Source organism: Prionailurus viverrinus, chromosome D4 (genome assembly GCF_022837055.1).
Source record: "Prionailurus viverrinus isolate Anna chromosome D4, UM_Priviv_1.0, whole genome shotgun sequence".
Classification (NCBI taxonomy): Eukaryota; Metazoa; Chordata; class Mammalia; order Carnivora; family Felidae; genus Prionailurus; species Prionailurus viverrinus.
Genome location: NC_062573.1, coordinates 85,787,033 through 85,857,865, shown reverse-complemented (window position 1 = coordinate 85,857,865; position 70,833 = coordinate 85,787,033). Strand labels below are relative to the sequence as shown.

Here is a 70,833-nt window from a genome sequence, read left to right as displayed (position 1 = left end):
TCAGGAATTTGGTCCTCAGGCTCTGGGGGTCTTTTAATAAAAAAGACTGTCTCCCTCCTGCTGTACAAAATCTTTTAAGATATTTTGAGTTTCAAGACACATGAAGTTTCAAGTTTGAGTTCCTAATTCTCTATTATCCCTCATTGATTTGACCTTAGGCGTTGTCACTGGAAAGATCTGCAGTGGACCTCTCCAGTGCCGGGTCTTGTATGTGGCTGCTCCCTTCCCCAGGGTGTCCCAGTAGATGTCGCTGGAATCCGAGTCAGCCCCCACTAGTGCAGTGCGGGTGTGGCCTCTAGACCTGCGAGAGCAAGAACAAGTGCATGAGGGGTCAGCACACACTGAGCTGTGCCTGGGCTGCTTCCTTGGGTGGTTTGCATTCGGTGAGGAGGTTGCGAAGCTCCTTGGGCATTGTAGCACCAGGTGCTATTTAGGGCCATTAGCTCTTATGCCACCTTGCCCCAGGAGTGGGACTCACCATATCTCACAGGATCAGGGGACAAGGCAGGACAGCAGGAAGATGTGTAGCGACTGAGGGACCACAGACTATGGCCACACTTGCCTTTGCAGGAGCTATGACTTCCAAAGTGAGGATGGGCTTGGAGTCCTGGTACTGCTCATCAGCACAGCCGTCACTGAAGGGGAGCCTCCCTGTCCTAAGGGCATGCTTGCCACCCTTGTCTGGTAGCCCACACTCGGGGAGGGTTGACACTCAGTCCATTAACTAACGCAATGGACCTTGCAAAAATCTTGGCCAATTCACCTCACAGCCGTCAGCCAGGTCCCATCTTAGAATATAACACCTCGGGAGGACTTAACTCCCACGGGTGTTCATAGGTGAAGACATGTCCATGACACCTCAACCAGCTCCAACAAGCAGTGTTCCAAAATTTGGGGGGATCTCTGCCTGCCTTCCTCTGAGCTTGCAATTTGGGATGAGAAGAGTGGGGGCACACTGCACAGTCAGCACTCTGCAAAGGCAGCACGCTGCATAGATAGTAAATACTCTGCACAGGCAGCACTCTGCACAGGCAAGGAGTACTCTGTATAGGCAGCACACTGCACAGACAGTAAGTACTCTGCACAGCCAGCACACTGCACAGTGAGTACTCTGCCCAAGTAGCACTCTGCACAGGCAGCAAGTACTCTGCACAGCCAGCACTGTGCAAAGGCAGCACACTGCATAGGAAGTAAGTACTCTGCACAGGCAGTTAGTACTCTGCACAGCCAGCACTCCGCAAAGGCAGCATACTGCACAGGAAGTAAGTACTCTGCACAGGCAGTAACTGCTCTGCACAGGCAGCACACTGCGCAGACAGTAAGTACTCTGCACAGGTAGCACTTTACACAGGCAGTAAGTACTTTCCACTGGCAGCACTCTGCACAGGCAGCAAGTACTCTGCACAGCCAGCACTGTGCAAAGGCAGCACACTGAATAGGAAGGAAGTACTCTCCACAGCCAGCACTCAGCACAGGCAGTAAGTACTCTGCACAGGCAATAACTACTCTGCACAGCCAGCACTATGCAAAGGCAGCACACTGCGCAGATAGTAAGTACTCTGCACAGGTAGCACTCTGCATAGGAAGTAAGTACTCTGCACAGGTAGTACTCTGCACAGGCAATAAGTACTCTGCATAGGCAATACTGTACAGCCCACAGTAGCATCTGAAAGCCAGAGGGTGGCGGACCCCTCTCAGATAGATTATCTCCTGGGAGAGGCTGTTGGTAAGCATTTGCAGCTAAAAGGCATTCCCCGCCCCCCAGGTCACTTGCCAGCAGATGAATCCATTCCATTCAGGAAGACAATTGCCGTGACTTAGTTAAATTAGCATTTGTAAAGAGGAGCCCCAGGTGCCACGTGGTGAGTTCTGGTTTAACAATAACAATAAAAAGCACCACCGAGGAAATTGAAATAGAGAAGTTTATTATTCGCAGTTCCTGGAGGAAGTACACGTCTCTTGGGGTCACACTGGGAGGTCAAGGTACCATCTCCAGGGGTCACATGGGGAGGTCAACGCAAAGTGCAGGCAGAGAGGCAGGACCTGGGGCTCATGCCTTTATTAGGGTCTATGGGTGCAGTGCTTTGGGTCCCCCTCTTCTAAGGGCAGATTAGTCACCTCAAAAACAATGGGGTTTTGGTAACCTTTTGGGGTCTTATCTAAGGGACACACACGAAGAGGACCCTGAGAGGTAACAGTTTGGGGGGGTGGGGGACACTTGTTCTAAAGGGCTATTGAGGAGTCATATCCGAAGCTTACGTTTGCTTGTGACTCTGAGGGCTACCTAGGGCACGTGTTCCAGGGAGGGGTGTCAGTTCAAGGCCCCCCAGGCCACCTGGCCACACAGAATGGGTGCCGAGGCAGCAACACCGTAGAGCGCCTGACCTGAACTCTTGACATTCATAGTTCGCGGTGAGCATGATGTCATCAAGGCCCATCCCTGTTGCAGCATACGGTCAAAATTTCCTCACTTTGCAGGCTGAATAATATTGCATTGGATTCCTGTACCGCCACAGATACCAACATATATTTTGTTTATCCGTTCGCCGTCTGGACTTTTGGCTGCTTCCATCTCCCAGCTCTCGTGAACATGGGTGTGCACACATCTCGTCGAGTTCCTACTTTTAATTCTTTTGAGTATATACCAAGAAATGGAATTATCGCTGGATCACATAGCAATCCTACGTTTAGTTTTTTGAGAAACTACCACCCCATGTCCTCCTGGCCCTGTGGGGTTTTGTCCAGGTTCTAAGGGGTTCCCAGACCCTGCCGGGTAACTTGGGTGGCTTTGGTCCAGCGTCTTGCAGACTGTCTGGGCCAGGCCTCTGTAGGAATACCACCGCCTCCCACCAGCATGACCCCGCTGCTCTCTTTGGTGGGAGTCTGGGAACCAGGTCTCGAGGGTTTGTTCCCTAATCTCCAGTTCCCAAGCCTACATTTTGTAAAGTAAGGAGGCTGTTTTAAGACCCACTTATTACTGATTTGCCAAGCAACCTTGGGAAGGAAAATAAAAAATAAGGTAACAATTCCATTAAGACTGAAAGAAACTAGAGTATGTCACCCCACCACATGCCTTTGTGAAAATAAAGGACACCTCATTTAGAATGGAGCCAGGAGGCCCTGAAGGGGGCGCTCTCACACAGGAACCTCTCCCTGCACTTGCACAATCGCCAGGTGGAAGAGAATTATCTTCAGGAGGGAGGGAGGACATCTTTCACACAGGAATTTCATTTACTGCTTTATTTTTTAAATTTATTTTGTAAATTCTGGTATAATTAACGCACAGTGTTACATTAGTTTCAGGTGTACAATATAGCGAGTCAACAATTTTATACATTTCTCCGTGATTATCACGATAAGTGTGCTCTGAATCCGCCCACCTACTTCACCCCCCCCCCACAGACACCCCCTCTGGTAACCGTCAGTTTGTTCTCTATAGTTAAGAGTCTGGTTTTTTGGTTTGTCCCTTTTTTCCTTAGTTCATTTGTTTTGTTTCTTAAATGCCACACGTGGATGAAATCATATGGTATTTGTCTTTCTCTGACATATTTCACTTAGCATAATCTCTAGCTCCACCCAGATTGTTGCAAATGGCAAGATTTCGTTCTTTATTATGGATGAGTAATGTTCCATTATACACGTACCACCTCTGTTTTTTTATTTTTAAAAACTTATTTATCTAAATTCAAGTTAGTTAGCATACAGTTAGGTCTGAAAGGAGTCTCCTGGAGGCAGCATATAGATGGGTCTTGTTTTTTCATCCTCTCCATCATCCTATGTCTTTTCACTGGAATGTTTAGTCTACGTACATTCAACGTAGTTGAACTATTGATAGTTACGTATTTATTGCCATGTTGTCGTTTGTTTTGTGGTTGTTTCTGAAGTTTCCCTCTGCTCTTGTCTTCTGTTTCTCAAATAGTTTGCTGGTTTTCTTTAGCGGTATACTTGGATTCCTTTCTCTTTATTCTTTGCACATCTGGCAGTTGTTTCTGATTTTTGGTTACCATTTGATTTGTATATGACGTCTGCATATAGCAGTCTATATTAAGTTGACGATCATTTAAATGTGAACCCATTATTTACTCCTCCCCTCCCTGTTTTTGGTATATGGTGTCATATTTTACATCCTTTTATTTTGTGAATCCCCTGACTGATTTTTACAGATAGAGTGAGGTCCAGCAGAATGTATAGGGCAGGTCTTGGTGGGGTCTGCTCTGGTCTTCTGGGGAGGGGCCCACAATGCTGGGACTCAGGCAAGTGTGACTGGGAAGGGCAGATCCACCCAAGAGCAGGTGGGGGTGGCTGGGGGACAGGGCTTAGTGTAAGCAAGTTATGGAGTGAGTGTTGGCACCAGCTCCTGAAGGTAGCCCCGTGTTTATGCCAGGGGGCAGGGGAGGGAAATGATGCCTGCCAGCTCCCTTCTCCCTGGGGGGCGGGTCGCCCTGTGATCCCGGCCTCTCTGGGCTGCACTCTAGGATGAGCAAGTCACTCTCCCTCCCAGCTGCCCCCAGAGTTTTTTTCAAACGGTTAGTTCTATGCTGTGTCTTTATGGGCCATTTGTCATACTGTCTCTTTAAGGGCACTTCCTAATGCCCTCCGGGCTTTCCCAGAGCTGAGCCCACTGATTTTTAAAACTCCAGGCTTTAAGTCCTGCTGTTTGTAAGAACCCATGAGATTCCGGCCCCTGTTGCTTTCGAAGCCAAATATTATGGGGATTTTTCCTCCTGGGTCACGGGCTTTTGTGTGAAAGTCTGTTCTTTGCCCTTCTCCACACCACCAGCTCTCTCCTCACCGAGGACGGCCATAGTCCATTTTGTTCCCAAACTGTGTCTCTGCCCTTCCTACCTTCTTTGATGTGATCTCTTCACAACCTTTCCGTGTGGGGTTCGTTATGCTGGGCTTCAGGTCGATTTCTGGGTTATTACGCTGGCATGAGTTGTCTAGTTGTACCCACGGAAGGAAGCAAGGTTGTCTAGTTGTACCTATGGAAGGAAGCAAGGTTAAGGTCCTCCTGCATCTTCCCAGCCCTCCATCACCCCTTTGAAGGTAGCATTCTGGATGACCCAGATTTCGTCTCCAATCCCGAAGACGTAGCAGTCAACCCCACCTCCAGAGAATTCTTCTTACAGGGAGCATCCCCCCCTAAATTATTACAGGGCAGCACTCCTGCACTTCTGGGGTAACTCCCATAATGTTGGGGAGCCCTAGAGAAATAGACACAGAGGCCTGCCATGAGGGAGACACTCACTCAGTCTCAGCTTTTGCAGTATTCTAATGGCCCACAACCTGAAGGCCAGCCGCTGGATGCCAGGTCCCCCATCCCACCTCCCAGAGCGTCCTTTCCACCTCCAGGTCCTGAGCTACATACCACCCCCATCGGAGGCAATGCCCAGGATGGCTCTGAGGAGCAAGGCGCTGCATGCCACGGCTCTGCCCGCCGGGCGTCCCCAGTGAGCTCATATCTCTGCAGCCCTGGTACAGGCTTCTCTTGACAGGTGATCACAACACAGCCCAGTGTCAATGGCCCAGGGGACTGCAGAGGGCCCTGGGGCCTACTCTTCCCCCTCCCCCAAATCTTCCCCAACCTGGGAGCTCAGGAGCCCTGAGAGCCTTACCCTAAGGACTCAGCAGCTACGAGAAGCTTGTCCTTTCCAGGGACAGCCCCCATTTATGACTCTGGTGGTCCATTGGGACAAAGGTAATAATCACATTCCTGGCTCTTTTAGTCACAGGAGCCTGAGTCACGGTAATTCCAGTGGGTAATTCCCCAAGGGAGCCTCCTACACCCTACTAGAGGGAGCACAAGTCAAGCTGGACGTGTCTGTGGCACCATATTTCCAAATTAGCTGCTAGTGTTATTGGCCCCCTGGCTCCCTCTTCCTGTTACAGGTATGGATGCCCTGGCTCACCAACACATTGTTGGGAAATGTCACCAAAGAGAATTGACTGCCGGTTGACCTGTGAGCTGGACCCGGGCCCTTGGAGGCTCCTCACCCCCTCCCGCCCTTGGAATGTGGGTTCCATTTGGCTTTCCTGATCCTAGAGGCTGCTCCAAGGATGTGGACTTGAGATAGTGATGTGGTGTGGAGAATACCTGCACTGTGCATGTGACTAAACCCCCTGAGGGCCTCTTTGTAAACGCTTAAGACTTAGGGGGCAGGTACAGGAATCCATTCATCTTGCTGCTCAAGACAAGCCTTGTATGTAAGTTTCCTTTGCTTAGCAAAGCTACCACCTACCAACTGGGAGTCAGCTGCCTCTTTCTTTGGTGTCTCCTGCCCTCTGTGTAAAGGGCCAAGTTCAGGTTTCACCAGGGAAGCTCCAAGAAGGCAGTGGTTCAACACACATCTACTGGAATAAGCCTAAATTCCTGGCATTTCTCATGAGAACCTGCTCAACTGCTTCTCTAGCACGAATATTGGCGGAAGCAAGGTGCGGAGGGATGATGCCCCTTGACCCTGGGGTCATTAGCCCGCCACCTCATCCTGTAATAGCCCCGTCTGGCCAGTGTCAAACTGGCCACCAAGGAGTGGAGACTAACAATTGACTCTGGCAACTTAAATGCACAGTTTCCTGCCACTAAGTGTCCCATTTCCAGTAAGACAGAGATGATCGATGACATCAAAAAAACTCAGGGCCCCTACTTTGCAGTCTGAGATCTAGACAGCGTGTTATACTCTATTCCCATCAGTAAAGACTCACAACATCGATTTGCTTTCACTTTCAGACACCCAGGGCACCTACTCGGCTGTGGACGGGTTCCCTGCACAGCCCTGCGTCTCCTATAACCTATGCAGACAAGCTCTAAATCCACTCAGACTAACCTGCTGTGGCCTTTAGCATCATATGGAGGACATTCTGCTACAGGGGTCCTGAGATGCTGTCCGGGAAGACTCACGCCAGGCAGCGCAACATTCACAGCAGGGGATGAACCACCACTCCGAATACGATCCAGGACCAGCCGCTCTGTCAAGTTTCTCGGCACACTACGGTCAGCTGAGGGCCACGAGACTCCTCTTGCTGTGAACCTCCACCCCTCACAGCCGGTTCTCCCACGACACTGCGGCAGGTGAGCACGTGGCAGGTCTCTCCACCTTTTGGAGGCAAAACGTCCCCACTCTCCATCCCGCTTGGCCCTACTTGTGCCGTTACTTGCCAATTGGCTGCCTTCCTCGGGGAGAACCTCAGAAAACTGCCTTACAGCTTGCCCTGCCCTTGGTCCCTCTGGGCTCAGACTTCCAAGTTCAATCGCTGGCTGCCCCTGATTATGCCTCAAGGCATCCCCAGGATGAGCACGGCTTTACTTGAGCGCGGGGGTTCTGGGCCAAACCTGCCCCAGACGGCAGCCTGGTACATGCCACCCAAGTGCCAACGTTTGGCAGCCTACCGGGCCCTATTACAGACAGAGGCATTACTGGTTCCCAGCCCGAGCAAGAGGCACACAGTCCCCATCCTGCCTTGGCTCAGCACAGCCACCGAGGCCTCACTGTCGAACTGGAGTTTTTTGTTTTCTGATTACAGGAAGGTGTGGCTTCCCCCACACTCGGCCCCCTCACCACTGACGTAGAGGCACAGATGGCCGCACCCCCACTGCCGGCCCTCTAGCGGTTTGGGGGGCCCTTGGCATCAAGGGTACAGCATGGAAAAGGAGCCAGTTCTTTGCCAATGGCAGGGCTGCCGCTGTATGGAGCACAGCGCCCCAGAAAGCCAGGGCATGTCCCACAGCCTGTCCCTGATTGGGGTGGGCAGTCCCGGCAGAACTGTGACAGTATGCCCGGCTCTACAATAGGTCAGAAGAATGACACTCCTGAGGGGGCACCTGGGTGGCTCAGTCAGTTGACCGTCCAACTCTTGAGCTCAGCTCGGGTCTTGATCTCAGGGTCCTGAGTTGGCGTCCCACATTGGGTTCTGTGCGGTGCATGAAGCTTACTTAAACAACAAACAAACAAACAACAACAAATAAAGAAAAGAAGAGAAAAGAAAAAAAAAGAGACTCCCAAGACACACAGTGTTGACTCCTGGGTGGTATGCAATGGGTTAGCAGCCTGGTCTAGACAGTGGCCTCCCTGGGGCATCTCCATCTGGAAAAAGATCGCCAGCTCATGCATGCTGACTGTGGTCATGCATCTCTGCACACACACACCAACACATACCAGAAGCACCTTGTAGTAACGTTGCGGACTCCAGCTCCGAATGACATGCCTGTTCCAACGTGCCACTCGAGCCACCTCCACGCGTACCAGACACAGCCCGACACGACGAGTCCTCCAGACACAGCTGACCCACTAGCAGGTACGCTAGCGGAGTTGGCCCCTTACGCCGGGTCCCAGGGCACGGCAGCCCCTCACCGCGGCTCCAGGCAAAGTGGTGGCACAGGATTGTCTCTTGCTGGCACATAACTGGCTCCCAGGAGAGGACCCGTGCCCCAGGGGAACAGACCCTATTCTTGAGCAGCCCCCACTAGAGACAGCAGGCACCCCACCACTATCTGGGTCACCTTCACTTTACTCCTGCTGGCCGTTCCTCTAGAAATGCTGCCGCCAACCTGTAACCACCTTCTTAAGCAGGTCTGGGCTCGTCTCCCTTGGCACACACACCAGACATCATGGATTGAGATCAAGGTGCCCGTTTCACTTACCAGGCTGTCCTGTCGTGAGTTCTAGAACGTGGCACCTTGTGGAATTTCCACCTTGCTCACCGGTCCCAAGCAGCCTGGTTTACAGAGAGGCAAAACGTTCTACTCAAAGACGTGCTTCTCAAGCTTTTAAACCAAGGGGGTCCCTCCGGTGGACAGAGAGTTTGCCCTAAGCTCTGGTCTTGCTCAAGTCCCAGCTCTCAGGGCTCCAAAACCCTCGCACCAGCTACCTGTCTCCTGCGATATCTCCTTGTGAGTGTTCCAGGGATCTTCATCCCGCCATAGCACAGAGGGCGTCATTCACATCTGTCACCGGGGGAGGCTCCCCTCGCCATTGAGATCTTTTGAGTTTTTTATTTCTATTTTCATTTTTTGAACTGGTGACCCAATTGAGGGCTGATTGTGTAATATGACCCTCTTATAATAGAAAGCCAAGGGGACAACCCCACCAGATTCTTAGAGGTCATACAGATTTCAGTGGTCCCGGTTACGGTGGCCCAGTACCAGCTGCAAAACTAAGGCCGATGATGCTGCCTCACATTTGTGTTATAATAGCTGATCAATTTAAACAAATTCATCAGGGGTGCCTGCGTGGCTCAGTCGGTTGAGCGTCTGACTTCGGCTCAGGTTACGATCTCATGGTCTGTGAGTTCGAGCCCCGCATCGGGCTCTGTGCTGACAGCTCGGAGCCTGGAGCCTGTTTCAGATTCTGTGTCTCCCTCTCTCTCTCTGACCCTCTACTGATTGTGCTCTGTCTCTCTCTCCCTCTCTAGTGGGACTGTGTGGATCTCAGAGACAGGAAAAGAGGTCTTCTGCTTAGTGATGCCATTGGGAAGTGAAATCCACAAAGGAATCCTGGAATATAGTGGCTGTTATCGGCAGACGTGGGCCAAGCCTCCACCCTGCCCTAGGTGGAGGGGTGAATGACCTCGGGCTCCGAGGCAGCCACACTGCACCTGGGGCCAATATCCAGACCGAGTCCCCAAGAGGCCCTGCAAGCCTGTACATGCTCTCCTGGGTTGTGGCTCCTGCTCTCCCCTGCACAGCCCGGATGGTAGGGTGGCAGGTGGGCCTCGGAGGGTAACGCGTCCCGGACTATGGGCTGGAACAGAATCAGTGCCAGTGCTGCAGGTCCTGTCAGAAGGGCTTCAGCCAGTGGGCCGCCAGCCGTGGGTTCTGACCCTGAGCTCACCTCCCTCTCATTAACTGGGGCCGTGGAAACGGGTTGCTCCTCCTTATCCCCTGCCTCCGGTTATGCCCCCGGCAGAGGGCCCTCCCGGTGTAACCAAGTCAGCCCGTCTGGCTGGCAGGGGTGTGCTCTGACGATATGCCACAGTTTAATGGGGAAGTCTCCGGACTGTGAAGCCGCCATCCACAAACGTGGTGACAACTAGCCCATCAGTGTGTCCGGAATCTGTAAGCACCGTGGATAGAGTCTCCACGAGACTCGGACGCGGACAAGGCGCACCCGCCACGAGCAGGTGGAACTGCCTACAATCCGCTCGCCGAGCCACAGAGCCCACACTGCAGCGCCACCCTGAGCCCGGGCCCTCGCAGATGGACTCGGGACTTAACACCAGCCCGCTCCTGCCCCTCATGGGTCTCCTCCTGGGTGGGTCGCCCTCCGCCTGGCTGGCCCCCACCACCCCAAGTACGCCAGTGCCTCGGACAACGTCACCCCAGCCCGAGAGCATGATGGGGACGGTGCGCGGTGACCTCTTGGACACAGGGACTTTCCCCTCCCAGGTGTTCTCTGCACATGGGGTGGGGGGGAGGGCCAGTGCCCGTGGCACAGTAACCTGGAGGCCAAGTTGCACACATGCCTCCCCCTGACCGACCCTGACAACCGTGCAGAATGTTATTTTTCTGGAATAGCTGGGCTTCAGATCCTGCCTCTAGCAGAGGCTCGCAAACTGGGAGGAAGTCCCCTGCCCACTGGCTGGCACCCTGGGCAGCATTTCACCTTTGTGGTGGACCGTAAACCATGGCAGCCACTCTGAGGGCACTTCCCGCATCACCCCGGCGTGACGGCCTGGGCCTCGTGAGGCAGGGGCCTCCTGCTGCCGCGTTCAGTGCTCGGTGCACTGGGACACAGCTCCTGCTTTGCGCGCGACACGCCCGCGACAGGCCTTGCTCCCTGCTTCCCGCTACCACCGCCAGCACCCCAGGCACTGTCGGAAGGCTTCCAGCTCCACTCCAGCACAAAGGCCGGACCTCCCCCTGGGTACTCACTGTCCCCCGATGGCCACGCCTCACTCAGACTCTAGAGTGGACCTGACTCGAGGCCCAGGAGCAAGTTCAGCAGACCGTGCCCGCCCACAAGCCATCTGCAGGGATGGCCCCTGTTCCTGCAACTCTGTTACCTTGACTGTTCCAGCGCCCTTCGCCCTCTGGGCATCTCCCCCAAACATGTCCTGCTGGCTGACCAAAAGCCATTCTTATTCCCATCCTGTAAGGGACTGGCCAGCTCCACTGGCCCTGCAGGAACGGAGAACATCCTAGAGCAATTCCCAGCCGCTCTAATCAACCACACGCAGAGAGCACCAAGCTCCGAGTCTGAATCAGCAACAGCACCACCGGCTGGGCAAATGGTGATGGGGTCCACCTGGGCAGGTTCCCGGGGGCCGAGGGCACGGGGCCTCTTACAGGGACAGTGATAGGGTCCACCTGGACAGGTTCCTGGGGGCCTCGGGTGCGGGGCCTCGGGCACCCCTTGCTTTGCTCAGAACAACTCACGACAGTACAGGCCAACCTGAAGGAGAGGCCTCCAGATATCAGGTCAGGTAGAATATAACTGAAATATCCAACAACCTCCGTCTCCCCGAGGTCCCTGATTTGTCGCAGGGCTCCCGCCATGCACCTGGGGGCAACGGCTGAGAACAGGACCGCAGACAGCAGCGAGCCTATGCACTCCAGGCTTCGTCGTGACGGCCTCGATTCAGCGTACGTTCTGGGGGCTGCAGAAAGCAGGACCTATGTCCTTTAACAGATCTGGTCCTTGCGGCACCTGGGCAGCTCAGTCCGTTGAGTGTCCGACTTCGGCTCAGGTCATGATCTCACAGTCCGTGAATTCGAGCCCAGTGTTGGGCTCTGTGCTGATCACACAGAGCCTGCTTCGGATCCTCTGTGTCCCCTCTCTCTGCCCCTCCCCCACTCTCTTTCTCAAAAATAAATAGACATTTAACAAACAAACATATCTGCTCCTCCATCCCTCCATCGATGGCTACTGCTGAGGGCCGGGCATCCCAGGACAGACTGTCCAGAGTTCAGCTAAGCTGCTCCGTGGGATTCTCGCCTCTGCCCCTTCTCTCTATTCGGGCTCCGTAAAAAAGCAACATTGAGCGTTGGCAGGTGGATGGCTTGCCCAGGCTGGAGGTGGGGACAACAGAGCCAGAGGGTCTGCAAGCTTCACCCAGGACTTTGTAAAGATGCTTCAACGTTTGGCTACAACAGGAGGACACATTCTGCCCTGAAAACATTTGCTCTGTATCAGCTGAAGTCCTTACCCACATGCAATCCCTCCTCTCTGACAGAATCAAACAGCTCCTTCCAGGTGGAGGCTGCGGGTAAACGAGACCCCCTTCCTCCTGGGAGGCTCAGCCCGGGCTTGGCATCTTCCCCGGAGGCCAGGCCGCCCCACATGTGGCGGTCCTGCTGGGCTGAGGCAGCGCCCTGCCCCCTCCCCTCTCCCCGCCCGAGATGAGTCTCGTCAACGCTCATCTGTCCCTGCAGGGACGTCCACCGGACTCCAAAATACAGGAGAGAAAGGACACGCCTATCCGTGGAGGCAGGATGATTGGAGGGCGAGTGAACCCTGGTCAGCTGCACTGGGGCCTGCCGCAGGAAGTGCCTCACAGATGTAGCTTGCGAACGTTGTTTGTAAATAACTGAGATACTATATATAGAAACACAAGGAAAATGCAGCGGGACAAAGTGAACGTTTCTCCTGGGGTTGCCGTTGGAGGGGCGGGCGTCAGGGGCCATGGAGACCTGGAAGATGTTTTACTCTAATTTTATACCATTTAAAAAAAATTTTTTTTTTCAACGTTTATTTATTTTTGGGACAGAGAGAGACAGAGCATGAACGGGGGAGGGGCAGAGAGAGAGGGAGACACAGAATCGGAAACAGGCTCCAGGCTCTGAGCCATCAGCCCAGAGCCTGACGCGGGGCCTGAACTCACGGACCGCAAGATCGTGACCTGGCTGAAGTCGGACGTTCAACCGACTGCGCCACCCAGGCGCCCCTAATTTTATACCATTTTTAAAAAATGCTTATTTTATTTCTGAGGGAGAGCATGAGCGGGGGAGGGACAGAGAAAGAGAGGGACAGAGGATCCAAGCAGGCTCTGCGCTGACAGCAGAGAGCCCGATGCGGGGCTTGAGCCCACGAACCTTGAGATCATAATCTGAGCCTAAATCAGACGCTTAACCAAACTCAGCCACTCAGGCACCCCAGTTTTATACCATTTCAAAAACTGGGATTATTGTAGGGTTTTAACTTCATTTGTATGACATATTTTCCTAATGGAACTAAGAAAACAAAATTAGGATGTGGAGGAAGGGACTGTGTCTCTGTGTTGTTGTCTGTGTCCTGACCCCAGACCGCTGCCGTTTTCAAGTGACAGAAGCTTGATCATGACCAGCAGCACCCCACCCCCCAAAGTCTGGACTCTCAAGTTCATGTTCCAATGTTGGCTCTGGGCTCTGCCAGTGGTGGGAGTGGTCCCCTTGGGGAAGTGATTTCCCAACCCCCCCCTGGCCTTCAGCCTACCCCCCAGCCCCAGCCCCAGGGTAATTTATGGTAATTTTCTGACTCATAGTTATAACCTCCTAGGAATAGAAACTTGGAGAAAAGGCTCAGCCAACATTGGGACTAGTGTATCCCTCCTGCCTGGAGCCATGAAATCGTTGGGTGGTGCTCCAAGAGGGCCAGGGCCAGTCTGTTTGCATTTCAAAAGCTTTTAGAGTTTCACTGTTACAGACACCGAGGCTCAGAAAGCAAAGTGTCCCATCAAGGCCACGATCTGTCCTTAGGCAGGGCAGTTCGCTGGACAAAGGCGAGGGGAGAGCCGGCCCTCTCTCCGCCAAGGGCACAGTCCTCAGTCTCCAAAATGCGTCTCCCTCTGGGAGTGCTACCTGTGCACCTGGGCAGCAATCAACTCCGCAGGTGACCTGGGCCCTCTCTTCCAGAGAGGTGGGGAAGGGGCAGAGGTCAAGAATCGTCAACTGTTTTCGGGGGTGATTTGGGAAAAAGATAGAGGACATAAGCATTTGTCTATAAAGGCAGGAGGCTTGGCATCCCTCTGTGCGTTGCCATGGAAACGCAGACAGGCAGCTGTCCCAGGGCCAGGGCCGGCTCCCCAGCTCTGCCCACACAGCGGCGAGGTCTGCCGGCAGCTTCAGTGTCCACTGTCCGGGGCTCCCTTCTGCAGCAACAGAACACAGGTGACACGGATTTTGGTAATACATTTTAGTTTACCCAGTGTGTCAAACGTGTCATTGCTTTGGCCATATTACGAATACAGACATCACTGAGCTGCTTCATGTTGTGTGTCTCGAGTGTTCACAAAGCAGAGTGCGTACCCGCTCACGGCACATCCGAGCTTGGAGTCGCCACGTGTGGGTTGCCGGACAGAAACGCCCTCACGGCCTGTGGCAGGGGAGGGGCCTGGCCGCAGGTCAGGGCCAAGGCTGGCTTGAATCCAGGGCTGCGTCTGTCGCGGGTCCGGGCCTGACCTCTGCTCTGGAAGAAACGGGGATGCGAGCAGAGGTGAGGACCGCTTGCTACAGGGCTTTGCCAGGGGTCCAGACCCCAGAGTCCCTCTGCGGAACAGCCCCCTCAGTCTCTGGATCCATCCTTTCCTACCACCAACTCCCGGAACACCTTTCTAGAACTTCTGCTCCTGTGCCAACCTGCTCGGGTCACGTATCCCGGCCCTTCTTACGCCTGCGCCTCGGGACCCCCTCTCTCTTCCACTCGCCCCTGCACGGGCGGGGGTGCTCCTCAGACTTCGTGGGTCTTCAATGGGACCATGGGAGGCCAGAGAAGAAGGGAGAGCTTTCAAGGGTGGAAAGGCCGGCAGTGGCGCTGGGGGTCGTGTAGGGTGCTGGGGGGCCTCGTAGGGTCTTTGTAGGGTTGCAGTGGCTTATGTGAAGCTTTGGGATCATTGTGGGGTGGTGTGTGGTGGCTTCAGGGCGGCATGGGGCAACACGGGGCTGAGTGGGGGGAACGAGGTAGCTTGTAGCTGGTGTGTCCGTCCCCCAGGGGAGGAGCGGAGACGTTAGTAGCTGTCGGGCGGCTCCGTCCCTCCCAGGCTGGCTCTCTGATGTCGAGCACACTCAGAGACCCTGCGCACGTCCTTCAAGGACACACAGCTTTGGGGATCATTTCTGACCAGAACGGGGGTGCCTTTTACGACTGGAAGCACTCTGGACTCGTGGTCTGCTTCTTCCCTGTAGGGGGGCGGACAGCAGCTGGGCCCTCGAAGCAGGCCAGGAGGGCAGTGCTCCTGCACCCCCGAGCTTCGCGGCCTGCAGCTCAAGGACCAGGCTTCCTGGGACTCTCTGGGGAGTCGAACGTGGCATTTCCAGTGGCTCTCAGCAGCCCTCAGGACAGTCCCACGCAGCTTCTCAGCTCCTCCATCTCCTCAAGGCTGCCTCCTCGGACACTTGACGTCTATCGTCTATCAGTTCAGCACAGACTTGGGTGAAAATAATTTCTTTCTCTTTCTTTGCTTGTCTGAGTCAACCTCACGAGGACGTCCCAGAACTTTTCACTTGCAAATTAATCCAGCCAGAAACAAAACAGAGCAAAACCCAACACAGTTTGAAAGGCAATACTTGCCGCCCATTAAAACGTGGTTGCAAGTAACGCCCCGCCCTGCTAATCTCCAAAGTGAGATAAGCCTTCAACCGAAGCCTCTGCTCTTCTCCGCCTCTCCTGGGACCTGAAGCCTGGGGACCGTCGCAACGGGCCGTCCTGTTTACGTGGATTTACCCACTACTAAACTACTAAAACCCTTGGGACTTGATCCGTCCACCCAGGTTCGAGAGAAGGGGGCTCGGATGTACGGCACCAACCTAAATCCGAACCTTCTGGGGGCCGGGCAGGCACAGAGGCAGCTGCCTTACGAGAAGCTCGTTTCGTGGTCACACTTTGCCCGTTACGATTCGGAGGGTACAGATGAGGAAGCAGCAGTGGAGGGTTCCATGGCAGCTGAGCAAGGAGTGTGGGTCCCGGTCTGCTCTGGGCGCGGGTCTGGGCAGGGGGTGCGTATTTGTGCTGCACGGCAGGTGCTCACTGACATTCTTTCTGCTTAATTCACTGGTGGCCGAGCCCCTCAAAACAGCACCCACTGGCAACGCACGTGGTCGGCAGAGCCTGCACTTGGCAGCCTGAAGTCCTGTCTTAAGCCCGGACGCATGCGGGTGCGCTCGCCCTGCGCAGCCCTGCAGGGCCCAGAGCAGTTGAGGGACGGGTGGTCTGGCACCACTCTGGGATCATCGCTTCCCGAGAAGATAGTATTAAGGGAGGTGGGTCTTGCAAAGTGCTAACCAGGGGCTTAACTGGGTGGGACCCTCAGCCTCTTCTATAAGACCTGGGGCGGGTGGGAGAGAGGGAGGCAGTTCTTACCGAGATCCCTCTGACCTGCTTCAGTCTCCAGCTTGGTCATGTCTTCAGACCGTGAGTCCTAGAGGGGGGTCCTGGGGGTGGGGGTGGTGGCCGGAGAGGCCGGGCAGTGGGGTCCAGGCAGGTCTCAGGCGTTGCTCACCGTGACGTCTGGTTTGGGGACCCGGGAGGAGAGACCAACACCCCGGACCAAACCCGGAAAGGCCCTCTCGAGGAGCACGGGCGACACCATTTTTCAGTCCACAAGTCCCCTCTGGTGGGGGGTGCTGGCTGGCACTGTGGGGCCTGAGGAGGACAGGAGGGAAGGGAGCCCGGCTTCCCCTGGGCCGTGTATTCTGCGGGCTTTTCTCCACAGCGGATTCTGTGTTGACCTAAATTCCGTCAGAGGGGAGCCTGCTCTGCCCGGCCCGGGGTTGGGGACCAGCAAGCTTCCCCAGGTCACAGGGGAAAAAAACCCGTGTTGACAGACAGAAATCCCCTGGGCTGGGCTTTTGCACACGAAGTCTCCTTATCTTGTGGTTTTTGGCCTCTCTCCCCACTCGTGTGTCTTGGGCACAAGCAGAGGTAGTGGGCAGTCGGAGGCTGGGAGACCCAGTCGTGCCCATCCCGGAGCGGCCGAGCCCTCCGAGATGCCCTCACAGCCCGCAGCCCGCAGCCGGGGATTGGGGGGGGGGGGGCAGCTCATGCGGGGATAGCAGGTGCAGCCGTCGGTGCGGGAGCTCAGGGAGGGTCCCCAGCATGTCCGCCTAGGGCACCGGCCAGGGGCAGCAGCTCGGGACGACTGGGAGGCTTTTTCAGAGGGGCCGGAGTCCCGTGTCTGCAGGCAGACACCTCGTCTTGGGGAGGCTGCACGCTGACTTGGACGGGGAGCGAGTCTCAAAACGGACCTAAACGTGGGGTCACACTAACACCTCCTCTTTCTGGGTGCGAATCTGTCCCAGCGCCCCAGGGAGGTCGGAGACGCAAAAGGACCAAGTTCAGCAAGACCCAGTACCAGGTGCTCATCGAGGCCTTCGAGAGGGACTCATACCCTGATATCACTGCCAGAGAAGAACTGGCTCGACGAACCCAGATCCCTGAGCCCAGAATCCAGGTGACTACAGACCGGTTGCTCCCTGACGGGAGGGCGAGGGGGGCAAGGAACCTTGTACTAAGCGCCTGTTCCAGCTCGGGCTTAACAACCTGCTTTGAGTTAAGCCTCTCAGTTCCCCTGTGAGTAGGCGTTAATTATGCCCTTTAGCTGGGCTGGGACAATGATGACGGAGGTTTGGTGACAGGTTACAGCTCTGGCAAGGGGTAGAGCCTGAACTGGTGATCTGAGAGTTGTATCTGCCAAACAGTTACCATGTTAGCAATGAAGAGAAATCCTCAAATATTTACTAATTAAAAAAAAAACAAACCATAATAAACCCATTACGTGTAAACCGAAACTTATTTTTCAAGATAAGCAACCATATTGTCACAGCCAGAAAATTTACTCAGAGAGGATGCCAGAGGGGGCGGGAAGAGCAGGGGTGGGGCTCCCCTCTGCCGAGGGCTCTGAGAAACCCTTGAGAAAGTGGGGTGTGAAGTAGGCAGAGGCGGATTACATCTGGGTGTTGTAAAGGAAAGCGTTGTGAGCTAACAGCGATCCCGAAAGGATGTCAGGGATCCTGGGGGTCCCGGGTCACGGGGTCCTCTGGGTCTCAGTGTTGGGGGCACCGGGCCCCGCCTCCAGGAAGGCTGCTGGGTGCAGCCTGGGTTTGAGGGCCGCTGTCCTGCATGAAACCCAAGTCGTCGAGAGTGGAGCCCAGATACCGAAGGTTGTTTGGGAAGCCCCCCCAGGTGATTCTGCTGTGTAGGCGCCTTTCAATCTGAGACCATCAGGGTCTCATCCCAGACTGTGATCAGGATCTCTGGGAGTGAACAGATGTGCAGAAGTTTTTAAAACTGCCAGGTGACTCCAGCATGCCGACCCCTACCCTTTGACCCTTGCCCTCCCGCGTGCTGTGGGCCCAGCCCTCCCGGAGAGCCGACCATCTACTGAGTCTGGGTTCGAGCTGGGCCCTGGAGTTCCGAAATCTCCCCAGGTGGTTCGCAGGTGCAGCAGACTCAGGGTCACCCCACTGGCCTCCAGGGCCCACCACCCCCATTTCTTACCAGCCGCTTTCGAGGTCCTTGATGAGGGTGGTGGGACGGATCACAGGCTGCTGCACGAGAACGAACAATGCTTAAGGGTTTGCTAATTTTTTTCTAATGTTTGTTTATTTTGAAAGAGACAGAGCATGACTGGGGGAGGGGCAGAGACAGAGAGACAGAATCCCAAGCAGGCTCCGCACTGACGCGGGCCTGATCCCACAGACCGTGACCTGAGCCGCAATCAAGAGTCGACACTCGACGACTGAGCCACCCAGGTGCCCCAAGGGTTTGCTAATTTAAAAAAATTTTGACCTAACCCCAGAGATAATTAAACCACAGCCCAGAGGGGAGAAGGGTTACCAAAAACACCCTACAGGGGCTGAGAGATAAGCCTTGGGGCTTCCTATTTCTAGAAGCAATAGATAGCCTGAGCCGTCAGTATCTGTCCTAGAAGCCCCCTGCTGGCCCAAACCTTACAAAGAGAACCAGGATACAGAAAAGCTTAGTGAAAGCCCCAAGCCTGTGACGTTAGATTTAGTGGCCTTTTATCGGCGGGCCTGGAAACCTCACTCAGGGAGGGGCAGACAGCCCTTCAGGACTAGATCACCTTCCCAGAACCCGTCAGCCCAAACAGCCCTCCATGCCAAGTACAACTTGACCTTCCCCCAGGAGAAAGAATTGGCCACAGAAGTTCAGTACTTGGGGTGAGGTGGGTGGGTTCCAGGTTTCAGCTCAAGCAGCTCCCAGATCCGGGAGGAAAACCCTGACGTTCTCGGTCCGGCTGGCGCCTGGGTGGCGAGTGAGTGAGATCCCGGGGCCAAGTGTGCTGGGGCAGCTGTGATCAGGATTCGCAGAGGCTCTGGCTCCCACAGGCTGCACCAGCACCCTGCCGGCCGGCACCTGGGCCTGGCCCCGGGCCAGGGTGTGTGTGGGAGGGTGCCAGGTGGCAGTTCTGGGACCGGCCTGCTGGAGGATTGGGCTTTTGTCTTGCAGTTTGTGCGGAGGATTTTTTTTTTCTCCCCCTGGGGCAAGCAAATCCTGGGAGTTGTTTTGCCTATTTACGTCCCATCTTTCTGTGGGATCTTCAGGCCTCGCTTGGTGGCTGGGCCCCAAAAGAGGCCTCTGTTGTGTTTTCCAAGAGTGGAGGGGACGCCTGGCTGACCGCTGCTGGGAGGGGCATGGAACCACCTGACCCAGGTGACCCCCCAGAGGAACCGGACATTGAACCTGGGCAGAAAGAGGCTTTACTCACAGGCGTCCATCTTACTCCTTGTGTGGTGGAGAGGGGACCACCGAGACAGAACAAGTGAAGGCTGCGGGGTGATCTTGGCGGGGTGCAGCCCCGTCGCTGGTTCAGCAGAGCCTCAGAGGCAGGCAGGGATGGGGAGCTGCCGGTGCAAGGTGTGGGTACTCGGATGCCAGTGCGGTCAGCCAGAGGGGCACCTGTGTACTGGTCTGGGGAGCAGACTGGGCTGCTGGTCCCGAGCTGAAAGCAGGTCCTGGGTGGGCATGGTCGAAGCTGATGGCTGTAGGGGTTCTGTTGTGATCTGGTCGCAGGTGATCTGGCCCTCGACTGTATATTCAGCCCTTCACTGTTTTCCAATACATTAAACATTTTTTAGTGTTCATTTATTGTTGAGAGAGAGACAGAGGGTGAGTGGAGGAGGGGCAGAGAGAGAGAGGGAGACACAGAACCCGAAGCCCGCTCCAGGCTCCGAGCTGTCAGCACAGACAGCTGGGAGACCCAAACCCAGCTGGGAGGCTCAAACCCACGATCTATGAGATCGTGACCTGAGCCAAAGTCGGACTCTTAACTGACTGAGCCACCCAGGCGCCCCTGTGATACAATATCATTAGCTATAGCCCCCCTGCTCTATGAGGCCTCCAGAACTCCTTCATCTCAAGACTGCAAGTTTGTGCGCTCGGACCAGCATCCCCATGGTTATCGGATAATGGAGGATCGGGGAGAGGGCGCGGGAGCCGGAGTGTGAGTGTTGCCTGGTGGACCGTGGAGCCCCCTGGACAACACCACACGCTCTGGTCTCGTCCCCATAAAGAATTCAAGGACAGACCAGACAGTGGTTGAACGGTGCTAGTAGGAAAGTTTGTTTAAGAGCAAACTCTGAGGGGCGCCTGGGTGGCTCAGTCGGTTAAGCATCCGACTTCGGCTCAGGTCATGATATCGCGGTCCGTGAGTTTGAGCCTCGCGTCGGGCTCTGTGCTGACAGCTCAGAGCCCGGAGCCCACTTCGGATTCTGTGTCTCCCTCTCTATCTGCCCCTCCCCTGCTCATGCTCTGTCTCTCTCTGTCTCAAAAATAAACGTTAAAAAAAAAAATTAAAAAAAAAAGAGCGAACTCTGGAGATGTGAGCGAGCTCCAGGATGCACGGGGTTTGGGGCTCTGTCTTATATTGATAGTCGTTAACCGGGGGTGGAATATTAATTACTAGGGGAGGGGACTAGGGTTTTGTGCCTTTTTTCCCTTATTTGGGCAGGGTCTCTGGCCTTTGTCGTGGGAGGGGCTGGTTTCTTCCAGCTTCCCTTGGCTTTGCCTTGGAATGCTCCCAGGACAGGTCTCTAACTGCCCCCTCCATGGCAGTGACTCCCCTTTGCCAGCCTCCAGGCATCATGTTAAGGCCTAATAATAACCGCCTACCCTAGCACGGGCAGGAGAGAGCCAGTGTTTCCCCGAGGCAGCCTTCCCGTAGCACTGGCGTGTCCATGAGAGTCCGTCAGTGTGCGTGTGTGCACGGGTACAAGGTGGGTGCTTTGGGGAGAGGTGCCTGGAAGGTAGGGAGGGCCATACAGGGAATGGTTTGATCAGCCGAGCCAAGGATTTTGCTTTCGTTCTAAACTCTGCAAGTTTCATCTGGTGACCGTCTAACCTCGGCTACGCGGTGATGATGATTGTATTGGCTTTATTACAGTGTCTCCTCTCCGTCTCCCCTTCCATGCCCATCCTTGCCCCTGCAGGTCTGGTTTCAGAACCGGAGAGCCCGAATCCCCAAGAGCAACCAGAGGAGGCCAGGCGTGGAGGCAGGTGCCCAGGCGCCGGGGTCCGGTCAGCACGGCGGGGGCGCCCCCCACTGCGCCTGCCAGCCAAGCTTTGTGGGGGCCCCGAGCACCGCTGGCCACTTCTTGGCGTCGGAGGGCACTTCTGCTCAGGCCATCCCATCGGGGCACCCTGCTGTCGTGGACGAGAACGTGGCCTTGCATGACCTGGAGACTCCAGGCAGCGCACTGGGCGAGCCTTCCGGAGATTTCTATCTCTCTCCCTTGGGCTTCAGCCCCGAAGCCCTGTGTCCGCTTCCTGCTTCCCTGCAGCCCCTCTCCCAGCCGGAAGAAACCGGAGCTCAGTGGGGGGACCTGGGACAGCTCCTGCCCTACGGGGACTGTGCCCTGCAGGGCTGGGAACAGCCTCCCGCCTCCAGTGAGCCGCAGCCGCAGCCGTGGTGGGGCTGGCAGCCTTCGCCCTCACTGGAGCGAGACGTGTTGCCCCCACAGCCCCAGCCCCCGGGGCCCTGGGAGCAGCCAGCATGGCCCCTGCCTCCCACCGAGCCCTGGCCCCAGCCCTCACTGGAGCAGGTGCCCATGGGCGTCGGGAGCAGTTTCCCCACCCCCCTGGGACACGGGATGCTTGAGGGAGGCCCCGGGGCCCCCACACACCCCGGCCCCCAATCCCGCAGCTGTGGGGCCATGCTGGGAGCTGCTGCTACAGCGAAACGTTGAAATGACTTCAGCTCCAATGGTAGGAGATAGTGAGTGAGCAGCGGTTCCCCTGCACGCTTAATACTACGCGAAATTAAAAGAGAATGAAGGTTTGCGTCCTTTGCGAGGAGAGGTGTCCCGGACATACCTCTCAGGAGTGGGGTCTGTCATAAAGTGCAGAGGGACAGGCAAGCGGAGGATCCAGGGGGATGTTCTCAGATGGGAGGAAAGGGAGTTTTTTGTTTTTACCACCCATGCGACCTGCCTTCAAGTCATTGGTAAACTCAGAGCACTTACAATGTCCTGTAGGCTCCGAGAGGGCTTGGGGACAGGGCGGGGCTGCCTTGTACAAGGGTCAATAAAGAACGAGGAGCACCTCGTCCCTCTTCGCATGCACAGCGTCTGCTTCCTTCCACCTGGCCTTGGCCTTCACAAGGGTCCCACACTCATTCCCCCCCCACCGCTCCCCCGTCCCCATGTCCAGCCAAGTGTGGCTTCCTCCTGGACACTGGACGTGTCCCTGGTGCTGGGCAAACAAGTTTCTTGAAAACGAGCCCTATGGGTCTAATGCAAAGTGTGGCATAAAGTGGCTGGATCTCAGCAGAGAGAAGCAGGGAGGATGCCTGAGCTGCGTCCCTTCTCTCCGGTCCACAGTGTAGTCTGGGCCCCCCAACACCCACCCATCTGCACTGAGAAGGGGTGTGGGGGAGGGTGCTCACCTCGCCTGGACAGCCGGTGGTCCTGCCCTCAAGGATGGGGAAGTCATGAAGACCTCTCTTGGTCACCAGAACCACACCTTCGAGGTTACACAGGAGGAAACATTAGTTGTGCCCAACTTACAAGTAGGGGCAGGTGTTAAGTCAGACGGACGCCAGAGATCGACCACCCCGCGGCCCTGAGAGAGCAGGAGCTGAGCCCAGCGGCTTGTCGGGCCCACACTTCATGTCCCTGAGGAAAGGCGGACACACAGATCTCCAGGGCTTCTGTGAGTGATGTTGCCGTGGCCTCTGTGTCACCACGTCCACCTGCTTGTCCTCCTTTGCCAGCTGAGGCCCGGGGGGCCTCCTGCTTCAGCCGAACACTCTAGAACCGGGTCTACATCAGTACCCTGGGTCTCAAGCCAGGCCAACTCAGGTGTGTGGATACGTAGACATCTTTCTAGCCAGCAGTCCTGGTGTCCCCCATCCCCCATTACCCTTCCCCAGAAGACAGTCCCAGCTGATGGGGCGTGACTCCGGCAGGCAGAGCCCCAGCTGCCTGGTACGATCTCGTCCCTGTCGGGGACCTGCCCTGCGTATCTGCTCGTGAAGAATGTTCTGGATTTCCCAGGGCTGGAGCCAGAAGGGACCAGAGCTGGGCTGCGTGGCAGGGGACCCAGCGGCCGTCCTGTTGGGATGGCGCGGATTGCTGACCTCAGGGTGGGTTCTCCCTCTGATGCCCTTTGTATCTACAACAACCTGCAGCGTGCGAGTCCACACGGAATGATCCACAAATATTAGCTGGCCCTTTACCACGTGCCAGGCGTTGGTAGGGATGAGACACAAGATGCCTGCCAACCGTTTCTTAAACACCCAGGGTGATGCCGGGCCCAGAAACTGTGCTGAGCAGCTCGGGGAGCGATGTTCCTTCTCTGAAGCGAGGCCTTGGCGATTCCTACCTTCCCGTAGCTGCGAAAGATCCAAAGGAGTCAGCTGTCTCTTGCTTTCTCTCTGTCTTCTATTATTAGCAAGGAATCTGGCTTCACGGGAGGAAGGCCTTGAGAAGATTGGTATTTGTTAGGAAATGCTTGGGGATATACGAGGGGAAGCCAGGCTCACCGAGGCCCTAGGTCTCCTCGGATCACCGCTCGCTGCTCAGCTGCCTGCCTCCCTCTCCACCCGGCCCAGGTGCATATCTGCCAGGCAGCTGGTCAGAGAGAGCCCGAGGAGTAGCGGGAGGAGTCTGAGGAAGGATCGGGGTTTATTTTTGAGAGAGAGAGAGAGAGAGAGAGAGAAAACGAGCAGGGGAGGGCCAGATAGGGAGACACAGAATCCAAAGCAGGCTCCAGGCTCCGAGCCGTCAGCATAGAGCCGGATGCGGGGCTCAAACTCGTGAACTGCGAGGTCATGACCTGAGCTGAGGTCAGATGCTGAACCGACTGAGCCACCCGGGTGCCCCCAAACGAGCAATTATAATAGCAGAGAAACTAATAACACCAGATAAGGACGACTATCACCTCCCAAAATGGAAGTACCTATAGATGGGCAATGAACATATTTTAAAAGTTATCATTCTAAAATTTAAAAAGTAATGCAACTTAAAATAGTGCCATGCTACTTTTTACACAGTATATTGGATTAAAAATGAAAACATTCGTCACACATAGTGCAATATTTGAGGAAATGCATAAGAGCTTGTAATAGTAAAAACTGAGGGGCACTGGGGTGGCTCAGTCAGTTGAGCGTCTGACTCTTGATTTCAGCTCAAATCATGATCCCAGGGTCATGGGATCAAGCCCTGTGACAAAGCTTCTCTTTCTTCCTCTCCCTCTGCCCCTCCCCCTCTTGTGCTATCCCTCTAAAAGAAAAAAAAAAGGAAAGAAAAAAGAAAGTTGGGAGAAATTTGCAAGGTTTAAGGACCACAGAATGGATAATTATACAGATCTTCTAGAACATGAACTATTATGCACCCATTTCAAACAACGTTCTAAATGAATATTTAACAACATATAGTCTTGTTTTCAACATCTGGGCGAGAACCATTCAGCTAATTAAATCCTCTACAGGAAAGAATCTGAGCAGATAATTAGCCAAATTCAACCTCCTTCCTTCTCTTTTTTATTAAATCTCTCCACCTAATTATAAATGCCTTTAAAGGCACACCAGCACCATTCAGGTGAACCACTTGAAACTTCCGAAATGCTCCTGGTTCTGGTCCCGGCCCTGGTCTGGCCCACCACGTGCAGAATCATCCACCCCAGCTCGGCGTGTCCAGGGCAGAGAGGGGGGAAAAGACATTTGCTAAGCAATGTGGCCTTTGGGTTCAGTGGGCTGAGCATCAAGTCCTGGGGAGCCTTCCCCTCTCAGACCCCCAGGGAACGTGTCCCAGGCCCCAGGATGCATCCCCCCTCTGGGGTCTCCTATACTCATTCGGCCTCGTAGCAGCCAGTGCCCCGGACAGCCCCCCTTCAGGAAGGTGGGGGTGAGCAGAGGCAGGAGGTGTCGGGGGGCCTCACTCACGCCTGCGCACGCACAGTCAGGTTCTGGAGGAGACTGGAGATGGGGCAGGGGACAGAGGCTGAGAACCGGCCCCAGGACACTGAGCATGACTCCCGCGGGCGGTCCAGGGAGCACGGTGCCAGGAGGGGGCACCCCGCCCTGTGCTCCACCTGAAGTCTGCGTTTGCACGTCGGGTCTAACAGGTGCAGGTGCCCCCCTGCCCCACAGAGGAGAGCATGGAAGGAGCAGGGGCCGTCGCTCTAGAAAGGCAGGGGGGACACCCGCGGTTTTGCCGGGGCTGAGAAGGCCCGTGCAGAGCTGTCGGTGTGCGGGCATCAGCAAACGGAAGGCGGCGGCGGGGCAGCCCCTGTGCCAGCGACAAACCAGGCTGACCCCAGCCCCCTCTACCTGCGCAACCCAGACTGCAAGTGTGAGTTGGCCTACCTCTCACCTGCCAGGGATCCAGGTCCCTCTGTGGCGTTGGGCTGTGGAGAAGCAGCTGGAGGGTCCTCCCTTGTCTTTTTAAGTTTTTTTTAACGTTTATTTATTTTTGAGACAGAGAGAGACAGAGCATGAACGGGGCAGGGGCAGAGAGAGAGGGAGACACAGAATCCGAAACAGGCTCCAGGCTCTGAGCCATCAGCCCAGAGCCCGACGCGGGGCTCGCACTCACGGACCTCGAGATCATGACCTGAGCCAAAGTCGGACGCTCAACCGACTGAGCCACCCAGGCGCCCCATCTCCCTTGTCTTTTTAAATTCTTCTCTGCCTTTTCTCCTTTATTTGTCTTCCAGAAAAGGGGGGATTTTTCTTTCTCCCTTCTCTCCTAACCCCCGTGTCTTCTGAGTAAAGACAAACCCTCCCAGGATTCCAGTCCGCATTGTCCCGCCTCGCCCACGGAGGTCTGGGGAGACAGGACCTGGGACGGGTGGTCAGAGTGGGGATGGGTCGCTGCACTGTCCATCCTCCCCTGAGACCCGAGTCTCTGCCCGGCCTGTCCCAAAGGCCTTGGGATGCACGGGATGGGTGACAGGGCTCGCGTGCCGTCTCAGATTTTGAGGAGCTAAATCAATTTTGTGCCATTTTCACTTCAGGGGTCTCCGCGGAGGGGAGCACCCTGGGCAGGTGTTTGGGGACAACCCGCTGGCCCTATTTTACAAGGACTTAGAAAGTTTGGATAATATCACCAACAAAAAATAATTGTTGCTAATATAAACTCCACAACCATATCTTGCAAGTACTCGCATTACATTGTCCCTTCTTCTCGACACTTTGCTGCCCGTTCTCTCTGGAAATCCTCATCTTTGATATTGGGATTCCTGAAACTAATCTCCAATTTCCTTAACTTTTTCTGTGTAGCTTTACTCTCCTTTGTGACATTTCCTTGACTCTCTCTTCCAACCGTTCTATTGGCTTTTTAATTACTCACATCCCGTTTTCTTTTGTTCTGAATGCTCCTTTTAAAGGCACCCATATCCATATTCTTATTTCCTCTAGAGACACACGGATATGCATAATATCCTTGGAGATTATGTATTTGTGGATTAATGATAACTTTGAAGGTTTTTTTTCTATTTTATACATAGTTTTTGTTCCTCCACGTTGATTGTTTTTGCTTGTTTTGGTCTTATTTTCCCTTTTAGAAGCGGGTCTGGTAATCCGTGGTTGTCTGCTCATGGTTAACGATATGGAATGGAAAAGCTTACTGGAAGCCCTATAAGTGGGTGTGGCTTGTTGACCTTGTCCTTCACTGTGAGATGATCTTGTCCTCACGCACCACTGCTGAAGTCAGTCCTCAGCCCAGAGCTCCTCTCCAGAGAACACATGGGGCTGTTGGCCGTCATGAAGCTCCGTAGGCTGGGGAAAGGGGTCTAGTGAGCCAGCTGCTTCTTAAACTTAGCTTGGTTCTCAGATGAAGTCACTTGGGGCTTAGAATTCAGCTTTCTGGGGTGGGCTAGATCAATTATTGCTCTTGATTTTTCCAGCTTCCAAAGTTGGCTTCTGTCTTCTGGTTTGCTGTTGAGGACATGTTTTATTCTCCAAAGATGATGACCACAGCATCTCCAACCTCACGTGCTCTTCTCACCGTGATTTTGACACTTTGGTGGCTGGAAGTGTGTGGGTAGACTGATGGGTTCAGTCACAACTGCAACACTGAGATGATGTTTGAATTTGGGCGTCACTGGCCTCTGTGCTTCAGTTTTCTCATTTGAAATAGGAGGATAATGATAGGACTGTTGCTGTACAACATTCACGGAGCATCTTGAGTTACATCTGGTGCATGGTAAGCCCTCTGTTTTATTTTTTATTTTTATGAAAAAAGATTTTTTTAATGTTTTATTTATTTTAGAGAGAGAGAGCAAGCTGCGGAGGGGCAGAGAGAGGGAGACACAGAATCTGAAGCAGGTTCCAGGCTCTGAGCTGTCAGCACAGAGCCCAACGTGGGGCTCGAACCCACAAACTGTGAGATCATGACCCGAGCTGAAGTCGGACGCTTAGCTGACTGAGCCACCCAGGCGCGCCAGCCCTCTGTTTTAACTATTGCTATGATGACGAAAGAATCTTGGTAACTTCATTCTTGCCTCCTTCTTGGCTCCTACTGTGGTGAGAGTGCAGTGTCTTACCTCCTACAGTATCTTTACCTCTCCTCGTGAACAATTGTGCCAGAGGTCAGCTGGTTTTTACTTATCTCTTTGGTTCTTCCACAAAGAACCAATTTTAGGGGCACCTGGGTGGGTCAGTTAAGTGTCCAACTTCAGCTCAGGTCATGATCTCACTGTTCGTGGGTTCGAGCCCCACATCAGGCTCTGTGCTGACAGCTCAGAGCCTGGAGCCTGCTTCGGATTCTGTGTCTCCCTCTCTCTCTGTCCCTCCCCTGCTTGCAGTCTGTCTCTGTCTCTCAAAACTAAATAAAATGTTAAAAGAATCTATCTATCTATATATAAAAGAACCAATTTTAGACTTTTTGGGGGCCCCTTTAGGTATATTTTATTTCCTTTTTAATCCACTTCTGCTATTATTTTTATTATGTTCTGCCTTCTGCTTTTTGGGGGAATATATTTTTTTGTTGGATATTTACACCTATATGGTGCTTTTAGTATGTAGCTCTAGTATACACTGAGATTCAAGGTCAGTATTTCCCAACTTCTATCATGATTTCTTCTTTAGTCCACGAGTTACTTAGAATCGTTGACTGGTTAATTTCTATGCAAATGGGCATTTTTCCCGCTTAATGCTATCTTCTTTTATTACTGCTTCCTATTTTATTTTTTAAATAAACATGTAGTCATTTTTGAGAGAGAGTGTGAGCATGGAAGGGGCAGAGAGACAGGGGGACAGAGGATCCAAAGCAGGCTCTGCGCTGACAGCAGTGAGCCTGATGCGGGACTCGAGCTCACGAACCATGAGATCATAACCTGAGCTGAAGTCGGGTGCTTGACCGGCTCAGCCACCCAGGCACCCCGCTGGTTCCTATTTTAATTGAGTTATAGTCAAAGGATGCAGTCTAGGTGAACCAATTCTTTGAAATTTGTTGAAGCTAGCTTTATGGTCCAGGATATGGCCAATGTTTGTATGTTTTCCCTTAAATGTTTGGGAAATAATGTGTATTTTTTTTAATGTTATTTTTGAGAGAGGGAGAGAGAGACTGAGTGTGAGCAGAGGGGAAGGGTCAGAGAGAGAGGGGAGGACACAGAATCTGAAGCAGGCTCCAGGCTCCAAACTGTCAACACAGAGCCCGATGCAGGGCTTGAACCCACAAGCCCTGAGACCATGACCTGAACCACAGTCAGATGCTCAACTGACTGAGCCACCCAGGTGCCCCTTAATGTGCATTTTCTAATTTAAGGGTGCAGTGTTCTATATACGTCTATACAGAGATCAGGTTTGTTGTTCAAATATTTACCAGTTTCTGTTACTCAATTCCTAAGTTGTTGAGAAATATCTTACCATGGTCATAGATTTTTCAGTTTCTCCTTGGATTTCCAGGAGTTTCTGCTTTATATTTTTTTGAGATTTTATGTGTTACTGGGCACAAACCTTCTAAAATTGTTTGAACTTTTAACTGCTATTGATATTTTTTGCCTTAAAATGATAGCACGTCTGATAGGAATGGTGGGGCCGGGTGTGTTGGGTGCGTCTGCCCATCTTCCACGTCTTCCCTTTGTGTGCCGCGGGCATATCTCTAAACAACGCGTAACTGCACTTTGTGTCTTCAGGACATGTGGGGATATATCCGCGTTTATTTCTGCCGTTCTATTTTGTGCTTCCTACTTAGTCTGATGTTCCTCCTCCCTCCCTTTTGCTGCCTCCCTTTGTATTGTCCAACTTTTCCTCGAAATTCCATCCTCCCTCCCCACCAATTCAGAAGTTATACACACTGAGAATCCTTCTTACTTTCCACAAACTTTAAAAGCCGATTCGGACGATAGAAAGTGTTCTGCAGGCTCTACTTCGTTCCGATACGCAGAGGATTCGCCCTTCTGCCCCTCTTCCCAGATCTCTTCACAGGAAGGCAACGTTCATCCGTTCAAAGCTTTGGCCTTAAACGGACATAAAGTCACCAAAGGAAAACTGCTGTTTGCTCAAACTCAGGTTCGATACTTAGGGCCCCTGACCTCAGAACCAGGGCTAGATTTGGACCCAGGCCGACTTCAGGGCACCCTGAACATCCCTAAACCTAAAACCAGCACCAATTACGAGGTTTTCTTGGCCTAGCTGACTGCGTCAAAACTGGACTCCAAACTCTCTTACAGCTCAACCTCCACACGCTTTCCTGAAAATCAACCAACCTGACCCTGTTATTTGGAAAGATCAGGATGACACAGCTTTTGGGACTTTAGGGAAAAGCCTAACACGACCCCTGTCTTTGGACATCCTTTCAATTCCCCTTTTCCCTCTTGGTATGTGAGAGGGAAGGGAATGCCCTTGGAGCGCTCACCCCAAAATCACGGGCACCACTGCTGTCCCGTAGGGCATTATAGCCAACAACTTGAACCTGTGGCTCAGGGATGTCCCCCCCGCCCCCTGCCCCCTTGCCTCCCAGCCATTCCTGCCACTGCCCTCTTGGTTGAGGCCACTGCGGAAATAGTCACGGGGTCCCCTCTAACCATCCTTGTATTGTGGCTGCAGGGAAAATTGCAAACTTTTATACAGATGGCTGGTACGCCTTCCAGGAGTTCATGACTTTAGAAGACTATGCATACAGTGAGGTTTCCTCACCTCCAATGGAGATAATAAAAAAAAAAAAATGGCTCCTGTGTTCACAATTTATCACAAGGCCACACTTTTGCTGGCTGCTCTGGCCATTACCAAGGTTCCTGGGCATTCCAGACGTGAGTCCCTGGAGGCCAAAGGAAACCACCTCACTGACATTTCTGCCCCAAGTGCTGTTCTCTCGGAGGCCAACAGTCAGACCTCTGCCCTGGTCCAAAGGGATGTTCTCTCAAATGATAATTTGGAAAAATTGACCAGAGACCCCAAAAATTGGCCCCAGAAAAGGAAAAACAGTATTAGAAATCTAGTCATTGTTGGTTTGATAGTAAGAGAGAACTCTGGTGTGGACCAAATAACAATCTGCCCACAGAAGTTCCAAAATCCCCGCTGCTCACCACTGTACGTGCTTTCAACCACTGGTCTCCTGACACGGTGATGGCATTCGTGGACCAATACAGGTGCGGAAAAGATAACAGGGTGCCTACTTCGCTCGTCCCACATCCAAGGTATAATCCAGGGAAAACCGCACTTCTCCCAGACTCTGAACCGCCCGACGGACCATTTGAGGTTTGGCAAATGGATCTCATACGGCTTCCCTACCTCAGGGAAAGAAACATGTTCTTGTCGTGGTCTGTATGTTTTGCCACCGGACCGAAGCTTCCCCTTGTAGACAGGCCAATGCTTCTGCTGTGGCTAAAATTCTGTTAAAGAAGATTACTCCTACCTGGGGGCCCCTCTCACACATCATGGTGGTCGGGAAACCCACTTCACCATTCAGGTGCTTTGTTAGTTAGGCGTGCACTGTTCGGCCGTGTGATGTTACCACACTTGCACTGTGCACACGCCACGCTCAGTCCTCAGACTTGTCACACTCACTCGCGGCATCGTGAAGTCTCGGCTGGAAGAACTTGTGGAGACTGCCACTGGTCCTTCTAAATCTCAGATCCATTCTCCGGGGAACTCCTGGACCCTCACCCTTTGAGACGGTCACAGGACGTCCGGCCCGCTTGGCCCTGCCTCCTCGACCCACAGTCCGTAAAGGGAGGTTCCTTCCGTAGCGTCAAGGCTCGCCGCTCCTATAAAAACAACCACGGTTTGGCAGAGCAAGCTTTGCGCGGCGTGCTCCCGGGACACGCCGTCCTGCATCACCCCTGGCGACCCGGAGACTTCGTCTGTCGGAAAAGATGCCTCCAGAAAGACGCTCTTCAACCTCGCCGGCAAGTGCGGCCACAGTCCGGGGAACAGACTCTCGGATCCACGGGACACGTGCAAAGACGACGCCTGACTGGCCCTGCCCGCCATCTGGTGTGGCCTGAGTGTACGGGCTTCCCGGAACTGACGCCGACGACATCTGGCCAAGCTTTCCCACAATGCTCCCCTCTTGCACTTTTCTTCCCCTTATTTGTGTTGGTCTCTGTCTTTTGTGTTACAGCCTTCTTCCCAACACTTGGCGATCCTCAAATAGTCATTCGAGTTTAAGACCGAGGCAGAGAACATCTGATTGGAAGCTTGGGTGGGGGCTGGTGTGAGGGGTTCCCCACTTCAGACACACATCTAAGCGTTGTTTCTCTTCTGCTGGGCACTTTCCTGGGAAGACCCTTCTGTGTCTCTGACTTTCCGAGAAAGGTTCAGTAGAGATGTGGGAGGCACACGGAGAGCTGCGGTCAGGTGTGGGGTGAGGGGACAGCCGCCTGGGGACAGGTAAGGGGCCGCCGTGGGTTGTGTGGTGGAGCTGCAGGGGAGAAAAGCCGTCATCCCCAAATGTGTCCTCTCTGGCATGTGTGTCTATTCTGGGCTGATTATTTTCATGAAACAGAAGGCTCAGGAAGAACCCTGACCTCCCCCAGGTGCCTGAAGAATGTAGGCAGAGAAGCCGCTTCGGGGGGCAGCTGTCGCCGTCAGTGACCCCAGTACCGCAGGAGGGGGACTGGGAGGCACCTGTCTGCCTGTTAACTCCTCCGCGTCCCACATCTGTCTACCAAACGTTTACTCTACCGTTTACCATCTTCCCTGTGAACCGTCTTCCTTCCCAACACCAGTTATTTCCAGGTCCCTTTGTATGGGAGAAGACACACACGTGGGGAGTAGGAAGGTCTAATTGGAACTGGTTCACATTGGAAGGGAAAGAAAATTGTTAAGATTCTCCAGCTTTCCTACATTCGGTCTGGCCCCTGTTAGCTCGTGACAGAATCACACCGGTGTCAGTCGTCGAAGAAGTAATCTGCATCTCTTTCTCTGTCCCCAAAGCAGACCACATGTGTCCTGCAAGATGCTATGAAAACAGCAGCAGAGTGTGGGCACACACTGTGGGGTCTCTTACCGCATGGCCACAGCCCCCGAGTCCTGGCACCAGCACGCAGCATCCTGCAAGGACATCCAGTGTTCCCCAACCTGGTGTTCCCCTCTTCACGGCTAGTTGTCGAGACCGCGTCCTTCTGGAAATGGATTCCGAGTGAGATTTGCCTGCAGGGGGCTTCTCGGGAGCCCTGGCAGGAGCCACATGTGGGAGGGAAGTGGGAGCCAGCGGAAAAGGCAGTGGCCATAGAGGCGTCATCTGATCCCTCGGGAGATCTGAGGCTGATGTGGCGCTGCAGAACTGCCCCTTTGTATCCCACGAGTGACAGTCACCAGGGTCAAAAGCTGGCGGGGGGGGGGGGGGGGGAGTTCCTGGGGAGGGCTCTACTCCTCTCTGAGCCCTGGAAGGCAGCACAGCCGGCAGCTGGGGGGAGGAGAAGCCCAGTCCTGGGAGGGAGCCCGAGTGTGCCTGCGGAGGGCCAGGCCTCAGGCACCTGGCCAGCCCCCACTCCCGCAGGAAGCTGCTGTTCTGCCTTCAGAGTTCACGGTCACCTTGACAGTCTCATATCCTTCATCTATTTAGTATGCAACCACACCTAATCGGTGGGGCCGGTTCTCTGCAGGCCGGTCCCCGCCCCCCGCGATCACGTGTCAGCGTCTGTGAGCCGGTTCTTCACGGGCGTTCCCCCGGCGGTCACGGGTCAGCGTCCGGGGGAGACTCACTACCGCACAAGGACACGGCCGAATCACAGCTATTCGGAGTAGCGTATTGCGAGCTGCGCCGTACTTGCTAAAACCAGTGGCACCATCGGTCTGTGACATGAAGGAGGGGGCCCTTCTCTCTTGCCCGAACTCGAACTCCACCGTACGCACCTTTGGAACAGGGACGTGTGGAATGGAGAGACGGTCTTGCAGCAACCACTTGCTTGAAGCTGGTGCCCTCCCACCCCCAACAGACTGCATTCATCATCAGTTAATGCATAGATACTGTGGCCTCTCTCTATATCCAGGAGAGGTTAATGAACTCTCATTTAAATCACGATTTCATTTGTTGAGAGTTGCTCTTGACTGAATGCATTATCTGCTCCAGCTGTCTGTGGCCAAGGACCACAGACACACCTAACAACAGGGATTGTCTCCCAGTCTGGAGTCTGGAAGCCTGAGATCCAGCATGGGCAGGGCTGGTTCCCCTGAAGCCTCTCCCCTGCCCTGGGAGATGGCCACTTCCTCCCTGCGTCCCTCTGTGCATGTCTGTGTCCTCACGTCTTCTTATGAGGACACGGTGTAGGACCCACACTCCCAAAGACCGGCTTTCAGACCTGTGTTCAGAGAGTTTTTTCTTTAAAAAGACCAGCATGCTTCCCTTATGGGTAGTTTGAATTTTGTGACTATATTTATACGTATTCGTTGTGCCCAGAGTTCGATTTTTGGCCCGTGTTTAGCACATCAAGTGTCATCAGAATCGCCCAGAGGGCTTGTTAAAAACAGATCACTGGGCTCCACCCCCGGAGTGTCTGACCCAGGGGGTCTGGTGGGGCCTGAGGATTTGCATTTCTGACAAGCCCTCCCAACCCCGCTGGGGTGCTCACCCATGTGTTCCAGACATGGTCCACCAGGTGGCGCAGTGGGAGCACCTCCAGACAGGCCATCACGGCCAGCGGGCCCTCCAGGTGGGCGGTTGGCCCCTGTGCACCAGGGACCCTCCCCACAGGCCACGGGTCCCCTCACCCCTGTAGGACTTTTACCCTAAATTGTTGCGACCCAGCTTCAGCTGTGGCATTTCAGACCTCAAAAGTAATAACATTTTTAAAAATTTTTCTTTATTTTTAATGTTTATTTATTATTGAGAGAGAAAGAGAGCACGAGCAGGAGAGGGGCAGAGAGACGGAGGGAGACACAGAATCCGAAGCAGGCTTCAGGCTCCGAGCGGTCAGCACAGAGCCTGAGGTAGGCCTCGAACCCACGAGCCGCGAGATCATGACCTGAGCTGAAGTCTGAGGCTTAACCGAATGCGCCACCCAGGTGCCCCAAGAGTAACAGCAATTTAAATGACACAAACTGGTATGAATAAAGCAGTAAGGAGCTATAAGTCTTTTTTAATACAGGACTTTTCGTGCTGTACAATCAGCATATGCAAAATCGAGCTGAGGAGGATGAAGGGAAGGGTCTTCTGCTTTCACTGTCTTTTGTTCTTACATTTGGTTTGTCAGAGTCAATGGGATCCACTTACTTGTGAAGTTAATTTCCTAACCATCTGCTACCCTTCAGCCTAACTTGCAACGTGAGCTATTCCTGTTTAAACTGTGCGTGCAGTCAACAGCAAGGAAATCACAAGTGTTTGTATGACTCAGACAGTCAATCAAGGAAGTGATTAGTATTTGGGGTGAAGGGAAGCTAATTAAATATGTGCCTAATCATGTATCTATGAGAGCAAAGTACTGTAATGAAATTGTCATTTTGAGTGGTACAAGTCAGCATGATGATTAAAAACAAAACTCATGAAGAAATAAGATATTTATTAACTACAGGGAGACTGCAAGATCCAAGTAGTCAGAAAGTCGTACTCAGCCTGGTTATGTGCAGACTCTGACTTTGTGTTCAAGGGTCTTAAATGTTCAGTGCAAGCTATATCTAATTACACTATGAACTAGATCTATGATTTCTAGCAGTTTTCCAAATGATAGGAGAAAGTAATTATCAAGAATTATCCCCCTTGTGGAGGGGGAAAGAAAAAAAACCCAAATTCTATTAGAGGAAATAAAAGACATGGGAAGAATGTCAAGTTATTTTAGTACAAGCAGGTTTCTGAACACTTGATTAACAGAGGGTGTCAGAAATCTTTTTTCTTTTTCTGTATGCCTCCACTGTACTTCAAATTAGCAAAGAATATTGCCTTTATCAAGGCCAAGATTTGCATGTTGCAAAGAGAAGAAAAGTACTAAGTAGATCATCTTTAATGATGATTCTTGGCACAGTTAGAGCCGGAAGAAGCAAGGGGTAAGTCAGTCTGCGCACACGAAGTGCCCCGGGCCCACCCCTCAGATGTGTGCACGTTTTAGGCCTCTGGTCGGGGGTGCCGAGGGATTGAAGGATAAGACAGTACAATCTGCTGGGAGGGGACTGTGAGATGCTCAGTCACAGGTCAGTTCAAGGTGAATTTCAGATGGAATCCTACAGTTTAATCGTCACATCTGAGGTGTGTTCTCTGTCCATTCTTCTTCCTTATAAAGGAAAATCTGTGCTCACATGGTGTCTCAGTCAGCTTGGGCACTGGCGCAAACACCACGGCCAGGCGGCCTAAACAGCAGACATTTCTTTCTCTCCATCCTGGAGCCTGGAAGGCTGAGATCAGCGTGTCAGCAGGCTTGATTCTTTCCGAGGCCTCTCTCCTGGCGTGTAGACACCATCCTCTCCCCACGTCTGCACGTGCTTGTCCCTCTCTGTGTGTCTGTGTCCTGATCTCCTCCGTTCATAAGGACACAAGTCGCGTTGGATGATGGCTACCTTAATGACCTCATTTTTACTCTAAGATGTAAAGGCCGTCTGTGCGTACACAGTCTCATTCTGGGGCACCGGGGATCAGAACTCTATCATGAATTCTGGGAGCCCTGAGCACAGAGTGTTATGGCGGCAGTTGGCTTCTGGACGGGAGACCCTAGAGAAGCCTTGTCAGAAGTGAGCCCATGGCTCAGCAACTCTGCCAGGTGAGTCCCGCTCCAAAGGGCACAGATTCCACCCAGTTCCTAACCACCGCGTGGCGTGCCATGGTTACTGAGGGCAATGGGGGTCTGGCGGTCAACTTCTACTTCCAACAAGCAAGATGTCGATACGTTTAAAATGAAATTTAACTTCATAATTTCATGCTGCAATTTAAAATGTTCAGCGGTAAGGGGCACCTGGGTGGCTCAGTCGGGTAAGCGTCCCACTCAACATCAGCTCAGGTCACGATCTTGCGGTCATGAGTTCGAGCCCCGAGTTGGACTCACTGCTGAACGTGAAGCCTGTTTGGGATTCTCTGTCTCCCCCTCTCTCCTCTCTTTCTGCCCCTCCCCGGCGCATGCTCTCTTTCTCTCTCTCAAAATAAATAAACTTAAAAAAAATTATAAAATGTTCAGCAATAACTAAATCACTCTGTGGACGAGGTACTAATGCCTCTCAGTCAAAAGCACAGTGTGTTTCCTGCAACATGAGAACGGCTGGCTTGTGGTAAACCCCCCATGGAAGGCAGCGGGAGAGAACCATCGCCCGTGGTGCACGCGGATCCAGCGTCTCGCTGGCCACGACTCGGCCAGTCACCCTGCCTGCCCCGTGCTTCTCTACTGAGCACTCCAAGCAGAGCAGGTGTGGATGGGCCGAGGCCCAGTTGAAGAAAACCGGCCTGCCTCTTGGTTCACGGGAGCGCCCAGCGCTCCTGCCTGAACACGGAGGGCCGCACACTTCCCGGGGAGGTGGGAGATGACGCACCAGAGGATGCGCAGCCCGTGTCCCCAGAGCGTCCCTCCTGTAGCTGGTGGCCAGAGACGTGCACAGCCGTCATCACACGGGGAGGGCTTTGGGGGCTGTGATCCTCCAAGTGTATCCTCAGACCAGCAGGGTCAGCATTCCCAGCGAGAGGGTTGGAAATGCAGATTCCTGGGCCCCACCCGGATCTGCTGAGCCACGACCTCCGAGTGTGTAGCCCAGAAACCAGCGTCTGAACAGGCGGTCTAGGTAAGGCTGCCAGGCACGGTGAATAAAATAGAGGCACACGGTTAAATTTGAATTTTAGAGAAACCCGATTTTTGCATGGGACATACTTATACTAAAAATGATTCATTGTTTCTCTGAAATACAGATTTCACTGGGCTTCTGCCTTTCCTCTGGCAGCGCCAAGCCCAGGAGATTCCGATGCTAAAGTCTGGGAATCACTGGTATAGAGATTTGCCCTGATCTAGCACTTTCCATGATGAACTTCAACGGGTTTTCATCAGATGCCTCCTGACTTTTATCTTTCTCTGCTCCTTTTGTAACTAATGACTCCATGTTCTACAGACTTCTTTTCCTGAATCTGGGTCTAGCTTATCCAAGCCAAGCAGACACCCAGAATGTGGTCGTATTTTCGTTTTCACCACAAGGGACTTGGAATGTAGTCATTACTGGGGAGAAGGACGTGACCCCAGCAGCCGCGCCAGGCGGAACTGCCCTCGGCTCCTTCTCATCTCTGTCCTTACGCTTACAGGTCGCATTAAGATTTGTTCTGATATTTGCACGGTTACCCGACAGCCTTACCGTTTGCTCCCACTGTAGATTCGAGGGCCTCCCCCGACCCCACCTCCTCCCCCCCAGGCTTCTCCAGAGACAGCAGGAACATCAGGTGCATAGTCCTCTCCCAGATCATTCTTGTCGAAACGCACCAGACAGTCCGTGAAACAGCACGTTTCGGGAATACGGGAATGGCGGCCAAGCATCATACACTCACCCCCTTTATGTCCAAGTGACATTCGTCGTCACGGAGGCATGAAGCTCTTGGAGGAGCTGATGTGAACCTTGGAAGACATGAACCACACACAGGGCTGCGCTGATCTGTCCTGGCCCTCACGTGGGAGTGGGGTCAGAGGTCCGAGAACGGGGCCATGAGGCGTATTTGTAGAACTCTGGAAGGCGGACACGTCACAGTTACTGACCACATAGCTTTGTTTCAGACAGCTGAAGAGCCTTCTGTCCCCACATTTGTCGCCCTGGGTACCTGTCCCTCTTCCCTTCATGTCTGATTCTCTGTTCTCTCCCTCGTTTCCTCTGCCTTTTGCTCCTCAGTTTGGTCAGGGATGGTTTTTAAATGTCACCCTCCCCCCCGCCCAAACTGCATGGACCTACTACATGCTGTTTGTGGCTCGTGGCTAACCGGAAAGGGGTTAGACTGTGCACCCTCTGATCAGCACACCTGCCCACATCCACAAGTGCGTTCGTAAGACCCTCAGAAGTCATGTCCTTGTTCTGCATCTGGCTCGTGCCTCCACACATGCATGTTACTAGGTCACAGCCATGAAATATAAAGGAAAAGAGAACCCCATTTTTTTTTCCTAAGTGTTTATTTATTTTTGAGAGCGAGTGAGCACACACGTGGGGGAGGGGCAGAGAGGAGAGAGTCCCAAGCAGGTTCCACGCTGTTAATGCAGAGCCCAACATGGGGCTTGAACCCATGAACTGTGAGATCGTGACCTGAGCCAAAGTTGGATGCTTAACCGACTGAGCCACCCAGGCACCCCAAGAGAACACCATTCTTAAAAATCATTGTAGATGGAGCTCTTATTTTGATTCCGGGTTGGACACTGAGCTGTATGGAGCTATTGATAGTTAAAAGGCAAATCCTTTAAAACAGCACGTGCTGTTGTTTATGACAGACAGTAACTGACCAACCAGGGCTGGTTGAATGCAGGGTGTTTGTTGGCTGAGGGCCTAGGAAGGTCATATAATAATATTTGGCAAATGCGTTCAAGAAACGGAGGTAAATATGTCACTCTTGGTGGTGACACATGTGATTACAGACAGAAAGTTGCAGCCCCCAGCGTTGATGGAAGCTTTTTAACATTGGGTTTTCTTTTCCTCGAGCAGATTTGCCCAACGATTCAGTATAGCAAGAAAACAGTGCATTTTATACTTAGGAAGAGGGCATGTGGTAGTCGAGACACAGGCTGTTCACATGTTTCTATCAGGTGGGTTTGAACTGCGGCAGTGAGGTTGGGACAGCTTAGGCTGGTGACTGCCCGTGTGGCCTTAGTATCGACAGGAGTTGTAGTCACAAAAGATCATTCCAGGATCTGAACGACTGAGATTTCAGCCCTGTTGCCAAACAGGGGGCGATGTCCCTGTCATGACACGGACACTCGATGATCCCCGCTCTGGGGTCCTTCTCACATAGTCGACGCCATCGCTGTGCGCTGATTTCCACCACACAGATTCAGCATCTGGACAAACAGGCGGACCTCTCCAGTGTGGCTGCAGATGGGGTGTGGGTGCGCAGAGCCAGGAGGGGCGGCCGGTGAGGTTGGCAAGGCAGGACAGACAGCACGGGCGGTGCTGCTGGGGCTTGATTCCAAGCAGTAACTCCAGTCGTTTGCAAGGTTTTCATGTCATAGTTTTTAATGCATTGATGACTGATGGCAGGAGTTCTCAATTATTCACGAGATGGTTCCCGTAACTCCTGCTCAAGTTCCCCAAAACAGTCATGTGGGCATTAACTTCCAATATTATTATGCTTTAAAATCGTATTACCTCAGAGTGGATGTGTGGTTGGAAAAAGAATATGTCACCCGCCTTCTGCCCGGCAGGCGTTCTGTGCTTGCCCTGGGGGCTGTAAACGCCCGTCTGGGCCCCCGCCTCCCGGAGCCCCCTGATCCTGCCCCAGCTCCGGCCCTGGGCCAGTCGGGAGCACGTGCACGCCGAGACCCGGGCCGTGGAAACGTCCCAGGAGGACATCTGCACAGACCTCTGTGTCGGCCACTGTGTTCAGATGAGTTGGCTGAGGAAAGCGGTGTTGGCTGAGGTTCTCCAGAGAAGCAGGAGCAACACTGTGTGTATTACGTAAAACTATAGGGAGTGAGGTGAGGAGGGAGAGAGAGAGTGGAAGAGACGCATTCGGGGAATTGGCCGGCAGGTCTAAGATCTGTGGGGCAGTGGCAGGCTGGAGACCCGGGGAAGACTGCTGCAATCTTGAGTCTGAAGGCAGAATTCCCTCTTCCTTGGGGAACTTTAGTCTTTAAGACCTAAAACTGATCAGATGAGGCCCACCCACATTATGGAGGGCCATCTACTCTGAAGTCTGCTAGTTTTGTTTATTTATTTATTTAATTTGTTATTTTATTTTAGAGAGAGAGAGTGTGAGCAGGGGAGAGGGAGAAGGGCAGAAGGAGAAAGAGAGAGAGAGAGAGAGAGAGAGAGAATTTCAAGCAGGCTCCATACTCAGCACACAGTCCTACTCAGGGCTCAATCCCACAACCTTGGGATCATGACCTGAACCAAAATCAAGAGTCAGACACTCGACTGAGCCACCTAGGCTCCCCTGTACCAGAATTAATGCAAAATTTTCCAGGAACTTCTACAGTGTTTTCTTTGGACCCAACTTGTGAGCAGTTGTCATTCAGCGCTTAGAATAGAGCACAAAACGACTGCCGTTTGGCTGCCACAAAAAGCACACGGCTTCGGGTTGGGAGCCCAGGGGTGCCTTGGGGGGCTCAGTCAGTTAAGCGTCTGACTTCAGCTCAGGTCACGATCTCACAGTCCGTGAGTTCGAGCCCCGCGTCGGGCTCTGTGCTGATGGCTCAGAGCCTGGAGCCTGTTTCAGATCCTGTGTCTCCCTCTCTCTCTGCCCCTCCTCTGCTTGCACTCGGTCTCTCTTTCTCTCAAAACTAAACATAAAAAAAAAAAAAAAAGAGTGGGAGCCCAAAGCCCAGGGTGTACTGGGAACCTCCTCAAGGATTACAAAGTGGCTGGTTCAGAGGCCCTGAAGAGAAATCTCCAGAAAGGGGGTGTGAACGAGGCCTGCCTGCTGGTGTCTGTGGGGTCTGCAGTCACTTGGGGCCTCTCCTGTCAGGAGCCCAGCAGGTTTTCTCGGAGGCTTCTGTTTCTAGCTCCCTTCACAAAGCGCATCTCGAGGCAGCATGACGAGCAGGAAGTGTAGCAAGTGGCTGAGAGCTGCTGTGCGCTCCCCGCACCCTCCCCAACCGTGAGCCTGCTCCTTGAGCTCTCCCGGGGGGCTGGGGCCTCTCCTGGCCACGGGATGAGGTGGCCAGCTGGGTGCCAAGGGGACCAGACACCTTGCGAGAGCGCCTCCCCGGAGAGTCGGCTTCTCTGCAGTGACAGAGAGAACAAGAGGACCCTAACCTGCTGTCTGTGGCAGTTCCCGTGGCCTTCCCGCATCCCCCCCGCCCCCGTCCCCCTCGCTGTGACTAGAGCCCCAGGTGAGGGCTTCCCTCAGCTCCTTAGTGGGTTCGAACCCCACATCAGGCTCTGTGCTGACAGCTTGGAGCCTGAAGCCTGTTTTGGATTCTGTGTCTCCCTCTCTCTGCCCCTTCTCTGCTCACACTCTGTCTCTGTCTATCAAAAAAATAAACATTGAAAACAAGTTTTTAAAAAATCCATAAGGGGCCCCTGGGTGGCTCATTCGGTTGAGCGTCCAATTTTGGCTCAGGTCATGATCTCATGGTCCGTGGGTTTGACCCCCACATTGGACTCTGTGCTGACAGCTCAGAGCCTGGAACCTGCTTCAAAATCTGTGTCTCCCCCTCTCTCTGACCCTCCCCCGTTCATGCTCTGTCTCTCTCTCACAAAAATAAATAAACATGAAAAAAATTTTAAAAAAGAAATGAATTTCTCTTATGAAGAAAATTTATTCAACCCACAGAAACTCCTCACTTGTTTCATCTTCTTCCATTAAATTCCAGAAAACTTAGTTTGACAACTTTACTTAAAAATTGCATGCATAATATTTTTTTTCAACGTTTATTTATTTTTGGGACAGAGAGAGACACAGCATGAACGGGGGAGGGGCAGAGAGAGAGGGAGACACAGCATCGGAAACAGGCTCCAGGCTCCGAGCCATCAGCCCAGAGCCTGACTCGGGGCTCGAACTCACGGACCGCGAGACCGTGACCTGGCTGAAGTCGGACGCTTAACCGACTGCGCCACCCAGGCGCCCCCATAATATTTTTTTAATGTTTATTTATTATGAGAGAGAGAAACAGAGAGAGAGAGAGTGCGAGCAGGGGAGGGGCAGAGAGAGAGGGAGACACAGGATCTGAAGCAGGCTCCAGGCTCCGAGCTGTCAGCACAGAGCCCGATGCAGGGCTCGAACTCACGAACCGTGAGATCACGACCTGAGCTGAAATCGGACGCTTAACCGACTGAGCCACCCAGGCGCCCCTTTTTTTTTTTTTTTTTTTAATTTTTTTTTTCAACGTTTATTTATTTTTGGGACAGAGAGAGACAGAGCATGAACGGGGGAGGGGCAGAGAGAGAGGGAGACACAGAATCGGAAACAGGCTCCAGGCTCTGAGCCATCAGCCCAGAGCCTGACGTCTGTATCACTTTTTTAAATAACAAGAATCAGTTATCATTTGGAAAAAAATAATGTTTTAAAAAGCATATTCTCATGGGGCACCTGGGTAGCTCAGTCGGTTGAGCATTTGACTTCGGCTCAGGTCATGATCTCACGGTTCATGAATTCTAGCCCCACGTTGGTCTCTGTGCTGACAGCTGAGACTGGAACCTGCTTTGGATTCTGTGTGTGTCTCTCTCTCTCTCTGCCCCTCCCCTGCTCATGCTCTGTCTCTCAAAAATAAACCTTGAAAAAAAAAAATTAAAAATAAATAAATAAATAAATAAATAAATAAATAAATAAATAAAAAGCATACTCTCAAAAATGTAACAACGTGCAAAAAAAGGGATCACAAAGCTGTGTATCATGCCATTGTATAGGAGAAGGGCTGGGGAAGAGTACCTCAAAAGGTCCCTAGTGATCTGTGAGAATTGAGATTACAGGGGTTTTTTTCCATAGCTTTTTTTGGTATGTTAAATATTTAACATTAATATGTATTATTTCTCTGTATTACTCGGGGTTCTCCAGAGAAACAGGGTCAACAGGATATACAAATAGAGATTTATTATAAGGATTTGGCTCACGTGACCGTGGAGGCTGAGAAGTCCCCAGATCTGTGATTGGCACACTGGAGGCCCAGGAGCTGATGGTGCTGGTGCCCATCTGAGTCCACATCTGAAGGCAGAAGACCGTGTCCAGCTGGAGGACGGGCAGAGAGATGGAATTCTCCCTTCCTTGGCCCTGTGCTCTATTCGGGCCTCCGTCGACTGGATGCCCTCAGTGGGGAAGGCACTCTGCCTTATTAGTCTGTTGATTTAAATGTTCATCTCACCCAGAAAATGCCCAGAATCCTGTTTAACCAAGTATCTGGACACTTCAGTGGAATTGACAGATAAAACTAACTATCACACTCCTTATAGTGAAAAAATAATAATAATTAAGGCCATTGAAGGCAGAGACGCACGGTGATCTTTCAAAAGGAGCGTCCATTGGCTGCTTACTGGCTCGGTTCTGCACATGGTGCGGGCCTGTGGAGACCTTCCCCAGGACATCAGCAAATACTCTGAATGACCTCGCTCCTTTGTGCTGCACGGAGGGTACCGGGCATCAGAGGTGATGAGGGAGAGAGCTTTGGGCCCCCAGGAGCCACTGCTTTCATGACCGTAGCTCTGCTCACGGCGCGTCCTGTGAACCCAGTACTATGCCCGCATCTCGCTCCTCCCCACCACGGCCGCGAGGAGGGCTGTCGCTCTTCTTTACAGACGGGGAAGGTGAAGGGCAGAGAGGCCACGTAACCCATCCAACGCCACACAGCAGGCAAAGGACGGGGGATTTGAACCCAAGAGGCAAGTACGGATCGGCTGACCTCTTGCTCCCGGGTCAGCAGCTCCATTCCTCTGCTTCCCTTGGGTGTCAGGCAAGGGCAGGTGGACTTTTTTTTTTTTTTTAAATCAGGGCATCTTTATTGCAACACGTATACAATCGCAATGCATTTTATATATACTTGAAGGGCTTGAAATCTTACTTCCCAGCTCATTAACATAAAATTGACACTGAAGGCCCAGAAATTTGAGTTTAAGGTGTGACCCGTGGAGGAATGATTTACACATCCTGGGGCCACTGTCTTACGGAAGGGCTGTCTTTAAAGAGTATTCCAGGGGGGGCGCCTGGGTGGCTCGGTTGGTTAAACGTCCAACTTTGGCTCAGGTCATGATCTCACAGTTCGTGAGTTCAAGCCCCACGTTGGGCTCTATGCTGACAGCTCAGAGCCTGGAGCCTGCTTCGGATTCTGTGTCTCCCTCTCTCTCTGCTCCTCTCCTGCTCGCATTCTGTCTCTCCCTCTCAAAAAAGAATGAATAAACATTAAAAATAAAATAAAGAGTATTCCAGGGTGTCTCATCTTCTAGGACACTGCTGAGGAAGGCTATCTTAGGCACAATTCACATTTTTGCACGTTTCCTGAAACCAAATCATTTTATTAGATTTTGTAACACTACTGCTTTCTTTTATACGGGGACCCTTGGGGATTCCCCATGTTTGGAATTAAATTCAAGCCATCTATCTTTTCTCACCAGATGCCTTGCCATCGGGTCTGGTCTTGGTAATATTTCGAGGACCACAGACACCTGGGTTGAGCGGGACACATTTTAAAGAGTGCAGCAACATGGCTTTCGTTTTCCTGAGACTAGATACTTGTTATTCAGCCAATACAATTCCAGATTCCTAGACAGATGGAAAAGTCAATATTTTTTCTTGAACACATCCTAACTCCTAGACTTCTTCTTCCTGAGTCTGTGTGTGAAGCTGGCCGTACACGCACCTGCAGATGTAGTGGCTGTGCTGTACTTTTTTTTTTTTTTTTTAAAGTGCTGTACTTTTTACGACAACTTGCCTCCTGGAAAGGGCTCACTGTCCTGGTGGAAAACTTGCTTGTGACAAATGTTTTAGTTTTGAATTTTGGTGCTGAGAATTAATGGGTCACAATAAATATATGAGGGGATTCTTTGTGGTTTTTTCCTCAAGGCGAGTTTTCCTTTTGATATTATGAATTACTTAAAACATCAAGCACACACATGGACAAGCGTGTGCGCACACAGGGCAGTAAGAATAGGATGCGTCATCTTCTTCCTTTTTTTAGTGTTTATTTTTAAGAGAGAGAGAAAGAGACAGAGCGCCAGCAGGGCAGGGGCAGAGAGCGAAGGAGACACAGAATCCGAAGCAGGCTCCAGGCTCTGAGCTGTCAGCACAGAGCCTGACACGGGGCTCGAACCCACGAACTGTGAGATCATGACCTGAGCTGAAGTCGTACGCTTCACTGACTGAGGCACCCAGGCACCTCTGTGATATAGAATTTTCAGCATCTTTTTTGCCACAAAAGTACCAACTATTATTTAGTCCAGGAATTGTGGGACATTTCCTAAAGGCAGAAATTTAAGCATTACTGTTTTTAGTTTCTCGGTGGTTACTTCTAAATTCCAAACTATATTGGGGAGCTGGGTGGCTCAGTGGTTAAGCGTCTGACTTAGGCTCAGGTCATAATCTCGCCCTTCATGAGTTCGAGCCTCGTGTCAGGCTCTGTGCTGACAGCTCAGAAGCTGGAACCTGCTTTGGATTCTGAATCTCCCTCTCTCTCTGCCCCTCCCCTGCTTGTGCTCTGTCTCTCTCTCTCTCTCAAAAATGAATAAACATTAAAAAAATTTTTTAAACAAAATTTCAAATTATAAAGTTTCTCCATTTTTCAACCTTGATTTGTTTTGTGATGACCTTCTGTTATGGAAGATGGAGGTTTAGCTAATATGCACTCCTCTCTCCTTCCTCTGGATTATTTTAGGTACATTATCACAGTCAGTGCTCTTATAGGTTCATATTTAGCTTTAAGTGGTTGCTTGAACTTGAATTTCTTATTGGATCAACTTTAGATGGTAGGAATTGCTGAGACAAGCAGGTCTCCAAACCCTGTCTTTCCCTCCATCTTTCTCCCGGCCTTGTGTGTCCCACATTCTTCCAAATAGCATTTATTTTTTTAGTGATAGATTTTTTTGCCCCATTTTTAACAGCTGGTATGGTTTACATACCATAAAACTCACCCACTTCCAGGGTACAACTCACTGATGTTTATAAATCTATAGCTGTGTAAGATCCACTAGCTCTGTTCCAGAACATTCCCAACATAAGTATGCACTTATTTTTATATTGTCAAAGTAAATGTCATTGAGTTTGGTCCCCTGGCCATATATGAATTTTCTGGGTTTCATCTAGAAGTCAGGTCAATACACCACATATAGCCATGATTACGACAGTATAGGGACGGGCCCGGTGCAGACTCATGACTGTTTACTTAATTCACTCAACAGTAAATCATTACTGAGAATCCACTTGTGTCAGGTGCTGTTTTAAACACCAGCAACAAGATGGCGAGCACAGTGCACCTGGTGCCTGCCTGCATGATGCTTAAACTCTGGAAAAGCCATTGACACCATAAAGTACCGACCCACACATATGCATATCCATTAGCTTCCACCAGCGAATGGTGGCTTCAAACCACAACCACCTGATTACCATACATCTGATTACTGCGTCATCTGGACTGGCCATCCAGTCTGGGCCAGCTTGTTTGGTCCCTGTATGTGTGGTCAGTTAGAGGGTAGTGTGGAAGCCGGCTGATGCAGGATGGCCTCCTGTCACACAGGGTCTCTTCCACCACATTCTGTTGGTCAAAGCAGCCATGAGCAAAGGGGGAACGTAGACCACCCCGCTGAAAGGGGGATCCTGGGTAGGAAGATTACCCAACCTGAAGCAGCCATGCTGGGAGAAAACTCAAGCCTCACAGAGAAGCCACGTGCAAGAGCTCCAGGCCTGGGTGAGCCTGCCTTTGGGTCATCCCAGGTTAGGTGCTGGATAAGTTAGGAAAGAAGCCTCTGTCGTTTCGGTCCTCTTAGCTGGGGATTCCAGACTCCAGGGAGCAATCAAACCATCCCGCTGGGGTCTGGCTAAATTCCTGAGTGCAGAATCCAAGGGGCATAATAGAGAGGATGTTGTTTTATCACAGTAAGTTTTGCAGCAATCCATAACTGGGTCAAGGAGGAAGATGGGGGAAGTACTGGGGTAACTCACGGAGAAGATGGTGCATGTTTGCAATGTTGTTCCTTTCAGTTAAAATTGTTTGCATGGGATGTCGAGAATGAATGTGAGAAATCAGGAGCCCATACTGTGCTTTGCATTAAGTGACACATGATTTGAATATTATCCGAAGTTGTGAATGCAGTGACTCTGCCCAGCTAGTGCTGAGTGGAAATGGTGGCCATGGAGCAAGCGTGGGGTACGCTGTCCCAGAGCAGTGGGTGTCCAAGGCCACTGGGCCTGGTCTGCCTTGGAGAGGACAATCATACTGGTTTCTAGATCAGAAAGCTCTGAGCTCAGGATGAAGAAAAGAGTCTTTTACGGGAAACTGTAGAACTTGATGTTTTTTTGTTTTCGTTTTTTTTCCTGGAATATTTATTCTTTGTTTGTTTTTCTAAATGAGTAAAGAAAAATTCTAAAGAACATTCATTGGATTTAATTTTGTTCTTTGGAAATCCAGGGATGAGCTTCTAGGGGAATGAAAGGTACATGCCTGAAAGGGCTTTTCTCTTGTTAAAAAATGTGATTAGAGGATTACCCAGAATGCTGTGTTTTGCATTTTCCCTGTGGCTTTCATTACAGCTGCTCCTTCCTCAGCAGGCTCCATAATTATACAAATGTCTTAGCCTTTCAAGTGTTCCATTATTCATTTGTGACTCACCGGGAGCAACTACGGCCTGTTCAGCTGCGGAGCCAGCTTGCTCAGTGCACTGGCCGTACATTCGTTTTTGACTTGGGTCTTTTGTGTTTCCGGGAAAGATGAAGTGGAAGATAGCATTTATGCCGTGGTTCTCCTCGCTTACACATGGGGGCCTTATTCTTTATCGCTCACATGCGTGAGCCTCCAGACTGCTCAATCTTTGGTTCCCCGGTTGCACTGGCTTGCAAATTGTAGACACTGTCACTGAAGCAATCTTGCCTCCTTGAAATATCTCATTTACAGTCATTGCTTTGGGGGCAACCATTTCCCAGCCTCTGAGTCTCTTTGCCCACCTACGTCTTCTACTTATTGTATCCTACACGTTTCAGCAAAGCCATCTCAGAATCCTCATTTCCCACCATAAATGTTGCTTAGATAGAACTAAAATAGGTTAGACAGAACTTTTGGCTGTGTGCCCTTGGTGACATGTAGAAGCGGGAATGAATAAAAATGATAGTCTTTTGACAAACAGCAGTTAATAACAACTTTTAAGTGGTGAATTAATCATTGGGTCATTTAATTGTCATGTAGAAGAGTTCAGAAATTGGAATGTCTATGAGGGTAAGCAGACACACGTGTGTGGACGGGCTGGGGTGCATAAGACATCTACAGTTACACAGCATCTCATTAAAGTAAAGAAAACTCTACACATGCAGTTGTATGAAATAGTACAGAGACATCTTGAGCACCCATCACCCAATTTCCCCGGGGGGTAACATCACCCAAAAGTCCAGGACAATGTTAACCAGAACATTGACATTGATAGTCAGGACATAGCGTTTGCATCACCACAAGACCCTCTTGGGTCCTCCCCGTCCTCCCCACCCTATACCTAACCTGGGCCATCACTCCTCTTCACCAGTCTTTTCTCTTTCCCTATAGTTTTGACATTTTAAGAATGATATATAAATGGAATCATAAGGTATTATTAAAAAGAGAAAACAGGCCCAAAATGGAGTCACCAAACCAAGACTTAATACCTAACATAACAGGTTTCAGCCTCTCCCAGGGGTGTAATCTTTTTTTTTTTTTTTTTTTTTTTTTAGGTTTATTTATTTATTTGAGAGAGACAGAGACAATGCAAGTGAGGAAGGGTCAGAGAGAGAGGGGGAAAGAATCCCAAGCAGGGTCCGTGCTATCAGCGCAGAGACTGACACAGGGCTCGAACTCCCAAAACCATAAGATCAGACCTGGGCCAAAACCAAGAGTTGGAGGCTTAACTGACTGAGCCACCCTGGCAGCCCCCAGGAGTATAATCTTAACCAGTCAGTCTGGGATTACCTGGTCAGCACTAGTGAGGTCATCTGCCTGATAGACCCTCAGCCTTCCCTCAAAGGAAGGTGGCCTTGCCTAAAACAGTCCACTCTGCTAGTAACTTGTTTGTAAAAGTCTTCCATTTTGTACCCCGTCTGCCGTGGATCTTCTTTGTATCTGCTCAATGGGATGCTGGTCAATTCATGAATCACTGAATAAAGCCAATAAGATCTTTAAAATTTACTCAGTTGTCTTTTAACAGCAACCTTTTGGGAATGGATGTTTTCCCACTCAGAACTCCTTGTAATCTGTTGCATAAATAAATAGTTCTTTTGATCGCTGAGTATAATTTCATGGTATGGACCTCCCAGAGTCTGTGTGACTTGACACCCACCGAAGGACATTTGGTGTGTTTATACTTTTTGGCTGTTATGAATAAAGCTGCTCTGAACATTTACATAAAGAATTCTGTGTGGACATAAACCTGCATTTCTCTGGGATAAATGTCCAAGGATTTGCTTGCTTGGGTCATGTGGGGATCGTGTGTTTAGTTATGTAAAAGCTCCCACACTTTTCCAGAGACTGCATAAATTCGCATCCCCCCAGCATATACAAGTGATTCTCTGCATCTTTACCAGCATTTGGTGTGGGTGGTGTTTGTCCTTTCAGCCTCTCTGTTAGGTCTGTAGTGATAGCCCACATGGTATTAATTTGCATTTCCCTCATGATGGATGGTGTTGGGCTTATTTGTCGTCTTGCTTTCATCCTCAGGACGTGTCTGCTCGTGTCTTTTCCATTTTCTAATTACACCATGTTTCAACACATGAGACAGAGGAGTGCAGCACGTCCTGGATCCCAGAGAGCCTGCTACATAGATGACCATCTCACAGAAACTAAGAGCCATGGCAACTTTTCCTGTTGAAGCATTTCACAGTGTCCCAAGGCACTCACTTTGATAATCGCTGACATACAGCCAATGAGAAAGTAGTTTTCTTTGTCAACAGAAGGTGGACTCTGAAATCTGGGGTCAGGATCCCTTGTAGCCAAGAAACAGAAGAAGCATCTGCCCTAGCCAAGAAGTCCCCATGTCTCCCGTGCTGTAAACGGGCAGGGAAGCAGCTGGAAGGTACAAGGGGCAGAGGGAGGAGGGAGGGGAGGGCAGCACCTAGAACCCCAGGTTTCTTCTCTTCCTTCTTGGCACTAAAATTTTCCCTTCAATCCACAATGGCTGCTCAAGCAAGATTTCACTGGCTTCGGCCCCAAATCTGTAATTTCAGCAAGGGTCCAGGTCATTTGTCTCCTTCTATTTGGGAAACAGTGCCTTCTAGTGCTCCTGCGTGTCACTTACTCATCTGTCACAGGACGGATTCCCAGGGAGATGGGCTACCTGGTCTCTTGCCAGCATGACTTAGTGCCATTTAGCACACGTGCTATGGTCCTCTGTGCCCACGGTTAGTGGCAGCCACCAAGTCCATCAGGCACCTCTTCTGAAGATGCTCTGTTGAACTATTGATGGGCATTCACAGAAGACGGGACCTGTGTGTATTGTTAGTTGTACACGGCCCATCTGTCCCACAGCATCTAACTTTCTGCTTCCTACTTCCTTTCCAGTGTACACATATTTTATGAGCACAAATTCTCGGGGGGCGGGGGGAGGGACATAACGCAGGCTTTGTTTATTAATACTAGAAATTACAAGTTTCCAAAAAAGTAATTCTAAAATAATTCATGCAAGATATTCCCAAATATCCTAATCAGGAATCCTTCTGCCCTGTACCTTAGGAAAAGAGTCTCAAAAGAAAGATGAATGGTTTCTCCAAATCCTAACTGACCAAAAGCACCGATAAAACCCACTTCCCCTGGATTAATGCTATGCTGTGGTCCATTTCGATCAGTTGCAATCATGTTCACTTAGCAAAAATCTCAATAAAATTGTCTATGTCAATTACATGTTAAAACAACAACATTTTGGTATATTGGGTTAAATAGAATACAGTATTAAATAAAAAATTTTTAAGTTTATGTATTTATTTTGAGAGAGAAAAAGTGAGTGGGGGAGGGGAGGAGAGAGGTGGGGGGAGAAAGAAAATCCCAAGCAGGCTCCACGTTGTCAGCGCAGAACCCGATATGGGGCTCAATCCCGCGTGAAATCATGACCTGAGCCGAAATCAAGAGTTGGCTGCTTAACCCACTGAGCCCCCCCCAGGTGTCTCTACAGTATTAAAACCAAGCCCACCTGTTTCTTTTTAGTTTCATAATGTAGTAACTAGAAAACCTAGAATTACGTCTGTGATTTGTTCCTCTTCTGCTCGATGTGGGGGGGCTCCTCACTTAGCTCTCTGCCAGAGGTCACCTCCGCCTGACTCCTGGGTTTCCCTACTGCCAGATTTCTGTTCATAGCTCTGGCCTTATACGACTTCATGTTTGTCATTTTTTGTCTCTTCCCCTAAAGTTAAAGCGTGGGAAGGCAAGGACTGAGACTGGCCTGCGGGCCCCCCCACCCCCCAGATGCCCAATGAACATTCGCTGAGTGCGTACAACTCTACCAGACAAAGCTGCAGTCAAGTTCATGATCCAAGGCTATATTTGTAAACAGTTGAACAGATAAGCTCTGGAATGCACATGTTTTTTTCCTTCCTTTTTTCAAATCTCATGGTTTCACAGTCCTTCCAAGGCTTGTAGCTCTGACCCAGGCCCTCAGGGCTAATGATCTGCCTAAACCTATCTCCTTTTTTTCCCCTTTATTTTATTTCCCTTTTATTTTTAAAATTTCTCCTTTATTTCCCCTTGAAATGAATTAAACTATGATTTGGATAGGGGAGATTTTTGTTTATTTATTTTTAAGGGGGTGGGAGACAGAACTCGAGCTGGGGAGGGGCAGAGAGGGAGACACAGAATCCGAAGCGGGTTTCAGACTCTGAGCTGTCAGCACAGAGCCCAGTGCGGCGCTCGAACCCATGAACCGCGAGATCATGATCTCAGCCCAAGTCTGAGGCTTAACCACCTGAGCTGAAGTCGGATGCTTAACTGACTGAGCCATCCAGGTACCCCTATTTATTTTTATTTTTTAATTTTTTAATGTTAATTGATTTTTGAAAGAGAGAGAGAGAGAGAGAGAGAGAGAGAGAGAGAGAGAGAGAATGAGAGGGAGAGGGACAGAGAGACAGACACACACAGAATCCGAAGCAGGCTCCAGGTTCTGAGCTGTCAGCACAGAGCCAGATGCAGGGCTCGAATTCATGAACCACAAGATCATGACCTGAGCTGGAGTCAGACACTTAACTGACTGAGCCACCCAGGTGCCCCCAAACTTAATTTTCTAATAAACTTTCAACTTTACACATTTAGAGTTGAGACATCTGTAGTTTGTCAATTGGGCACATTTTAGGAGAACTAAATGTATAATAAAATCATTTTGAAAGAACCATATCTGGAAGAACTGTTTTGTACCAATGTTGAGTATTAAAAATTCAGTGGGTGGAAATAAAAGCTTTTTAGACAAATACAAGGTGAGGAGAGTTCCAGAAACTATGGTCATTATTTAAAATAAGTTCCTTATTTCTGGTATTATTACTGATCCTGAAGCTTATCTTGATGAACTCATGAATCCATACTTTGTGTATACTCGCTCAGGCAGAATAGTTTGCAATATTGCTACTGGCGACTTGAAATGAATTAAACTATGATTTGGATAATTTACAATAAAATAAGTGACAGTTTTTTTCAAGGGGAACGAGGGCCTCTGTGTATTACTAAATCCTCCCTCCGGGATATCTAGTTCTGAAGGAGAGGCTTGTGCTGAGGGTGACCCAGAAAACAAAACGTGTAGGAACTTTCTTCCTTGGAGAAAACGGTTTCTGATGGAAAATGATATACAGGGAGGATCTTCGGGGTATTGACGGAGGGCTGATTCTGAATTTTCTGTCATTTTCATCAGTGTTAAAGTCTCGGCCCCTCTCTGATGCCAAAGAAGGTGAGTGCAGTGTTCTCCTAGGAACTGGCTCCCTGGTAGGGCCTCTACTCCAGGATGGCATCTATAGTTAAACTCAAGTTAACCAAACTCTCAAGAGACTGATGTATAAACCAAAACACCAGTTTATTACTGTCCCAGTGAGTAAGGGACAGAAGTTCAGTTCTTCTCTTCAACACATTCTCCCTTCAGGACTGGAAGCCCAGTTATTCTTAGGAGACTGTTTTGGGTAGCAGACAAATGCATGTAAGATGCTCGGGTGGCATCTTGCCAGGTGGCAAGCAGCCTTAGGACGCAACTCTGAACCAGAAGCTGAGAGCCCTGCCCTGCGGAGGCTGATGCGTAAGTTATTCCTGTGCCGGGCCCTCAAGTGCCTGCCGGCAGGACAGCCTCGCTCTGTATGTGGTTGGAACTTGGGCAAGTTCTGACTTTGTTGGCCCTCCGTCCACAGTTCCGGTAGTTATTTCTCGTTGCCTAATCCTGGCTCTTCAGACAGGATGCAACATACATGTGATTTCAGCGTCCCTGAGTGACAGTCACCTTTGAGCCCAAGCCATCTGCTTCTCCTCCACGGGATTTATGCCGTTTGGACACACCTGGACATTCCCGAATGCCTACAGCTACGCGGTTACAGGTGATGGGTTAGGGTGGTTACAATGGCACTTTTAGAAGGAGACCTCATCTCTAAGTTGTGTGGACAATTTATCTTACGTAGCTATATCTTTACTTTTTGCATCATGGAAGCTAGCTGTCATCAGGGAATCTGCCAGTTTATTCTCGGTATACTGCTGATCTTTCTGCAGTTGTCTTTTGGGGACATAATAGTATCAGTTTAAAAATCAATCCTCAGAGGGAATGTCTGTATTGAGCCGGGGCTAAATCGGGGAGGGGACAAGAGTGGGCACGGGGAGAAAGAGGAAGCCCATCATGGACGCACCTCGCTGTGTGCACCTGGCCGTCGGCACGCTTGGTAAAGTAGATCACACACCACGGGAAACGTTTCCGTTCCCATCTGAGGAATGTCCGGGCCTGTTGCAAGTTAAGCTTATGCCCAGAGGCTGGGTCAGGCAGGGTGAAGCTTGCGGGCTTCCCGTGAGACCCGCACATCTCGGATTCCCACCAGCGTCCTTGGCCTGACGCTAAACTCTACCTTGGCTTATGGGCTTATTCTGGGGGATCACCGCCGCACCAAGGCTGGGTCTCCTGTCATCGGGACGGTACAATAGGCACCATCATTATTCAGTGGACTGTTCATGTCTCTGAGGCCGAAAGAATTCAGTACCATTTCAAATATTCCATCCGTCTGCATCATCACGATGCCCATTGTCTCTCAGGGACCCTTGTAAGAATACATCTTCCCTGGTGCTTTCCGTCAGCACCCGCAGGGCACATTTCCTTTCCATTACACTTACAAATTTTTTGAAGTTTATTTCTTTATTTGAGGGAGAGAGAGAGAGAGGGAGACAGAGGGAGGGAGAGAGAGGCAGACAGAGGGAGACAGAGAGTGCGTGTGCGCGCATGAGCAGGGGAGAGGCAGAGACAGGGAGAGAAGGAGGGTCCCAAGCAGGCCCTGCACACTCAGCACAGAGACTGACGTGGGGCTCGAACTCACGAACTGTGAAATCATGTCCTGAGCTGAAATCAAGAGTGGGATGCTTAAGCGACTGAGCCATCCAGGTGCCCCTACACTTACAATTTTTTTTAATGATTATTTTTTAAATTTACATCCAAGTTAGTTAACATATAGTGGTGTAATAATGGTTTCAGGAACAGAATTTAGTGATTCACCACTTACATACAACACCCAGTGCTCATCCCAACAAGTGTCCTCCTTAGTGCCCATCCCCCCTTTAGCCAATCCCCTCCCCCAGCGTCCCCTCCAGCAACCCTCAGTTTGTTCTCTTACACTTACAATTTTTACTTCAAGTATGCCTCCTATAGGTGGCAAAATGCAGGATTTTTTTTTTAAATACTGGCAATGGTTTGCCCTTTCTTCCCTCCTCCCTTCCCTCCTTCTTCCTTCCTTCCTTCTGCCCTCCCTCCCTCCTTCCCTCCCTCCCTTCCTCCCTTCCCTCCTTCTTCCTTCCTTCCTTCTGCCCTCCCTCCCTCCTTCCTTCTTTCACAGCAGAGTTCTGCTGATCTGGACTGACTCACACAACAGCCTGTCTCCACTCACTGTGACTCTGTGCCACTGATACATGGCTTGCTTTCTGCCTTCCTGGCTTCTTTTGCAGAGTGTGAGCTGGTCACATGGCTCTCACTGACCCACTGGTGACTTTCTTCAAGGGGTTCGGGGTAAAGAAATGCCGAACTCCCTGCCACATTCCTGGAGGAAGCCCACGCACTGTTGGAAACCCTTACTGTGACCCGAATCATCTACTTAGACTAGCGGAGGTCAGGAAAGTCTGGTCTGGAGAAGTGCCTGTCAGACCAGTGGTGACGATCGCCTCTGTCTCTAGTTCAGCAGGTGCCACTCTGAGAAGGGAGCACACTCCACTCGGGGTCCTGGGGACACAGCTTTGCAAGGGTGTGCAGCTTTGGCCAGCCAGAAGAAATAGAAAATGCATCTTCTTCACCAAATCACTGCACTTTGACTCATTCCCTCAGCTTGCCTTTGGATCTCCAGTGGCACTACTTTGAAATGGATTCTAGAATGAGTGCGGCATGGAGGATGTCGTCAGGCGCAGATGGGGACCAGGTTGTCTCTGCATCCGTCCCTCACCCCACTCCCTGCCCGGGCCGCTCAGATGCACCCAGAATGCCTTACCTCCAAAATCAGCTCAGAAGAAGCGTATCTTTCTTCCAAATGTCAGCTGGAAGCTTGTGGACACAGCCTGGCTTGGACGAAGACCACTCACAGTGCACGTGAGGGCAAGATTGCTCTTCATTCCGAGCACCCTGGAAAGGGAAACGTGACTTGTCAAAATCAAGCCCCTTGAATTTAATGGCCATAAATTTCAAGTAATTAAGAACCTGACAAAAACAGACAATTATGCTTCAAAATAATTAATTTTATAATTTTTGTTTCCAGGAAATTGACTGCTGTTTGGATATCTCGTGAATTTTGTCACCGTTGAACAAAAATAGCTTCCCTCTGTCAATGTCAGTTAATACCACCCTGTAAGAGAAAATCTCGCCACCGTCACATGAGTGTTTATGACAAGACATTTTGATAGATTTGCATCACTCTTGTAAAAAATGAGGTGGCAGAAACCAAGCTGTTGTTGGGATTCCATGGAGAACAGAGTCCGAAGGGAGATTTGCCGGTGAGATCTTTTAAGGTGCCCTCTGGGGAGACACCTTTTAGGGGAGTGAGGGCAGAGTTGGCTGTGATGCTGGTGCAGCAGCAGCCTCAGTGAGCCCAGTTCTGAGCAGGGATGGCCTTTCTGAGACGACATGCCATGAGGTAAGGGATCTGGGGCTTGCACCTTCCAGGGAGGAGTGGTGGTGACCTCAGATGGGGAAGTGTCCTTTGCAGAGGGCAGTTCCTGAGGAGGGAACTGTCTGGGAGCCGTGGACAGCAGGGAGGTACTCTCAGCAGCTGGGGAGTGATGGCCAGATTGGGAGGGAGATTGGGCGGTACACCAGCGTCCACCAAAGCAGTTATTAAATTGCTTATTTTCTCTTCTTGAATATGGATAGTCATATGGAAAGGGAAGGCGGGAAACCCTGGGACAAGGAGGTCCACGCAGGGTTCTGGCAGAGCCCATCTTCCCGGTGAGGACTTCTGGGTGGCTCAGTGGGTTAAGCATCTGACTTTGGCTCAAGCCATGATCTCACTGTTCACGGGCTCGAATCCCATGTCAGGCTCTGTGCTGACAGCTCGGAACCTGGAGCCTGCTTTGGATTCTGTGTCTTCTGCTTTCTCTGTTCCTCCCCCACTCACACTCTCAAAATGAATAAACGTTAAAAAAATTTTTTTTTACAGAGAAAAATGTTTATTCAGGTCCTTTGCTCATTTTTTAATTGGATTTTTTTCTACTGGGTTGTATGGTTCTTCATATATTTTGTATATTAAATCCTTGTATGATGTGCAACTATTTTCTCCCATTCAATAGGTTGCCTTTTCATTTTTTTGACAGTTTCCTTTGCTGTGCTGAAGATCTGTAGTTTGCTATAATCCCACTCTTTAAAAAATTTTGCTTTTGTTACCTTTGTTTTTGGTGTCATGAAGGAAAAAATTTTAATTAAGAACAAAACAGACACAAACCATGAGAGACTCTTAAAGATAGAGAACAAACTGAGGGTTGATGGGAGGGAGGAGGGTGGGAGGGGTGGGATGGATGGGCGATGGGTACTAAGGAGGGCACTTGTTGAGATGAGCACTGGGTATTGTATGTAAGTGATGAATCACTGAATTCTACTCCTGAAACCAGTTATCACACTGTATGCCAACTAAATGGAATTTAAATAAAAATTTGAAAAAAAAAAAAAAAAAGAACAAAACAGATTCATTTCAAAAAGTGAATCACTATTAACGTTTGTCTTTTCTCTTTAGGTCAACAGCAAAAATATATTGGTCTTTCAAACCCTTTAACGTGCTGAATAAATCCTATAAAATAACATAGTTTAATCAATGCTTCTAATTTTTTTTAATGGTCATCATTTACATTACTTTACACACAAGGAATAACTTTAATTCTAAATTCTTATAATATTCAAGCCCATTGCTCAATGTACGAATATCTTGTAAGAAACTGTATTTCTTACTTTTTCCTAACACTTAGCTGAAGTGATGTCAGTAAATACTGTTTTCTCTAAACGCGCATGCCCCCCATTAAATTTATGGGAGAACTTTCTAGAAGCTGACATCTGTTACTCCAGACAACACGACCCCGAAGTTGTTGCATCTCCTGTCCCAGGCCCCGCCTCTCTGTTGTCTTGTATCCTTGGCTGGGCTTGCCTCTGGGAGAAATTCCTCCAACACTGATCTTTTAAATTAAGAAAATAGGGAGCCAAAGGCTCTGTCTGTGAAGCTTGGGGACTCATGGAAGAGTGGGAGCTCCACGCTCAGGCAGCACAGTGGTCCAGGTTCACCAAGACTCGGGCGTTGCTCTGAGAACCAGGCCACCTCGTTTCTCTAGAGCAGGGTGGTCACGTGCCCGCCTCCTGCGACCTGGGTGGTGAGCCCGTGGACGGGCCTGGAAAGACCTGGGTGCACAGAGAGCTCATGACCAACCCATCAGGTCATTTTTCGGCCCAGAAGCTCCTGCCATGCCGGAGGGCTGGAGCTACTGACTTTCCTTCTGGAGAAGCCAGAATCCAGACGTTTTTAATGTGAACGTCTCTCAAATTTTACACGTTAGAACTATTTACATTTTCTTTGAAAGCACGGTGTGGGCCAAAAAAAAAAAAAGCCCGAGGCTACTTCTGGGCCTCAGGCTTCAACATACGCGCACCTGGTAGCCTCTGGTTGGCAGTGTAGTCGACGCGGCACAGAAGGAAGGGCGCCCGCCTGGGCGGCACCACCCACCGGCCAGACGCGGGACAGGCGCGGAACCCTGGAAAAACGACCGAGAGGGACACCAGCCGTGCTACTGGGCACACTCCTCACGGGATGGGCTTCTTCACGTGGCTTCAGAGAAACAGGTGATTCAGGCAGAGGGGTGGTTCGTACAACCCCAACCTGTGCAAGTGTAAACCAGGGAAGGTCCGTGAGGCCCCTGCGTCGAACGACTGCTTCGCGGCCTTGCACAGGCCTCAGAGGTTCCTGTTGCGGGTCCCACGGGGACAGGAGAAAGCGGGCAAGCAGGCGGACGGCCTCCTGTTTACATGTGTGCAAAATACTTTCACCATCATTCCCGGGCTCGGGTGACGAAACTTTTACCGACAGAGACCCTCCCAGACGGGGACGCTCACCGACAGGGACCCTCGCAGAGGGGACCCCTCTCCCCACGTGGGCCCGCCCGGCAACCTCACTTCCGGTCCGGGGCCCGCGGGCGGCCAGGCGCGGGGAATGTCGGGAGGCGGCAAACAAGACTCGGTGAAGAATGGACTCTCCTCCCCTCGCACCCCCAACACCTACCCTTTCTCAGCGCTTCCACCGATTGGAAACCTCCGAACTGCTCGAAGTGTAACCCGTTACCCTGACCGGCAAAACGTCGGGCTGGGGCCGGCGGCCTTTCGTCCTCATCCTCCCGAGAAACGTGCCTGCCGGTCAAGCCCACGCGGGCTTCCTCTCGCCCTGGAAGAGCCGCCCCGCATCGGCGCCGCGGAAGCTCCGATTGCCGGGCCGGGCAGCGCTGACGCCGGGCGAGATTTCCCTGGGTGAGAGGCGCACGCTCGGCCGGTCGGGAACCGAGCGCGTTCGTGCTTAATTGCCACCCAAGCGCCTTCAGTTCTTTTACTCCGGAAGGACAGCGCGAAGATCCTCCGACGAGACGAACTCTTGCACGCCGCCTTGCTGCGAAGACTTGTGTTACATGCACTTGGGGAGCCTCCCTTTACAAGGGCGTTCGGCGTAACGGGGCACTGGCCACTGAAGCTAACGTACGAGCCCGGCTCTGGGACGCAGTCTGTCAGCTGGGTCGTCCCCCGGAAGGGCCAGAGCTAGGCAGGAACTCTCCCCTTCACATCACCAAGCAAACCGGTGGGCTGCGGTCCCCCGAGTCCTGTTGGGGAAATCCATTCGAAAGGACCAGTGAGTTTAAATAGCCAAGGAAGTAAACATTCTTATTTTCTTCATCTCTTTACAAGATTTCAGGTGCTACCATGACTGATTTGCGACTCGAGCCTGTGATTACATTTTTGTGCACCATAAGCTGATGGGGGCATTATGCAAAGGGCATTTTTGTTGCTGGGGTGGGTTTCAAAAGCCAGGCACATCGACTGTACCAGAGTGTTTTAGCAGATACTTTTAATGAGGTTGCATCAACACTAAAACCATTTTCAAAGCCAAGAACAAATCAATGTATAATATGATCCAGATGGTTCTCAGATACAGGCTTCCAAGGACTCTGGGCCCCATACTCCTGTAATAAAAAGAATATAAATTCTACACTTATTTTTTAATGTTTATTTTATTTTTGACAGAGAGAGAGAGAGAGAGACAGAGCATGAGCGGGGGAGGGTCAGAGAGAGAGAGAGAGACACAGAATCTGAAACAGGCTCCAGGCTCTGAGCTGTCAGCACAGAGCCCGACGCCAGGCTCGAACTCACAGACTGTGAGATCATGACCTGAGTTGAATCGGATGCTCAACCGACTGAGCCACCCAGGCGCCCCTAAAGTCTACACTTTTTATTGGAAGATTTGAACCTACAGATATAACAAGAGTGGATGATTTCAAGAACTGGTTTAAAAGATTACAGCCTTGGGGCGTCTGGGTGGCTCAGTTGGTTGAGTGTCAGACTTCCCCTCAGGTCATGATCTTGGGGTTCATGGGTTCAAGCCGCCGCATCCGGCTCTGTGCTGGCAGCTCAGAGCCTGCTTCGGGTTCTGTGTCTCCCTCTCTCTTTCTCTCTCTGCCCCTCCCCGCTCAGACTCTGTCTCTCTTTCTCTCAAAAATAAGCATTAAAAAATTTTAAAAACACACGGATGGCTTTTTTAAAACGTATGTTGAATAACGTAGACAAATTCGAAAGTATCAAATCGAGCCGAGCAAAGAGGAGCAGGCAAACGCAGCAACCAACCGTAAAGGCTTGACCTAATTACTGGGGCTGAACTTAGTTTGTATCCTTCTGGTAAGCATTCAGGCCAGAAGTGTTATAAGCCACACTGTTCTCATTACCAAATGACAAAAAACACGTAATTTGCCTCAGAAGAGATGAAGTTGTCGCCATCACTAAATTCTAAAAGTTAGGTGAAGAGACAACCGGTCAACTGAACAAATAAATTTTAAAAATTCAACCTGCTGGCCTAGAAATTGGTTGGCTTTTAGACTAAAGTAACCCAAGTGTCATATCGGGGAGCTTACCTTGGCGTCCATGTGTCTGATGGGGACACAGACTCTGGGCTCGGAGGCTCAGAACACAAGGGGTCTGGGGGCACTCAGGCCTCTGTGCACTGGGGCATATGTGGGACCAGTAACATGTGGTGTAAATTTCCCAGTGAAAACCTCGTTCTTAAATGCTACAGCATATGGCAGGATTTCCTGATTTTGCAAGGCCGAACAACACTGTGCTGCACGAAGATCCCACATCATCTCCATCCTCTTACCTGTCCATGGACACGGGGTGACTTCCCATCCGGCTCTTGGCTCTCGGGGCTGAGCTCTCTCTTCTCTGCCTTCTGTGGACAGGGCTGCAGCTCAGGCGGGTGTCACTGCTTCTGCATGTCACCGTCACCGTAGCAACAGGTCAGTGAGTGTGCAGAGGAGCTCCGGATCTCAGCATTCCTGAGCCGCCTCCAGCTCCTTCTAGGCCTTTCAGAGCCAGGGCGGCCGGGGCTCAGACATGTCCCAGACGCGCCACACCAGCCGTGGCACTGGAAACTCTGCTCCGACGCAGGCCACGCTTCTCACTTTGGCGTCTCCAGCATAGGCCCAAACGTGCACATCGGGACTTTCCAGATTGGGAAACCTGATGGCTTTGCTGCTTCAGCAAAAAGGGAATGTAAATATTTTCTCTTGCATCCTGGGAGGATGAGAAAATAAAGTCTTTGCCACCACCCAGAAGAATGGAAGTGGATTTCATAGGTCATAGGAAGTCTTTTACAATTAGGGAGAATTAGAGTTTCAGTTGGTGCGGGAGAAGGCCCTGAGGGAACCAAGAAGGAAGGAAACATGTTCCAGAAACAGAGGCTTTGCTAAGGCATGGCGGCCTCACCCATCCCGGCCTCGCAAATGTCCCAGGACACCCACAAACCCGAGGGAAGGGAGCTGAGGCTCCAGAGAGGCAGTGAGGGGACCGTGTGGAAGCCCATGCTTCCTGCCCCACCCAGAATCAAGCGGGGCCTCCCTGTGGGCAGCACAGTGCTCTTGAGGGGGCCTGGCCTCCCCCGAGACTCCTTCACCCAGGCCTCACTCACTCACTATCCTGTGCCTCTGCCTCAGGACCCTCTGAGGCATATGCTGTTCCCTCTGATCTGTTCGACATCAACGGGGGCCAGTGCCGACACCAGCTTCAGAAACACACTAACAGAGAGAGGCCCTTGGTGACCAGCTGGGCCCTTAGACGCTATCACTTTTTTCTGCTCTATTTTTCTTTGCTATCATCCCTGACATTATTTATTATAGATTGTTAAACGAGAATATGGGGTCAAAAAATCCTTTTCTGTTTAACTTTGCGATTTCCGCAGTGCCTGAAGGGTGCCTGATGTAGAGTAGATCTCGCTTCATACCTGCTTTACCGAGACAAGGCCTTTACCCTTCCCTCCCCCTCCCCCATCGCCGCCCCGCGTGGGCCCGGCAAATACAAGGGGTCGCAGTGCTTGGAGGCGGCAGCAGAGGGCGCTGTGTGAACCCAAAACTGCTCTAAAAAATAGTTTATTAATTACAGAACAAAACAGAAAGGAGGATGACCACATGCCGGACACAACTGAGAGTCTGGACGGACTGCGGGTTCGTGAAAAGCAAGGGGTGCCTGCTGTTGGACCACGCTCAGCCTCTGTCTCCGGGCACAGACCCGCAGGAAATCCTCGCGGAAGGTGGGGTGCCGGTGCCCAGGGCGGCCGAGAAGCAGGTGCCAGCCTCGGGGAGACGGGGGACGCTCCGGGCATCACCCACCTCCTGGCCCGGGTGCTCTGTCAGGAGAGATCCAGCACGTTCGAGGCGGCTGCCTTGGGCACCCTGCAAGGCCTGTGTGGGGCCGGGGGCACAGGGAGCAGGTGACGTAGGCTTCCGTACAGCTTAGCGTCTTAGAGTCATTTCCTAACGTCTTATTCGGTTTTTATTTATTTATTAATTTTTTTAAAAAAATTAACATTTATTAATTTTTGAGACAGAGAGAGAGAGCATGAATGGGGGAGGGTCAGAGAGAGAGAGGGACCCACAAAATCTGAAACAGGCTTGAGCTGTCAGCACAGAGCCCAACCAATGCAGGGCTCCAACTCACAGACTGCGAGATCATGACCTGAGCTGAAGTCGGATGCTTAACCGACTGAGCCACCCAGGTGCCCCTCCATTCGGTTTTTAAAACTTCTCTTTTTATGGCTGCCTCTCTTGGCGGTAAAGTGAAGGCATGTGTGTTTGGGACGAGGTTTTTGCAAAAGCTTCGCTTTCGAGGATCTCAGGATGACTTTGTGTGTTTTTTTCCAAATGAGAATGATGGGGTATTAGGGTTCTCAGAGAAACAGAACCAACAGGATGTGTGTGCGGAGAGTTATTATAAGGACATGGCTCGGGCGATTATGGAGTCTGACAAGTCTCCATCTGCACTGGGGGCCGGCAGGCTGGACTCCCAGGAGAGCTGGTGGTGCCAGTGATGTGGAAGGCCATTTACTAGAAAATTCCCTCTTACTCGGGGGAGGCTGGTCTTTTTGTTCTATTCAGGCCTTCAACCGATTAGATAAGGCCCACCCATGTTAAGGAGGCTTTCTTCACCTATAAATTTAAATGTTAATCTCATCCAAAAACACCCTCACAGAAATACCCAGGGTAATGTTTGCCCCAATATCTAGGCACCCTTTGGCCCAGCCAAGTTGACACACAAAATTAGCCATCACACTCCTTCCCTCCCTCATTCCTCCCTCCCTCCCCACCTTCCCGCTTTCTTTCTTTCTTTTTTAAACTTTAAAAAAATGTTCATTCATTTACTTTGGGAGAGAGAGCGAGCAGGGGAGGGGTAGAGAGAGAGAGGGAGGCGGAGAAGCTCAAGCAGGCTCTGCACTGTCTGTGCAGAGAGTGATGTGGGGGTCAAATTCACAAACTGTGAGGTCATGACCTAAGCCGAAGTCAAGAGTTGGATGCTTAACTTAGCCACCCAGGTGCCCCTCCCCTCCTTCTTTCATGCAACCCTCCCTTCTTCCTTCTTTTTTGTCTCCACACATTTCTTCAGTGCTTTTATTTATTTATTTTTTTTAATGTTTATTTATTTTTGAGACAGAGAGAGACAAAGCATGAATGGGGGAGGGTCAGAGAGAGGAAGACACAGAATCTGAAACAGGTTCCAGGCTCTGAGCCATCAGCACAGAGCCCAATGCGGGGCTCGAACTCACGGACCGCAAGATCGTGACCTGGCTGAAGTCGGACGCTTAACCGACTGCGCCACCCAGGCGCCCCTCTTCAGTGCTTTTAAATCGTAGTCTACTTTTCTCTACTAAGTTGTATCCTGAATTTTATTCAATTTAAACTCACATAACATAACAGGATGTAGATCAGTACTTGGATATATTTTCTTAATAAATAATTTGAGGCAGGGAAGGCATATATATATTTAACTTGGTTCCTTCACCAATTGCATGGCACTGAAGAAAAGTTTTCCTTATCTTCAGCCTGGATGCTGCTTTAATGTGAAATCCATTTCTTTTCCATTTGATCTTGGTCCATCTATTGATCAAAGTTAAATAACACTTTTAGTATCTGCGATGTAGCTTTTTTTATTAAAAATTTTTTAGGGGCGCCTGGGTGGCTCAGTCAGTTAAGTGTCCGACTTTAGCTCAGCTCACGATCTCACGGTCCGTGAGTTCGAGCCCCGCGTCAGGCTCTGGGCTGACGGCTCAGAGCCTGGAGCCTGCTTCCGAATCTGGGTCTCCCTCTCTCCCTGTCCCTCCTCCACTCACACTCTCTCTCAAGATAAATAAACGTGAATAGATGTTCATGTTTATTTATAGAAATAAAGATGAAATAGGTCCAACTGAAAAGCTCCTCCTACTCTGACCTTAGGTCACTCTCCTCCTGGCCCACAGACAACGTGGGGCATGCAAGGGCTGATTTAAAACTCCGAGCAGGAGGACCCCCAGCTGCAAAGCAGCGTCAGCTTCTCGGACTGGCACCGACCGAGACCACGCTGGCCATGCCCTCCACCTGTCTGGCGAGGCTCGTATCCGCAGGCACTGCCCAATGGCCCCTCTCGGGTCACATCCCCATAGGCCTCGAAACCCGCATGTCTTCCCTCAAGAGGAGCTGCTGGCCGGCAGGATATAAGTGTCAGGACCTGACAGAGGGAGCCTGCTGTCCCCCAACACTGGTGGCATGTGCCCTCAGGTCCCCTCACAGGAGGGGCTCGGATTGGGCAGGGCCCTGGGGGCCGCAGGCCCTGGGGGTCACGTCAGCAGTGGGGGTGCCGGAGGGGCGGAGACACCCCAGAGTCAGGGTCCGGGGGAGAGTGAGAGTGCGGTGGGGAAACCCTCAAACCCAGACTCCACAAAGCCTGTGAAATGGGCCAGGGCAGAATGGTCTCTAGCCTCTGGCAATCTTATTCCCCACGTACTTTATCTCAGATTAGAAGAAGCAATGTTATGGGGCGTCTGGGTGGTTCAGTCAGTTAAGCGTCCAACTTGGGCTCAGGTCATGATCTCATGGTTCCTGAGTTCGAGCCCTGTGTTGGGTTCTGTGCCGACAGCTCAGAGCCTGGAGCCTGCTTCAGATTCTGTGTCTCCCTCTCTCTCTGCCCCTCCCCCGTTCATGCTCGGTCTCTCTCTATCTCAAAAATAAATAAACGTTAAAAAAAAATAAAAAAAAAATTTTAATGTTTATTTTTGAGAACAGAGAGAGAGCACAAGTGGGGGAGGGACAGAGAGAGAGGGAGACACAGAATCGGAAGCAGGCTCCAGGCTCTGAGCTCTCGGCACAGAGCCCGACGAGGGGCTTGAACCCATGAACTGTGAGATCATGACCCGAGCTAAAGCTGGATGCTTAACCGACTGATGTGATACAGTTTTCAATCTATGTAACTGTATGATATTTCCCACATACTAAACTGTCCCAACCCATCTAATTTAGGTACATTTTAGAATTTTCCATATAAAGTGTCACACTTGAATTTCATTTATGATTATGAAATATTATAATATTTAACCACACAATCTAGAGGGTAAGGACTGGGCTATAAAGCTATACTTATAAAAGTACAAATATTCAGAGTCATTTTTAGAAAATATTTTGCATGGAAAACAAAACAATAAACCCCCAGCCAAAGCACACGTGTGCTCGCAAACACTTCTGCTTCCGTTCTCTGTCCCCGGGAGCTGGCTGAGGCAGGACAGGACATGTCCACTCAGATGCCTGTGGCGTCCAGGCGGGTAACCCAACTAGACCAAGTGTTAGCCGGCAGTTACGGGCACCGTGTGAGCTGTGGGGTGCGCGCTGCACCTAAAACCTTAGCAGTTGTATCTTTCCTTCTGCCACCGGAAGAGGCCCCAGCATGAACAGCTCAGGGACACACAGCGTGTACAAAATGGAGTGACTTTGGGAGTTGAGAGGGAATTCTGAGAAGCGTAAAGATTTTAAAAACGAACACTATCACTGTTACACAAAACCAGAAGGGCTCTTCACTTTATAACTTTTTTGTTTTAATGTTTATTATTTATTTTTGAGACAGAGAGAGACAGAACACGAGCAGGGAAGGGGCAGAGAGAGAGGGAGACACAGAATCTGGAGCAGGTTCCAGGCTCCGAGCTGTCAGCACAGAGCCCGACACGGGACTCGAGCTCGTGAACTGTGTGATCATGACCTGAGCCGAAGTCAGATGCCTAACCGACCGAGCCACCCAGGCGCCCGAGAAGGCCGCTTCACTTTAAGAGGCATCTGGCAGTCCCAGAAGATTTAGAGGTTATGTAGTCTAATCAACAATGAGTAGCAAATGAATTGAAAATATATCTGCATTAAGTCCTTCGCTACGAGGTACAGCTAGGGTGAACTGATTATCTCCAGCAGTGTGGAAAGAAATCAAGTTTGCACGTCTGTGTCGCTCAGGCTTTTTGCTCTAATCGAAGGTCAGCGTCTTCTCCCACCCTGCGGACCCTCTCCCCCAGCCACACTGGGTCCTCTCTCCCAGAGCACCAGCCCGCAGATTTAGCGTCTGTCATTCTGGCTTCCATTTAATTTGTTTCTAGAAAAGTCCAGATACAATTGTATTTGCAAACTGCGGAGGAGAGGGGAAAGCATCATATGTCTTGTATCGTTCACAGAAACTAGACAGGTTTTATTTCAGGCCATAAGTCATTTGAGAACACAAAGAGAACTTTGACCTTAAGCTGTTTGGTCTGGTTTTAAGGGGAGGAGCTCTTGTGCTTTCTTTGAAGGGTTTTTTTAAACTTCGGGCTTGTTTTGTTCCAGAGAAAAACTCATTTTGGATGGCAAAATATTTACTTTATTTGGTGTTGAGAATAAGACATCTCCGGGCTTGAATCTCCATTTGAACACTTACTACCTCTCTCACCTTGAGCTCGCGACTTCTCACCAAGCTTCTGTGTCTCCACCTAGAAAATAAGCGTGTTGATATCTGGTTTGGCTTCCTTAGCCCTGCCTACATTTCCACAAGTAGACTTGTCATTACTGTACTGATGCTCAGCCTTCACTGGCCATTGGAATCGCCTGGAAAGCCTGGCCCCTGCCCCAAGCACTGGGAATGTGAACGCTCCCTGGTGACTCTAATAGACGGCCATGGTCAAGAGCCACTGTGTTCAAGTCTTTAGATTTGAACCATCAGATGTAAATTCTATTTTCTGCTGGGATCCTGGATGTAGACATTAATATTTTTAATTCCTCAATTCATTCCCACTAAACACTCATTGAGTGCTTACCATTAGCAGCCTCTGTGGTAGGCTGTAGGGATACATAAATTCTAAGAAATTCTGTTTTTAAGAATTTTAACTAATGTGTAGAAGATGCATGTAGAACTTATATTCAAACAGCATAGATCTTGCCATAAAGGATTCACATTGTTGGCTATAATCCTATCTGTTGTTATATAATGGTCTGAAAATATCTCATAGACAATGAGACAAAAAAAAGCCGGTGGGGGGGGGAAGGTATACAGATCGGAAGGAAGAAATACAAATGTGTCTGTTCACGATGACATGGTTGTCTATGTAGAAAATTCTAAAGAAATGACCAAGAAAAATGACAAACTTCTGGAGCTGTTGGGTGATTAAACAAGGCTGCAAGATTGCAGGATACAAGGATGCTATATAAGATTCAATGCTCTCCCATATGCCAACAACGAACCATTGGAATTTGAAGTTAAAAACACAAAACCGGGGCGCCTGGGTGGCTCGGTCGGTTGAGCGTCCGACTTCGGCTCAGGTCATGATCTCGCAGCCAGTGAGTTCAGGTCCCGCATCGGGCTCTGTGCTGACAGCTCAGAGCCTGGGGCCTGCTTCGGATTCTGGGCCTCCCTCTCTCTCTGCTCCTCCCCGACTCACACTCTCTCTTTCTCTGTCTCTCAAAGATGAATAAATGTTAAAAAAAAATTTTTAAAAACCCCACAAAACCATTTTTAGAAAAGAAAATGGTAATTATGCGAGTGATGGGTATATTATTTAGCTTGTGATGATTACTTCATAATGTAAACATGTCAGAACATCAAGTTGTTTACCTTAAATATATAGTTTTTTTCAATTATACCTTACCAAAGCTGGGAGGAGGTGAACCACAACACCATTAACATCAGCACTGAAAAAAGTGAAATACTTAGATACAAATCTAACAAAATCTGTACAAGGTCTATTCAAGAAAAACTACAAATCTCCAGTGGAAGAAATCAGAGAAAATTTAAATAAATGGAAAGATAATCCGTGTTGGTGAACAAGAACATTCAATATCGGAAAGATGTCAGTTCTTCCCAAGTTGATCTACGGATGCAATGCATTCTCAATAAAAATTTCAGCAAGCTACCTTGTAGTCATCCACAAACTGGTCCTAACGTTTATTTTATTTTATTTTATTATTTTAGAGAAAGAGTGCTCGAGCTGGGGAGAGGGGCAGAGGGAGGGAGGGAGAGAGAATCTTAAGCAGGCTCCATGCTCCGCATGGTGCTGGATGTGGGGTTTGATGCAGGCTCAGTGCAGGGCTTCACGTGGGACTTGACCTGGGGTCATGACCTGAGCCCAAATCGAGAGTCCGAGGCTCCACCGACTGAGCCACCCAACCGACTGAGCTCCTGATTCTAAAGTTTATATGAAGAGACAAAAAGACCCGGAATAGCCAAAACAGTATTAAAGAAGAAAAACAAAGTCAGAAGGCTGAAATCACCCCAATTTCAAGTGTTACCGTAAGGCTGCAGGAATGAAGACAGTGTGGTCTTTGTGACAGACACATAGATCAATGGAACAGAAAAAGAGACCAGAAATAGACGCTCACAGACAGAGTCATTTGACCTGGGACAAGGGAGCAAAGGCAATTCAGTGGAGAAGAGGAAAAAAGAGTCTTTTTAACAAATGCTACTCAAACAACTGGAGAACCACATTAAAAAAAAAAAAAAAAAAGAACCTAGGGGCACCTGGGTGGCTCACTCGGTTAAACAGCCAACTTCAGCTCAGGTTATGATCTCACGGTTCGCGGGTTCAAGCCCCGCATCGGGCTCCGTGCTGACAGCTCGGAGCCTGGATCCTGCTTCAGATTCGGTGTCTCCCTTTCTCTCTGCCCCTCCCACACTCATGCTCTGTTTCTCCTCTCTCTCAAAAATAGATAAACATTAAAACAAAATTTAAACCCTTAAAAAAATGGAACCTAGACACAGACATTATAACAAACGGTACGGGAACAACTGGACGTCCAGATGCAAAACAAATGTAGACACAGATCTTACCCCCTTCACAAAACTAACTCAAGGTGGATTGCAGACCTAAATGTAACACACAGAACTGTAAGACTTGGAAAAGAAACCATAGGAGAAAATCTTGGGGACCTATGGATTTGGTGATGAGTTTTAAGACATTAAAAGCACGATCCATGAAGGAAAAATTTGGTAAGAAGGACTTAAGAAAACAAACCTTCCAAAGAGCCCAAATGTCCATCAAAAGATGAATGGATAAAGAAGATGTGGTTTAGGGGTGCCTGGGTGGCTCAGTCAGTTGAGTGTCCAACTTCGGGTCAGGTCATGATCTCACGGCTCGTGAGTTTGAGCCCATGTCGGGCTCTGTGCTGACAGCTCAGAGCCTGGAGCCTGCTTCTGTTTCTGTGTCTCCCTCTCTTTCTACCCCTAACCCACTCGCATTCTGTCTCTGTCTCTCTCAAAAATAAATAAACATTAAAAAAATTAAAAAAAAAATTTTTAACGTTTATTTATTTTTGAGACAGAGAGAGACAGAGCATGAACAGGGGAGGGGCAGAGAGAGAGGGAGACACAGAATCGGAAGCAGGCTCCAGGCTCTGAGCCATCAGCCCAGAGCCCGATGTGGGGCTTGAACTCACAGACTGCGAGATCATGACCTGAGCTGAAGTCGGACGCTTAACTGACTGAGCCACCCAGGCGCCCCTTTTTTAAAAATTTTTTTAACTTTTATTTATTTTTGAGACAGAGAGAGACAGAGCTAAAAAAAATTTTTTTAAAGAAGATGTGGTTTATATATCCAATGGAGTATTACTCGGCAATCAAAAAGAA

At 50.8% G+C, this 70,833-nt stretch overlaps 1 protein-coding gene and 1 long non-coding RNA gene across 2 annotated transcripts; one reads left to right on the top strand and one right to left on the bottom strand.

The window, feature by feature from the left end:
• The first annotated feature begins 15,700 nt into the window (after window positions 1-15,700).
• On the top strand, window positions 15,701-22,111 carry LOC125149893 (double homeobox protein 4-like protein 4). The gene is made up of 3 exons (XM_047829028.1): window positions 15,701-15,812; window positions 17,207-17,358; window positions 21,356-22,111. The coding sequence occupies exons 1-3, from the start codon at window positions 15,701-15,703 to the stop codon at window positions 22,109-22,111; spliced, it is 1,020 nt and encodes a 339-aa protein (XP_047684984.1).
• A 16,026-nt stretch (window positions 22,112-38,137) lies between these two features.
• Window positions 38,138-59,840, bottom strand: LOC125150944 (uncharacterized). The gene is made up of 3 exons (XR_007146550.1): window positions 59,438-59,840; window positions 56,180-56,310; window positions 38,138-38,429 (listed from the first exon to the last, which is right to left on the bottom strand). It is a non-coding gene; the product is annotated as an uncharacterized LOC125150944 (long non-coding RNA).
• Window positions 59,841-70,833: the final 10,993 nt, after the last annotated feature.

Bases quoted from the DNA above. Each gene is read 5' to 3' on its own strand.
- LOC125149893 (XM_047829028.1), top strand. From the start codon at position 15,701: ATGTACGGCACCAACCTAAATCCGAACCTTCTGGGGGCCGGGCAGGCA. The intron at 15,813-17,206 runs GTACAGATGAGG...AATCTGTCCCAG, and splicing joins TGCCCGTTACGATTCGGAGG to CGCCCCAGGGAGGTCGGAGA. The intron at 17,359-21,355 runs GTGACTACAGAC...TTGCCCCTGCAG, and splicing joins TCCCTGAGCCCAGAATCCAG to GTCTGGTTTCAGAACCGGAG.